The sequence below is a fragment of the Lolium perenne genome, chromosome 3 (genome assembly GCF_019359855.2).
Source record: "Lolium perenne isolate Kyuss_39 chromosome 3, Kyuss_2.0, whole genome shotgun sequence".
Lineage (NCBI taxonomy): Eukaryota > Viridiplantae > Streptophyta > Magnoliopsida > Poales > Poaceae > Lolium > Lolium perenne.
In genome coordinates, this window is record NC_067246.2 from 13,296,850 (window position 1) to 13,368,938 (window position 72,089).

At 46.0% G+C, this 72,089-nt stretch overlaps 3 protein-coding genes across 3 annotated transcripts; 2 read left to right on the forward strand and 1 right to left on the reverse strand.

Annotated features, from left to right (window-relative positions):
• Positions 1 to 10,018: 10,018 nt before the first annotated feature.
• LOC127321477 (mannose/glucose-specific lectin-like) lies at positions 10,019 to 11,143 on the reverse strand. The gene is made up of 3 exons (XM_051350513.2): positions 11,138 to 11,143; positions 10,385 to 11,041; positions 10,019 to 10,273 (listed from the first exon to the last, which is right to left on the reverse strand). Exons 1-3 carry the CDS (start codon positions 11,141 to 11,143, stop codon positions 10,019 to 10,021), a joined length of 918 nt encoding a protein of 305 aa, XP_051206473.1.
• Positions 11,144 to 13,453: 2,310 nt separating this feature from the next.
• On the forward strand, positions 13,454 to 14,261 carry LOC139837792 (inorganic pyrophosphatase 1-like). Its single transcript, XM_071827068.1, has 2 exons — positions 13,454 to 13,526; positions 13,591 to 14,261. Exons 1-2 carry the CDS (start codon positions 13,454 to 13,456, stop codon positions 14,259 to 14,261), a joined length of 744 nt encoding a protein of 247 aa, XP_071683169.1.
• A 16,723-nt stretch (positions 14,262 to 30,984) lies between these two features.
• On the forward strand, positions 30,985 to 44,083 carry LOC127321474 (inorganic pyrophosphatase 1-like). The gene is made up of 3 exons (XM_071827069.1): positions 30,985 to 31,188; positions 43,134 to 43,140; positions 43,503 to 44,083. Exons 1-3 carry the CDS (start codon positions 30,985 to 30,987, stop codon positions 44,081 to 44,083), a joined length of 792 nt encoding a protein of 263 aa, XP_071683170.1.
• Positions 44,084 to 72,089: the final 28,006 nt, after the last annotated feature.

Consider the following 72,089-nt stretch of genomic DNA (forward strand, 5'->3'; position numbering starts at 1 on the left):
CGGTGAGGACGGGCGGCGCGCGGGAGGAGGCGGCGGCGGTGGACGGCGGCGGCGCGTGGAGAATTTTGGCAGCCTGCCGGCGTGTATTTTTCTCCTCGCGCGCGGTCGATCTGAGGAGGAAGAGGGGCGCGCGGGCAGTTTTAAGGGGAGACCCTTTTGCACCGGTTCGTGGGAAATTTTTTGCTTTCTTCCCGCCTTTTTTATCTGTTTCGCGCGGGATCGAGTTCCCGCCACGACGCCGCGCGGGATATGTTCCCGCCACGACGCCACGCGGGACATTTTCCCGCCACGACGACGCGCGGGATATTTCCCACCACGACGCCGCGCGGGATATTTTCCCGCCACGACGCGCAGCGCGGAGATTTCCCGCCTAAACGCCCTCTATAAATAGTATGCCCCCGTGTCTCCCATTTCACTCATCACCGAACCCTAGCCCATTGCACAATGCCCCCAAAGCCGCACCCGCCGCCGGTGGAGGTGGACCCGCAGCTCGCAGAGATAGAGGAGTGGGAGGAGCTGCAGCAGCAGCTGCGGCAGGAGGCGGCAGCCAGGAGGGCAGCAGCGGATGAGGTGGACCCGCAGCTCGCAGAGATAGAGGAGTGGGAGGAGGCGGCGCTAGCGGCTACCATAGAAGCATTTGAGAGGCAGAGTCTCCAGGAGCTGCATAAGCGGCCGCGTGTGGCGGATCTGGATAGTGAGGAGATGCATAAGCGTCGTCGTGAGGAGGAGCTGCGGCAGGAGGCGGCAGCCAGGAGGGCAGCAGCGGATGCGCGGAAGAACTAGTAGAAGTTGTTATTTTAGTTTAAATTTAGTTAATGTTAAATTTCAATAAAGCCGTGTTGTCGTTGTTTTAGTTTAAGTTTAGTTAACGTATCTTGTTAAATTTTAATAAAGTCGTTGTCGTTAGTTTATATACCCCTTTTATCTCGGTTCCTGGCTTGAACCGGTGGTAAAGATGGTGATACCCCTTTTATCCCGGTTCCTGGCTTGAACCGGTGCTAAAGATGGTGATACCCCTTTTATCCCGGTTCCTGGCTTGAACCGGTGCTAAAGATGGTGGATTAGTTTATATACCCCTTTTATTCCGGTTCCTGGCTGGAACCGGTGCTAAAGATGGTGATACCCCTTTTATCCCGGTTCCTGGCTTGAACCGGTGCTAAAGATGGTGGATTAGTTTATATACCCCTTTTATTCCGGTTCCTGGCTGGAACCGGTGCTAAAGATGGTGGATTAGTTTATATACCCCTTTTATCCCGGTTCCTGGCTGGAACCGGTGCTAAAGATGGGGGGGCTAAATCTGGGGGAGGCTTATCTGGTGTTTGCCTTATCTGGGGTGGCCTCATCTGGGGGGGGATTATCTGGAGGCACATTGCTATATATAGCCCCTCCGGGGAGAGTCCCGCTCGGAAGCTGCTAGTATACACCCAACAACATCTCCTCTAACAGTATTGGGGAAAGGGTTGGAAAATCTCCCGTGGCGCAGCTTCTCGAAGATGTCGTTGGTGCACACGCCCTACGGCATCTTCGGAAGTTGCGCCTCGGAAAAATTTCCCTGCAAGCCCATGAAGGACTACATCTCCTCTAACAGTATTCGGGAAAGGGTTGGGAAATCTCCCGTGGCGCAACTTCTCGAAGATGTCGTTGGTGCACACGCCCTACGACATCTTCGGAAGTTGCGCCTCGGAAAAATTTCCCTGCAAGCCCATGAAGGACTACATCTCCTCTAACAGTATTGGGGAAAGGGTTGGGAAATCTCCCGTGGCGCAACTTCTCAAAGATGTCGTTGGTGCACACGCCCTACGACATCTTCGGAAGTTGCGCCTCGAAAAAATTTCCCTGCAAGCCCGTGAACGACTCTATAAATATGGTACAAAAAGCCAACCCATCTCCACTCACAACATGCTATTTCAATGTTGCACACATGTGTATCTTGGGATGTCTTACAATGTTGCAGGAGGAAGTTTTCCATTTCATCGCACGAAAAATCCATTTTCCATTTTCGAGGTGCCGAAAAGGGGGTGTTTTGTGAAGGAACCACAAAATTAAAGTTTCACATTGGTACCAACACATTTTTCAAAAATAGTAGACCACCTAAGATGGATAATTTCCCAACCATGTGTATCTGGAACCTTTCCGTCCACCCCTCGTGAAAAAGACAAATTCCTGCCGAATCGGCAGGAGGCCGGCCAGATTTGAACTACATGCACATGATATAATGCTCAAGATTTTTTGTAAAAATATTTATTGGGTTCACAACATGCTATTTCATCAGAGATCCAGTGAAAGTTTAGTGAAACTCCGCCCCGAGCGAAGGATCTTCATGCCCGCCGTTTTGAATATAGTTTGAAACGAGCATAAAAAATTCAAAAATGATCCAAACAACGCGAAACCTTCGCGTGCCATCATATTATGTGTCATACTATCAAGGAAAAATAATAAACTTGGATAATTGCACACATCACAAAAAATCCTTCACGACCAATGTTACTGATAGATTCGCCACAAATGCTTCACAGTACATGATAATAATACATTATGATCGCTTCGACCGTAACCATGGAGCATCTTCAGCATTTAACGCGATGGTTGGGTCAATGTTCACTATGAACGGCGGAATTTCAGCAAACTTATTATAATCTTCTGACATGTCTGTCTTGTCCTCGACTCCCACGATGGTTCTTTTACCTGAAAGAACTATGTGACGCTTTGGCTCATCGGATGAGCTCGTTTCCTTATGTTTTCTTTTCTTCGGTCTGGAGGACATGTCCTTCACATAGAAAACCTGAGCCACATCATTGGCTAGGACGAATGGTTCGTCTCTGTAACCAAGATTGTTGAGATCCACTGTTGTCATTCCGTACAGCTGGTCTACCTTTACCCCTTTTCCATCCAGCTTGAACCATTTGCACCGAAATAAAGGGACCTTAAAAGAAGGTCCATAGTCAAGTTCCCATATCTCCTCTATGTAACCATAATATGTGTCCTTTTCCCCACTGCTAGTGTTTGTTGCATCAATGCGGACACCACTGTTTTGGTTGGTGCTCTTTTTATCTTGGGCGAACGTGTAGAAGATATTTCCATTTATCTCGTACCCCTGGAAAGTCAGTACAGTCGAAGATGGTGACCCGGCCAACAAGTACAACTGATCTCCAATATCGTTGTTATTAATGAGATGTGCTCGGAGCCAACCGCCGAATGTCTGCATATGTTTATGTGTAATCCAGTCTTCAGACTGCCCCGGATGTTGGGAGCGTACAATATTCTTGTGTTCACTGATATACGGGGCCACCAAGGTGGAACTTTGTAGAACTGTGTAGTGTGCTTGAGTGAAAGAAATCCCGTCCCTACATATCATTGATTTCCTTCCTAGCGTGCCTTTTCCACTTAGTCGACCCTCATGTCGCGATTCAGGAACACCAATCGACTTAAGGTCAGGAATAAAGTCAACACAGAACTCAATGACCTCCTCTGTTCCATAGCCCTTGGAGATGCTTCCTTCTGGCCTAGCACGGTTATGAACATATTTCTTTAAGACCCCCATGAACCTCTCGAAGGGGAACATATTGTGTAGAAAGACAGGACCGAGGATGGCAATCTCTTCGACAAGGTGAACCAGGAGATGCGTCATAATATTGAAGAAAGATGGTGGAAACACCAACTCAAAACTAACAAGACATTGCACCACATCCTTCTGTAACCTTGGAAGACTAGCTGGATCGATTACCTTCTGAGATATTGCATTAAGGAATGCACATAGCTTCACAATGGGTATTCGAACATTTTCCGGCAGAAGCCCCCTCAGTGCAACCGGAAGCAACTGCGTCATAATAATGTGGCAGTCATGCGACTTCAGGTTTTGGAATTTTTTCTCCGCCATATTTACAATTCCCTTTATATTTGATGAGAATCCAGACGGCACCTTGATACTGTAAAGGACTTCAAAAAAGATATCCTTCTCTTCTTTGGTAAGAGCGTAGCTGGCAGGACTTAAGCGACTCCCTGTATCCGTCTTGTAATTCTGTTCTTGCTTGTTTTTTGGGACTTTCATACGATACTGGTCCTCCCGTGCTTCTGGTGTATCTTTTGTCTTCCCATACACGCCTAAGAAGCCTAGCAGGTTCACGCAAAGATTCTTCGTCACGTGCATCACGTCGATTGAAGAGCGGACCTCTAGGACTTTCCAATAGGGTAGATCCCAAAATAGAGATTTTTTCTTCCACATGGGTGCGTGTCCGGTAACGACGTCATTCGGAACAGATTGACCGCCAGGACCCTTTCCAAAGATTACTTTTATGTCCTTGACCATATCAAGTAAAGCATCACCGGTACGGAGTTCAGGCTTCACCCGGTGATCTGCCTCACCTCCGAAATGATTGCCTTTCTTTCTGACGGGGTGCCTCTTTGGAAGAAATCGACGATGCCCCAGGTACACAACCTTCTTACATTTATTCAAATAGGCACCTTCGGTCTCATCTAAGCAGTGCGTGCATGCATTGTATCCCTTGTTTGTCTGTCCTGAAAGGTTACTAAGAGCAGGCCAATCATTGATGGTCACGAAAAGCAACGCTCGTAGGTTAAATGACTCCTGTTTGTACTCATCCCATGCATGTACACCTGGTTTGCTCCACAACTGTAAGAGTTCTTCAAATAATGGCCGTAGGTACACATCAATATCGTTGCCGGGTTGCTTTGGGCCTTGGATGAGCACTGGCATCATAATGAACTTCCGCTTCATGCACAACCAAGGCGGAAGGTTATAGATACATAGAGTTACAGGCCAGGTGCTATGACTGCAGCTCTGCTCCCCAAAAGGATTCATTCCATCTGTACTTAGGCCAAACCTTAAGTTCCTCGCGTCATCTGCAAAGTCCGGGAACTCTCTATCGATTGTCCTCCACTGCGACCCATCAGCGGGGTGTCTCAGCATCTCGTCTTTCTTACGGTCTTCTTTGTGCCATCGCAACAACCTGGCATGCTCTTTATTTCTGAACAGACGTTTCAACCGTGGTATTATAGGAGCATACCACATAACCTTGGCAGGAACCCTCTTCCTAGGGGCTCGCCCTCAACATCACCAGGGTCATCTCGCCTGATCTTATACCGAAGTGCAGTGCATACCGGGCATTTTTCCAAATTTTCGTACTCAGCGCGGTAGAGGATGCAGTCATTAATGCATGCATGTATCTTCAGCACCTCTAATCCTAGAGGGCAGAGAACCTTCTTTGCTTCGTACGTACTGTCAGGCAATTCGTTATCCTTTGGAAACCTCCTCTTCATTATTTTCAGTAACTTCTCAAATGGCTTGTCACATATACCAGCCTCTGCCTTCCATTGCAGCAACTCCAGGGTGGCACCGAGCTTTGTGTTGCCATCTTCGCAATTTGGGTATAACTTCTTTTTGTGATCATCTAACATGCCCTTTAACTTTCGCTTCTCGTTTTCTGTTTCTGCATCTCTGTGTGCATCAGCGATGGCCCGACGAAGATCATCATCAACGGGCTCATCTGATGCCTCTTCATCTTCACCTCCTCCTGCATCTTCATCTTCATCATGCCCTGTTGCAGTATCACCGTAGTTAGGGTACATATCATCATCCTCTTCTTCTTCGTCGTCGTCTTCCATCATAACCCCTCTTTCTCCATGCTTGGTCCAACAATTATAGCTGGGCATGAAACCTTTCCAAAGCAAGTGGGAGTGAATGACTTGTCATTCAGGGTATTGCTTCAAGTTCCGGCAATCAACACATGGACAACACATAAAACCATCCGCCTGTGGGTTTTCCTGAGCCACACGGATAAATTCTTTCAGGCCCGAAGTGAACTCGGGTAGACGTCGGTCAACGTACATCCATTGCCACCGGTTCATCTACATCAAATAATTAATTAAGTTTATCAAAAAACTATTACAAAATATCATAATATTTATAAATAGTGGAAATTAGCACCGTACAAATGAAAGGGTAAAGTTCTAGCTTAACCTTGATCGAGGAGAAGAGGAGAAAGCTTAAGTGTCGCTCCGGCACCTCATATCATTTTTGTTTTGTGTAAAATCAAGCGGCATCATTCTCTCAGACATTTCATCGAGCACCTTATGTGCATGCCAAAGAGAAGCAAGGTAGCACTCAACACACACACCTTTCCCCTAGAAAAATTGAAGTGAGTTGGCTGGTTGGGGTGAGCTGAATATATAGGGCAAAGGGTCCTTTTGTACCGGTTCATATTACGAACCGGTGCAAAAGATAGCTCATTTGCACCCGCGGCTGCCACGTGCCTGGCGACGAACCTTTATCACCGGTTCGTGTTACGAACCGGTGCAAAAGATAGCTCATTTGCACCGGTTCGTAACACGAACCGGTGCTAAAGGTCCCTGTTACGTCCAAAGGGCACGAACCGGTGCTAATGACCCCCTTTAGCACCGGTTCGTGCCAAATCCGGTGCAAAAGCTCTTTGGAGCAAAAAACCAAAGCCCTTGTTTCTACTATTGGTCCCGCTCTACGCATGCTCGGTGATTGCAACACTGCCGCGTGCCTTCGTCGCCGACGGGTCCCCGGGCTTGGAAAGGTCGGATCGGCGCCTCGTCTTCATCGGCATTGACAACGTCTTCTTTGGCATTGACTCCTATGACTGCCTCGACCGCGTCACCGACGATTCTTCTTGCATACTCGGTTCTGGCAAAATCGTAGTATGCTTACGCCCCCGACGAGCGCCTAGTTCGGGCACAACTATGGCCACACCTCGTCTTCGACGACTCGGACTGCATCGACTTCAGCATCGACATCCTCGACGACTGCACTCAACGCGTCTCCATCATCATCATGGCGCTTCTCTGCGCCCGCGGTTTCACGTGGATTGATAACATTAGATCACTCACAAAAAATGCATATCCATCCAGACAATGAAATACGAGAAATGTCCCCAGTTTAACCCTCGTTTGAGAACAATGCAATGTCCACGCCCAAAGTAGACCAACCGTCGACCCTTGATTTGACAACACATTGGAGAGATCTCTTGTAAGAAGGTTATCACGACATGCGGGTCCATCATTATCCGGCCACATAGATGAATAAGTTAGCAATTACAAACCTTGAAAGTAAAAGAATACATTCTACGAGCCACATAAATGTAGGTGACATGGGAATGCATCGGATCATTTTGAGACTACCAATTAATTGGAGTAGTACAAGCACCATGATCAATTAATCCAGCTGTAGCTTGGTAGGTACCATGGGAACACATCTTACTCATTTGAGACCCCCAATGAATTGGACTTGCACAGACACCACGATTAATCCATCTACAGCTTTATAGGCGCCATAGGATTGCATCTGACTCATTTTGAGATCTCCAAATTATTTTGTCCTCGTATGGCATGGAACATGAATGATCATGTGGCTCTCTGGTATGACTGTGCACTGGGTGGCATTTTAACACATTGCAAACCAAAATGATCAAGTGGCTTTGCACAGGATGAATATGAAATGGTCGATGACCGTTCTGTAGTAAAGCAGGGTCTTGCTATTCAGTGCATTGCAAATGAACCTGAGCTCGTTAAGTGTGCATTACCGGACAAGTATATCAATCCTAGGTTCACTTTTTCTTATTTGTGAGTAATTTAAAGCCAGGTTAGTAAGAAAGAGGTAACAAATTAAAAGTGGCTAGTGCCTATATTTTATTTAATAGTACTAGGAAAATTGCCTGTGCGTTGCTACGGGTCTATAAAATTTACAACTAAAATATACTACCAATTCACTATCTTTTTAAGAGAAAATATCATCCCTTACGTTGCAACGGAGAATAAAAGAGAGAAGTTTGTTTTGGACACACTCCTCGTACTACTGTCAATAATGATATCTCTTTCATGGTGGTTATGTTTCCACTCTCAAGAGCACACAATCATCTTCCCCTTCACGGTGTGTACTCGTGGTACATGTTTATTTGTTTTGTTGACAAAAATATCTCTTTCTTAGTACTTCTGTTGTTCTTGAGCAGATTATTGTTGAGTTTGTATACACGGGCATGTTTTTCCTCTCGTTTTGGATCTCTCCCTACAATGGAACATTCGTCGCTGCCTCGGCATGTTTATCCATATTGCCGCCTGCATCGGATTTGCCTGTAATTGACTTATAGAAGTCAACCACTCCATCCAAGATGATCTAGTCGACGTTATCGAAGATGCTCCTACTTAGGGTCGCTTTCTTACCATGTCGTGCTACTATCTTTTTCACGGTTGCAGTAAGCACATCAAATATTTCTTGTTTTGCTAAATAATCCAAACGTTGTGTGTTTATCATGGGAAAAAAAGAGAAGTGGTACATGCTTCTGACCCCGCTATATCCAATTCGTTTGCCAATTGAATTAGCTCTACATCAGTAAGAATTTTAGACCCAGTTTGACTCGTAACCCAAACAACCTTTTGAACTAATTAAGCAAACTACATGGAGCTCATTGCCAAATGCCAACCACGTCCATGCATGACTGCCCATGCAGCTCCATCTAATCAAGTAATAAACACATGGCCAAATCAACTCAACCACTGACACCAATCCTAATGACTTCACGCTAACACTCGTGGAATGCTAAATCATCCATCGAGACCCCATGCTAGCACCGGAGTCTCTGTCATCGTCTGCAACACCAGTATCTCTTCCATTATATCTTTGCCGTCACGCGAAGCATCATGTTAAGCCGGAGTGTGATGATCAGGAGCAGTTTCCCTGCATGGATGCGGCCTTAGCACGGCCGTTGGTAGCCGGACACGAGGACCGTCCTAGTATCGGAAGCAAGACATGGAGAGCTTGAACCTAGCTCCTCATGCACTTGACGTGTATGACCAAAAAGATGAGAGATGGTCCATCAAGCTCAGTTCCCCGTCAGGAGAGGTCGGTTGAACGCCAAAACTCACTTGGTGACGGTGGCGTTCTTGGGAATTCGGCAGAACGGTAATACGGCGGTGGACTGACGGAGAAACTGCAGCGGACTCCGGCGAGGTCGGCAGAACGCCAGTGCCGCGCTCGGCGAGCCATGTATGGTTGTCGCCGTTGTTAGAATCATAACACTGGCTAGAAGGTAGGAGCTAGCTTCAGGCTGCTCCTCATGTAGTTGACGTGTACAAGTACAACATAGCGATGAGAGAGATGATCCATGAAGCTCGATCGGTTCCGCGTAAGGCAAAGTCGGCAGAACGCTGAAACTCGCGTAGTGACCGTGGCGTTTTGGTGAAGTCGACAAAACGGTAATACGGCGGTGGACTGACGGCGAAGCTAAACGTTGGGTTCCGGCAAAGTCGGCAGAATTGTAGCACGGCAATACTGCGGCAGACTCGACCAGAGATTGTTCGTATTGCTTGTGGCTGTTAAAGTTTATAGGTTACCTTGCTGATCCAGTCCTAAACTATTCGAGTAGGACACGAGTTGTCCTTGCTGACGATGGATAACGACTCTACTCGGGGCAGGCCAGAGATAGGTGCGATGACTTTTCGCTCGGGTGAACCGGTACGATGGCAAACACGAAGCGTTTTTTTAGTTGATTGACTTACCGGTGGCAGAACATGTAATTTAGACAAAAATCTTGGGTAGAAATAGACGGACGAATAAGAAGTTTTATTTTCTTTATTATTAGGTATAAATTTAGTTAGATCAACAAGAAATAAACAACAAAGTAATTTGTGAGCTTGTTTTAGACGAACGGGAGGTATTTATTTATTGCAAACCATGGGTGGCATATTACAACTTTATTCATACACACGTAGGTACGTATACATGAACATATATAATCTCTTAACAGTATTTGATCGAGCTGCAGACGATGCTGCCGGATCCCATCGTGCTTATTCATTACACACATATTATGACATATGTATAGCCAGCTAGCTAGCTAGTAGCTAGCTAGCAGGGGTTTAACGCATAGTAGCGGATCGAGTAGAGGTCTGCAGCCTGCAGGTACGACGTACATCTGGATGGGATCGATCGGTAGAGTAGCTAGCTGCTAGCTCGATAGATATATTTATATAAGTGATTGATTCATGGTTCGTTGGACACGAGCCCGACGTAGATGCCGAGGGCCATGAGGCTCTCCCCAGAGTGGCCGAAGAAGCCGACCATGGCGCCGTTGTCATCGCGGTCGTTCGGCAGCGGCACGCTAAAGGCAGTCCCCGAGGGGTACCCGTACGGGCCGTGCACATTCTGCTGGTTGGTGGTGAACTTGAGCGAGGTCACGCCGTAGTCGTCGAAAGTGCCAGAGAAATTGTTCACATACTCGCCTGGGCTCATGGAAAACTGCAAGACATGCATGGATGCATGACAAGTTGCATGCACTCAAAGTCGTCAGACGATCGATATTAGTACTCCGAAAGGAAATTAGGAATGAATTAACGTTGTCGTATGTACCGGCAGATTCTCATGTCCTTTGACCGTGCCCCAGGGGCCGGCAGATGTGGGCTTGACATGCTGGTCGACGTAGACGAAGGAGAAGCCTTTGATGCGCTCTCCTATTTTCTGGGTGCTGTAGACGCTGACCTGCTTAAGCTTGACTGGCGTGGTGATGTCCACGGGTTGGCCGGATCCTCCCCACGGACCGATCTTGACCGGTAAACCATTCTTCCCCAGCACGTAGACGCCGAGCGCCGTGAGGGTGTTGCCGGAGCAGCCGAAGAAGGCAACCACCTCGCCATTGTTCGGCTGCAACGTCACCACGAAGGCGGCCCCTGCCGGGTAGCCATACGGCCCGTACGGCTGCTTGTTGGTGACCAGCTTGAGCGAGGTGATGCCGGTGCCGTCAGTGGTGCCAAACACCTGGACGAGGTACTCGTCGGGATCCATGTTGATTTTACTGATGTTGTGTTCCGGGTCAATCTTGCCCCAGGGGCCGACAGGGAGGGGCTTCCTATTCTGGTCCTTGTAGACGAAGGAGAAGCCAAAGATACGGCCATCCTCGGACTCGGAGCTACAGATGGTGATGCTCACCAGGGATTGGGGCTTGCTTGCTTTATTGATGTCTTGAGGTTGTCCACCCTGCGGACCCCATGGACCAACCTTCATCGCGTCCTACATACAACATGCATCACAAATTAAGCAAGTTAGTTAGTTACATGAAACTAGCTAAGCACATACAGTTCTATATATACATATATACAGCCTTACCGCCATACTCTCGACCTACTTCAACTGAAAACTTAGCCTGATGTGTGTGTGCGCGCTTGCAAGTTGCGATGGACCTAATGAGGATGGAAGGCCACCTATTTATAGGGTGTAACCGGGCGAGCTTCCTCTATCTGACTACCTACCATCTCTGTTGGTCTCTATTATGTGTAGCTTTGATCTGGAAAGAGCAAGATTGCGAAGAATAATGTATCATGGTGATTGACATCAACTGATGGTACGTAAAAAAAAATCAATCGATACATCACACATTGCTCGATTAGATTCCAGTGTGAGGCCCTCAGCAGTGCAGCGATTAATGTTTTGCTAGATCGCCCTATTCAGTCTTTTGATTTGAATTAAAAAATTAAGAAAGTTCCATTGTTTCTCCTTATTATTAGCCGCTTGCATTATTGTTTACCCGATCACGCGCATGCGAAGCACTTCTAGGTATGCCATCAATTTTTCATGCGGCAAGTTGATCTGTAAAATAGCCTAAGCATCATATGTACTCCCTCTGTCCCATGAACGATATCATAGATTCTAAGACATATTTTATGGGACGGAGAGAATACATTGTTTAGTTAATAAGATTATTCTGGTATATGTTGTTACATTATTGTTTACTCTGGCAAATTATTGCAATAACTTTTTATATTATTTCTTAGGCAGGATCACTTCTGAATTTCAGGGTTGACTGCTTGGTGCCTGCTCTACGCACCAACGGTCAAGACTCACGAGTTGGTTTGATCTCATCAGGCTGGCATACAATTTAATACATAGGAATTCTCTACCCTATTAGATGGTCACTAAGATTTGAGATCATGCACGTGCAAATTAATCCGCATAATAACAAGTTCTTATTTAGACAGAAGTTATAACTACAATACAAAAGGATAAGAAAGAGGATACAATATTTTGGGGGTTAATTAGTGTGTACGCCTCATTTTCTCTGGTGCGGTTTATAAGGAAAAAAAAATTATTTGACCCATTTTCTTTGTGTGGGTATAAGGATGTAAAGCGTGCATGAACTCAATAGTGGCTAACAAGTTGGCAGGAAATTATTTAACAATGCTACCTCATATTCATTTGTCTTTTTTTTTCCTTGGTTACAAACATGTGGAATCATGAAGATGCTGTTTTTTTACAGGCCATACAAATTAATGAAGGTATCAACTCCTACATTTGGTTAATGAACTTCATATTTATGCACTATCTACTTCCATTTTTCTCTCTTTTAATTCTTATATTATGTGGCTTACTTTGATATTTATAAGCCTGACAGTAGTACACTCTTTCTAAATAGGGCTATTTATATGACATTTATGTATATGCCTGACAAAGATGATGCCTGTTACTGCTGAAACAAACGATGAGCATACATATCAACACAAATTTATCTATTAAGGTTAGCTCTAACATGCATTTACTATTGAATATCTGCAGTGGTGTCTCACCATCCAAGATCATCTCGTACGTACCAGAAAAGTTAGACATTATATTGTTAGCTATATGGATTATCAAGATCGCGGTTCCTACACAATGTGGAATGTCCCGGGCTGCAATACATTATGTGCCAGATGGTTCACCGAACTCTGGAATGTAGCAATATAAGGTGGCAGGTAAGAAATATTCACACTTAGTTTACATGGATCGGTGAATGTTATAAAATATTGGTTGATTGGCATTAAGTAATTTCACCCTGTCTTTCTATTATCACATGGATTTTCCCATTACCATTATGAGGTTGAAACATTACTTTAATGCAAGGAGAATGTTACGTCCTAACATGATCAAACTGGGTTGCATCTCAAGCCAAAAGATCGTAAAACCATCATTATATATACATAAACGTCCAACTTGCATGCGATATTACTATATAATTTGTTGATCAAGTTTATATTTCCAAGTCGGATTTTTGCCGATTTTTTCTAAAAGGAGGACCCCTGATCTCTACATTGATCGAACCACATACACTAGTAGACAAATGGCCATTGGTACCGGTTCCAAAGGACTTTGGTACCAGTTTCGCAACCGGTACCAATGAATCGGGACTAAAGCCCCCCCCCCCCCCCTTTGATACCGGTTCCTTACGAACCGGTATTAAAGGTGCGTCCACGTGGGTATGCAAGGACTTAAGCCCAAGTGCACCGCCATGGTATGCAAGGACTTAAGCCCAAATGCACCGCCATGGTGCCAAGCTCGGGTGCCACCACGTCGAGTAGCCTCAGCCCGTGGACGCACGACAGGGTCTTAGTTAGAGTCAAAAGGCAGCCCATTTAAACCCCTGATTTTGCTGACCCCACACGGCGGTTGGCGATGTCGACAACCACTCACGGACGCCGTGGCGCCATCGATTACCCAATAACTGAGAGGGCCATGGCGCCGTATAGTTGTTCTCTCCGATCGCCATGAGATTTTTTTATCAACATTGATAGATGACCACAAACCTGTAGCACCGTCCCGAGCGCCTCCTTTTCCCGAGCTCGATGCCGCCCGCGTGTGCCCGCCCCCTCCTCGTCACTTGGCCACGCCCCGGCCTCCATTGCACCCAGCGCGCGACGCTGCTCTACGCGGCCCCTGCTCCGTGTCGTTGGCTGCTGTCCCATCGATTGGCCACGTCGACGGCCTCGGCGCCACCGAGCTGTTCGACCGCCTCCTGCCCACCATGCCCTGGAACACCCTCATCGACACCGTCATGGGGGAGCTGCACGCGCGGGGCAAGACTCTCCACGACGTCGCTGAGGTGCTGAGGGCGGCGCCCATCGACCCGCACGTCGTCGCCGCCATCAAGGCCGCCTACGGCCTCGGCTGCGACCTCAGGGTCCTCTGCAACGCCAAACGCTTCTTCATCGAGACCATCCTTGACCACCACGGCCTCCGGGGCTACTTCTCCGAGATCAACACCAACCCGAGCCGCATCGACGTCGACGGCCGCCTCCGCATCGCGCCGCACCACGACTACCACACCGGCCTGCACGGCTGTGGCCTCGGCACCTGCCCGCCCAACATGTGCAAGGGCCAGGTGCTCGACCGCACCCGTGTTGGCATTTCGTCGAAAACCCTAAGCGCGGTGGCGACGAAGACCCTGAGCGCGGCGGCCGGCCTTGGCGTAGGCGTCTGCTAGCGTAGGGGCGACGAAGACGGAGGAGAGGCGGCGTGGCGAGGCGGCGTGGCCGGCGTCGGCGGCATCGGCGGACTACGTTGCTTGCCGGCGAGTGGGGGGAGGGGGACAAGGGGAGGAGGCGCGGGGACTCACCTTCTTGCCGGCGAGCGGGGGGAGCGGCGGCGGCTTGGCGCCGGGGAGCTGCGCCGGGGAGCGGGGCGTGGCTGCGGCGGACGACGGCGGACGACTGCGGGGAAATGTCGATGAATGGTGGTCGATTCACAGCGGCTAAGGGAAGAAACCGTGGAGAGGACCTTACGTACCGGTTCTCCCCACCAACCGGTACCAAAGGCCTTTGGTACCGGTTCTCCCCAACAACCGGTACCAAAGGGTTTTTTTTCTGTTTTGCTATTTCTTTTTCTGTTTTGCTATTTCTATTTCTGTTTCTGTTTTTATTTTAAATGTTCATATATACTATATATGACATATTTGCACACATTTTTAAATGTTCATATATACTATATAATGTTCATATTTGCACGCATTTTTAAATGTTCATATATAATATATAATGTTCATATTTGCACGCTTTTTTTTTATAATGGGCGCTTTATTTCCTCGACAATCTTACCTCGGGCCAAATGACGGAGGAAACGGGCGGGAAGAAAAGGGCGGGAGGAAAAGGGCGGGAAGAAAAGGGAGGGAGAAATGGGCGGGAGGAAAAGGGCGGGAGGAAAAGGGCGGGAAGAAAAGGGCGGGAGGAAAAGGGCGGGAAATAATGGGCGGGAATAAAATTTTATTACGATTGAACTGGAATTAAAGTACATAGTTCAACTGAAAATTAAGATACATGGCCAGATTAAGTCACAATTGGCCGAACTTGTTTTCGAATGTTGGAGTGATTCAGTCATAGTTGTGCCTAGCCCTATAAACGTCGCCACTGTAGTCGTCGTAGTCGCCGACGTCGTCGTCGCTGGCATCGGGGTCGCGGTAGTCGAACCTCGGCGGGTGAGCACGCATAGGCTGAGACTGTGGGTAGCGCAGGCGGGGGCCACGGTAGGCCATGACGTTCTGGAGAGTCCGGCCGCGCCACCACAGCTGACGGCCAGCCTCGTTGAAGTTTGAAGGAGGCGGGCCGTCCTCCTCGTGCCTGGCAAGCGCACTCTCATGCCGATTGATGAAGAAGCCGTCCCAAGTCGGGATGTAGTCGGGATGCCACTGGGGATTCCTCCGCTGCTCTGGCGTGAGCTCGAAGTAGTAGTGGTTCATGATGGCCATCTGGCGCGCCACACCTAGATGGATAGGAGGGACCGGTATGCCTCCGACGCTCAGCATCCAGCCGGTGGGGACGCGGTAGCCCGGCGGGCAGGGGTAGTTCAAGCCGCAAAGCGCCTCCGCCTCCCGGGGGGTTAGAGATACGATGGAAACCATGGGAGAGAGTGATGAGGTTTGCATATATGAGTCTAGATGTCATATGGAAATGGAGGCCAAGCCTACATATATATAGTGAAAAATGGCAGGAAGACGGAGACGGGAAGCGGTGGAAAGCTCGGGAAGAAAATAGGCGGGAACGCAGTGGTGCGGGAAGAAAATAGGCGGGAACGCAGTGGCACCGATGATGATGAGGAGGAGGAAGAAGAGGAACCCAGAGCTGGTGGCTTCATCGTGGCTGACGCCGATGATGATGAGGAGGAGGAAGAAGAGGAACCCAGAGCTGGTGGTGAGCATATGGAGGAAGAAGAAGAAGCCAGATGGATGGAGGAAAGGGTTGGGAAATCTCCCGTGGAGGAACTTCTCGAAGATGTCGTTGGTGCACACGCCCTACGGCATCTTCGGAAGTTCCGCTTCGGAATTTTTTTCCTGCAAGCCTGTGAAAGACTCCATCTCCTCTAACAGTGTTGGGAAAAGGGTTGGGAAATCTCCCGTGGCGGAACTTCTCGAAGATGTCGTTGGTGCACACGCCCTACGGCATCTTCGGAAGTTCCACCTCGGAAATTTTTTCCTGCAAGCCCGTGAAAGACTCCATCTCCTCTAACAGTGTTGGGGAAAGGGTTGGGAAATCTCCCGTGGCGGAACTTCTCGAAGATGTCGTTGGTGCACACGCCCTACGGCATCTTCGGAAGTTCCGCCTCGGAATTTTTTTCCTGCAAGCCCGTGAAAGACTCCATCTCCTCTAACATTGTTGGGGAAAGGGTTGGGAAATCTCCCGTGGCGGAGCTTCTCGAAGATGTCGTTGGTGCTCACGCCCTAGGACATCTTCGGAAGCTCCGCCTCGGAAAAATTTCCCTGCAAGCCCGTGAAAGCTACTTAACTAGTAAAACAAGCCAACCATCTCCATTGTTAATATCTTACATACAGTAACATCATTACACAAAAATAAATGGGAAAGTGATTTCCATATTGAGATACACAAGTTATGATCCCTATCTAGTCTTCTGAGTTTTCTTTGGTTTGGTCGACATGTCCTTCACATAAAAAACCTGAGCCACTTCACTGGCTAGGATGAATGGTTCGGTGTCGTACCCTAGATTCTTGAGATCCACTGTAGTCATTCCGTACTGCGGGTCTACATGTACCCCGTCTTTCAGGTTGAACCATTTGCACCGGAACAAAGGGACCTTGAAAGTAGGTCCATAGTCAAGTTCCCATATCTCCTCTATGTACCCATAATATGTGATCTTCTTTCCATTGTCCTCTGCTGCATCAAAGCGGAAACCACTGTTTTGGTTGGTGCTCTTTTTATCTTGGGCGATCGTGTAAAATGTATTCCCATTTATCTCGTACCCTTGAAAAGTCGATATAGTTGAAGATGCTTGCTTGGCCAACAAGTATAGTTGTTCTTCATGTGTGCCATTAATGAGACGTGTTTGCAACCAACCGCCGAAAGTCTTCATGTGTTCTCCATCAATCCAATCTTCACGTTGCTCCGGGTATTCCGAGCGTAAAATATTCTTGTGTTCCACTATATACGGAGCCACCAAACAGGAATTATGTAGAACTGTGTAGTGTGCTTGAGTGAAAGAATGTCCGTCCATACACATTGTTGCTTTCTTTCCTAGCGTGCCTTTTTCCACGCAGTCTCCCCTCATAGCGCGATTCAGGAACACCGATCGGCTTAAGGTCAGGAATAAAGTCAACACAAAACTCAATGACCTCCTCTGTTCCATAGCCCTTGGAGATGCTTCCTTCTGGCCTAGCATAGTTATGAACGTATTTCTTTAAGACTCCCATGAATCTCTCAAAGGGGAACTTGTTGTGTAGAAAAACAGGACCGAGAACGCTAATCTCTTCGACCAGGTGAACGAGGAGATGCGTCATAATATTGAAGAAGGATGGTGGGAACACCAACTCGAAGCTGACTAGACATTGCACCACATCATTCTGTAAATTTTGTAGAGTTAATGGATTGATCACCTTCTGAGAAATTGCATTGAGGAACGCACATAGCTTCACAATGGGTACTCGAACATTTTCCGGCAGAAGCCCCCTCAATGCAACCGGAAGTAATTGTGTCATAATTACGTGGCAGTCATGAGACTTTAGGTTTTGAAACTTTTTCTCTGACATGTTTATTATTCCCTTTATATTCGACGAGAAGCCAGACGGGACCTTGATGCTACTCAGGACTTCAAAAAAGATCTCCTTCTCTTCTTTGGTAAGAGCGTAGCTGGCAGTACCTTGATACTTCTCTGGATTCAGGTTGTTCCCTTCGTGGATACATTGCTGGTCCTGCCGTGCATCCGGTGTATCTTTTGTCTTCCCATACACGCCCAAGAAGTTTAGCAGGTTCACGCAAAGATTTTTCGTCACGTGCATCACGTCGATTGCAGAGTGAACCTCTAGGATTTTTCGAATAGGGTAGCTCCCAACATATATACATCTTCTTCCACATGGGTACGTGTCCGTCAACATCATGCGGAACAGATTATCCGCCAGGACCCATTCCAAAGATCACTTTTAAATCCTTGACCATATCATATATAACATCCCAGTAGGGCGGGTAGGCTTCGTTCGGTTATCTGCCTCACCTCTGAAATGCTTTCCTCTCTTTCTTACGTGATGTTGTTTTGGAAGAAATCGACGATGCCCCAGGTACACATTCTTGTTTCCCAAATATATACTGTCAGTCTCACCTAAACAGTGTGTGCATGCATTGTATCCCTTGTTTGACTGTCCTGAAATGTTACTAAGAGCAGGCCAATCATTGATGGTTACAAACAACAGCGCTCATAGGTTAAATTCCTTTTGTTCGTGCTCATCCCACACAGCTACACCTTCTTCACACCACAACTGTAAAAGTTCTTCAACCAATGGCCTCAGGTACACATCAATCTCGTTGCCGGGTTGCCTCGGGCCTTGGATGAGCACTGGCATCATAATGAACTTCCGCTTCATGCACAACCAAGGAGGAAGGTTATAGATACATAGAGTCACTGGCCAGGTGCTATGACTGGAGCTCTGCTCCGCGAAAGGATTAAAGCCATCTGTACTTAGACATAATCTTAAGTTCCTTGTGTCATCTGAAAATGACTTGAACTCTCTGTCGATTTTTCTCCACTGCGGCCCGTCAGCGGGGTGTCTCAGCATCACATCTTTCTTACGGTCCTCTTTGTGCCATCGCAACAACTTGGCATGCTCTTTGTTTTGGAACAAACGTTTCAACAGTGGTATTATAGGAGCATACCACATCAGCTTGGCAGGAACCCTCTTCCTAGGGCACGACTCGCCCTCAACATCACCAGGGTCATCTCGCCTGATCTTATACCGCAATGCACCACATACCGGGCATGCATTCAAATTCTCGTACTCCTCGCGGTAGACGATGCAGTCATTGATGCATGCATGTATCTTCTGCACCTCTAATCCTAGAGGGCAAACAACCTTCTTTGCTTCGTACGTACTAGAGGGCAATACGTTCTCCCCTGGAAACATCTTCTTTATTATTTTCAGTAACTTTTCAAATCCCTTGTCAGAAGTACCATTCTCTGCCTTCCATTGCAGCAATTCCAGTGTGGTACCTAGCTTTTTCTGGCCATCTTCGCAATTTGGGTACAATAGTTTGTTGTGATCCTCTAACATTTTCTCCAACTTCGACCTCTCCTTTTCACTTCCGCAGTTTATCTTCGCATAAAGAATGGCCCGACCCAAATCGTCATCGGGCTCATAAAAAATGGGCTCTTCTTCAGCTTCGTCTCCCCCCATTCTACTATCACCGTCTTCAGTGAACATAGGATAGTTGTCATCATCCTCTTCTTCTTCGTTGTCTTCCATTATAACCCCTCTTTCTCCAACAATTATAGCCGGGCATGAAACCGTTCTCAAGCAGGTGGATGTGAAGGGTTTTTGAGGTAGAGTAATCCTTCGTATTCTTACAGGAACTACATGGACAACAAATGAAACCATTCGACCGCCTGTTTGCCTCAGCCACGTTGAGAAAATAATGCATGCCAGTAATGAACTCGGGATGTCATCGGTCACCGTACATCCATTGTCGATTCATCTGCATTATATAAGTATATCAAAAATCATTAATTACACAACATCATGAATATATGAGTGACCAAATTAATTAGTATTCAAGTTCATCACATAAAACTAAGTTTTTTTTACAAAAAAGAAGAGGCTCACCGAGGTGGTGCCGGCTAGGGGACGACGCTGGCGATCGACGGCGGTGAGGACGGGGACGATACTAAAACCAACAAATCATACTTTAATTTGAGCTCAAATTGCATATAAAAAGAATGAAATCCCTAACTTAGGCATTTCATCGAACACCTTGCTCGCACTAGAAAAATGATACGAGTTAAACTAGCAAAGAAATGAGCTAAATTAGGAACGCCGGAAGAAAGGATGATATAGCTAACCCTTGGATAGATGGGTGCCGTCAATCTTGACAAAATGGTGGAGAAAAATGGTGATTTGTTGGAGTGTGAGAGGAGAAAAATATTTGGAAATGTGAGAGGAGAAGGAAAAATGGAGCTGCTCGGTGGCTCGGGTGGAGAAATAGGCAGGACACCCTTTAGTACCGGTTCTTTATATGAACCGGTACTAAAGGTGCAGCGCTGGCCCCACCTCCGCCTCAAATTTGGCGCGAAACCCTTTCTTACCGGTTCGTTTGTTACGAACCGGTACGATAGATCCTTAATGAACCGGTATTAAAGTTTCTCGGTGACCTGGGCAGTTAAACCGGTACTAATGTAGCCTTTAGTACAGGTTCGTAAGGAAACCGGTACTAAAGGTGAAATCCTTTGCCCGTTTTTCTACTAGTGACGGCAGTATTTTTCCTCCTCCTCCAAGTTTCCTCCTCTATATAAAGGAGAGAAGGGGCAGCCCTTGAGCCAACCCTATCCGCCACCTCTCCTCCCTCCTCCTTATTCCTGCGCTGGCTTGGCGAACCCCTGCAGGAATTTCTCCTCCACCACCACCACCATGCCGTCGTGCTGCTGGAATTCTGAGGGGATCTACTACCTCCGCTGCCCACTGGAACGGGGAGAGGAAGGTCTTCATCGACTCCGTACGTGTGACCGAGTACGGAAGTGCTGCCGGATCGCAGCACCGGAAGGATCGTCTTCATCAACCACGAGATTGGATCTCGTTAAGTCTTTGGATCTTCGAGGGTTAGTTCTCATCTATCTCGTTGCACATATCTCATAGATTATATCTTGGCTTTTCCATAGATTGGATCTTGGTTTTATTCGTCTTAGCGGTAAATTTTTTTGTTTTCTATGCAACGAACCCTACAAACGTAAGTGCCGGCGATACACACCGTTACCCCCGGCAAATAGGCTAGGCGCCAGCGGTAACAAATACCGCCGGAGAATTGGAGAAGGCGCCGGCGATAAGTTGGAGTTACCACCGGCGAAATACAAGGCGCCGGGGATAAGCCCTTACCACCGGCGAGGTGGTCGCCGGCGAATGTGAAGGCGCCGACGGTAAGGTTTTTTGTATTAGTGCTAGCCTATGGGGGTACACGGCAAAGGGAGGTGGGTCAACGGGGTCCCATGTTTTTTGCCATGCCGAGGCTAAAGACGCCACACGGCAAAGATAAAGGGACACGGCAAACTATGAATCTTTGTCGTGTTCTTCGAAGGGAGACACACGGCAAAGCCCATCCGATGTGGCACCGTCAGTTAGCCGGGGAAACCGTCAGTTCAAATTTTGCCGTGTACTGGGCTGGGAGGCACACAGCAAAACCTTTGCCGTGTTTCGGGGTGCTAGGCACATGGCAAAGGTGCATTGTCGTGTTCCGAAACAGCACTGCCGTGTCTATTGCCAACACGGCAAAGACCTTTTTTTCCGTAGTGATATATATATATATATATATATATAGGTATATATACACAGTCACACACTATTCAGATGCGCATGTTAGACCACCTAAAAAATCCTTTGATAAGTTTTGTATAAACGAAAATGTGAACAAACAAATAGAGAAAGACATAACATATACAAATTCTATATGTATCATTTTATATGCATATCCCAATTGGAAGGTTCATCCATCCCTAACATGAAATACTATAGCGATTGTCATAATACTATAAAAACAAGCATTACCCATGAAAAATATCCAGCATCCTGTTTCTCTAATTAGAAGTTGCGGCTTCGATTTATCTATCGGATGTCGAACACACATGGAGAGAAAGGATTTCGCAGAACATACAAAAAAAACCTATGGCTGGCGTAATGGATTCATTTTCTTTGTATTGACTATCAAGAGTCTCTCCAAAAAACATGCATACAAACATATTGTGTTATCATCAACTAATTAACTAAAGGAATATAATTCATTTTTTATCCAAAGGTATCAAGAGAAAATAGTACAGATAATAAACATTCAAAAGCATTATTTCTAATTTTCTTTATTAAAACAGTTGGAGAAATCTCGTGTTCTTAAAAGTCTAGATCTTGCGGATGCGTGGAGTTGTAATCTTCGCTTTGATGAAGTGCTCAAAGGGTTTGGGTTCATCAAGAATAGTGAAAATGGCTTATGTTTAGAAGAAAATAAGTGAGAGCCCACTAGCATTTTGAAAAATTTATGTGGATGACATATTGTTGATTGGAAATGATGTATCTTTTCTTGACACAATTAAGACTTCACAAAAAAATAGTTTTTCAATGAAGGACTTGGGCGAGGAAACATACATATGAAGGATTAAGATCTACAGAGATAGATCAATGTTCCCAATAGGTATGGAAAGCGCCAAGAAGGTGTTCTTGCCGGTGTAGCAAGGGAAAGGTTTGAGTAAGATTTTATACGCATCTAAGATTGGATCACTCATGCACTCCATGATATATACACGACCAGATGTATCCTATGCTCTAAGTGTTATGAGCAGGTACCATAGTGATCCAGGTAATGATCATTAGACAATACTAAAAAATATATGTAAATACTTGAGAAGGTCTAATGATATGTTTCTCGTATACGGTGGAGACAAGGAGCTCGTTGTAAGAGGTTACACCGACACTAGCTTTCTCACAGATCCAGACGATTTTTTATCTCAATCTGGCTTTGTGTATACCTTGAACGGTGGTACAGTGAGAAAGAAGAGTTCTAACCAGGACATTGTGGCAGATTCTACAATGGAGTCTGAGTATATCACCATTTCAAAAGCGGCATACGAGGACATTTGGATCAAGAAGTTCGTCACCGAGCTTGGTGTGGTTCCAAAAACTCTAGATCCTATGGAGCTCTATTGTGACAATAGTGGCGCCATATCCCCGGACAGCGAGCCAAAGTGCCACCAGAGATGCAAACATATACAGTGCCGATTCCACCTCATTCATGAATGTGTGGAGCATGGAGACATAAAGATATGCAAAATACACATGAACCGGAATGTGTGAGATCCAATGATGAAGTCTCTACCACACGAAAAACATGGGAAATAAAGGAATGCCATTGGTGTTATGTGCTTAAGCATTGACTAGATTATTGACTCTTGTGGAAATGGGAGAGTGTCGGAAATATGCCCTAGAGGCAATAATAATGTTGTTATTATTTTATTTCCATGGTAATGATTAAGTTTATGTTCTATTCTAGAATTGCATTTGTTCATGAATGTGATATTCAGAGGAAAACCCAATTGCATATGTGGAATAATAAACACCAAACATTTCCCTAGTCAGGCCTCTGGACTAGTTCATGTATTGTTGATGGTCTTGTTTTCCTGATCATGGGCATTGTTAATGTAAACAAGGATTATGTCAATAATGGGAGCAAATTGTTAGGGTAGCAATGGTGTTGGATAGACTCCTCTTATTAGATATTGCGAGATGATGTCGTCAATATGTTGTCGTTCTCTACTCATAATGTGTTAGCATTTACTTTGGTTCCCTAGACCATGAGAGTATTGTAGACCTTGATACAGGAAGGATGCTTTGGGGTCATCAAACGTTGCGTAGTAACAGGGTAATTATAAATAGGTGACTTTCGGGTACACCAGAAAGTATGTTGTGGTGCTAGATATGTCAAGACCGGGATTTTCCCCTCCCGCGATGGAGAGATACACTCTGGGTCAAATTGGTATTACGATATACAACATCGCCTAGGAATGTATTGTGACTAATGAGTTAATCACGGAGATAACGGAATAAAACACAAAAAAAATAGTGCAAACTGGTAATCAGGATATCTAGGTATAGTAAGGAGTTGATCACAGGGATACCTTCAAAGTATCAGGTCGTGTTGTGTAACGTAGCATGATGCAAAATGAATTGTATGCGGTAATACAAGGTTCGCTCGATAATGATCGTTCATAATATGTGGGCGTCATTATGTGTGTCAATATCCCGCTGACTAGCAGGTGTTGCAAACATGTCCACTTATGCTCGAACATTTAGGGTCACACGCTTAACGATTAGCAACATCTAGGAATTCTAAGATATGATGGAGAATGAGAGAGCAGGGTCCTGCAAGTGTTTCGGAGGATCTCAGAAGTGCTACGGGAGGTTCCGGAGTGGTCATGTGATGTCCAGAAGTGTTTCAGAAAGTATTGAAAGGTACTGCAAAGTAGTGGAAGCTTCCAGAAGGTCTGGAAGGTTCAATAATATTCTGGAACATTCCAGAAGGTCCCCTACCTAGGGTTTCCTAGTACGAACCTATTAGCACTCGTAAGGGCTGACCTGCCCCACCTAGGCCACCTATATAAAGGGGGGAAGGGGCACAGTCTTGGAGACACCAAGAACCCTGGCCGCCACTCCCCTCGTACTGACCAAAGCCGCCCTTTCGCTCCTCTAGATCAGATCTCACTACTAGAAAATAGCCTGTTAGCGGCACACCTATTTTTGGTATCAGTGGTGCACCACCCATGCGCCACTGCTACCACGCCACTACTAATACATAGCAATGGCGCACGAGTGGTGCACCAGTGCTAAGGACCATACTAGTTGAGCATTACTCCGTGCGCCACAGCTAGCCATTGTAGGAAACCAAAAAAAAGTGAGTGCGCCACTTGATAGGCTATTCATGCGCCACAGCTAACCACTGTACGAAACAAAAAAATGGAAATAAAATTACAGAGCAGTTAACATTAAATTACTTATAGAGCAGTTAAAATAAAATTACAACGCAAATTTACATAAAACACCCTAAAAGGAAAAAAAACAATCGGGTCCCTGAGAGGACAGCGCCACCGCCGGACGACCGCGTCATCGAAGGAGGACCGCCTTGCCGCTCGAGGCCCGCATCGCCACTCGAGGCCCGCGTCACCGCTCGAGGCCCGTGTCGCCGGGCTACCACCGTCTCGCTGCGGACCCCGGTGCTTAAGGGCGGAGAGGTTGAGGACGGTGAAGTTGAAGAGCCTCAACCCGGCGAGGCTTAGCGACACGGCCGCTGACGCCAGTCGCGCACCGGCAGCACGAGCGAGCCCGGCAGCGCGTTCGGTCCAGCGAGATTCACCCGCTTCCCGAGCACCGCCACCGCCATGAACAAGAAGATAGGGGTGCCGCGAGATCCGCACGCCAACGCGTGACACGAGCACCTCCGTCCGCCTCAGGTCGTGGACCGAGATTCCAAGTCTTGCAGATGGTGGAGCGCGAGAACGGGGAACACGGTGGTGGCCGAAGGCGTCACGGGGAGGGGAGAGAACGAACAGAGAGAGAAAGTGGATTTGGAGATGGGGGAGAGAGAAATTGGATCAGGAGAGTGGGGAGTGGGAAGAGAGAAAGTGGATCGGGCCGGTGACAGGAGAGAGAGAAAAGGGCTGGTGGGGTGGCTTTGCGTGTGACGCGTGACACGTGACACGAGTAAGTTGCGAGTCCAAGAAGAAAAGAGAAGAAAACGAGTGAGAAAACATGGTGGCACATGTGCATGTGTGCGCCATAGCTATCATGGGCTCACACTTACCAATGGCGCACCATGCATAGGTGCGGCACTGTTACCTCGAATAGCAGTGGCGCACCTATGCATGGTGCGCCATTGGTCTGTCTAGAGGATGGGTTAAACTTTGGTCAAATATAGTAGTGGCGCACTATTAACTAGGTGCGCCACTGGTAACTGTGATAGCAGTGGAGCACTATATATTGGTGCGCCACTGCTAGCAATATTATGGCTAGCTGTTTTTCTAGTAGTCTCTAGTGCAAGCTCCTGGCGTGCAACTACTACTCCATCTCGTAGATTCCCCGCTGCTCCTGTTCTGCTGGTTCACACGTTGTTCCGGTGTCACTGATATGGTACTCATGGATATCTCGGAGACATCATACTTTTCGGCGTTCGATCGGGCGAACCTTCGTGAGGATAGGAGGTATAACACTGCTGTTGTAGTCGCGGGACATCAACATTGTCAACTTCTCCGTTGCACAGACATGATCGTCGAGGGTATAATCTCGTTGCCTTCTCCTCTATATTGTATCTTAGTTGGTTCATGTGGTGTAAAATTTTATTTTGCGTCAGGTGCTGGTTGGCATCTACATGGTTCAATTACTCAATATTTGATTCAATCAATAAGACGTCATATAAGTAGCCGGGTGAATGATTGAAGGAGCAGCTAGCTAGCTGCTTGCGGGGTCAAGGAATGTACGACGTACCTACCTGGTGAGAAGGGGTTGGAAGATTAAACAATTGTATAAATCATTCGGTAGGCACCAACATTGTTCAATCAACCTGACACCTTGCATGCATGTGTAGCATCAATGTCGTATCCTGTCCTTACTCAATGAGTTCCACGGCTAGCGCTCCCACCTCACTGGCGTCAACCAAGCATACGTCATCCTGCTGACGAAGAGATGTGCTCACAAACTAACCGGGCTGGAGATTCTCTACGGCAAAGGATTAGGGGCAAACTAGCCGGGTCAAAACGATTCCATATAATAATTAGTTTTCAAAGCAATTAGCAAAGTTTAATCTTACATTTTCCAGGCACCAAATAACACATCATGTTGAGGCTACACTGACAAGTAAAAACCGATTGAAACTTTAGGTTTAGCTTTCGGAAGAGAATTATAATTTCTGTCTGTCACACATTAATCAGATCACCAACTAAGTTGGTTTCTTTGCTTGCATTATTTGGCTGTGAATATATATGAATTTTCGAGCGTGTCGCTAGGTGTTAGCAAGCTAGCTGTAGTTTAATTTGGGGAGGTATGGATTATTGATCGGGTGGACCCACAAGTCATGGACTAATGGCTTGCCACTGATGATTATACAAAACGAACAAAATGGTTAGTCAGGTTCCGGTTGGCATCAACGTGGTTCAATCAATGAGACGCCACGAGTAGCTGTAGTAAATGACTGAAAGGAGCTGCTAGCTGCCACAGTTTTGTACGTCGTTCAATCAAGGAGCGAGGGGGCAGCAGTGGTCCTTCCACAATGTGTTCCACGACGAGGGCGCCCAAGTGTACATCATCCTGCTTCCAAAGAAATTAGATGACCTTGTTATTGCTGATGCCTTCTGCACCATCTCCCTCATAAACTCCGTCATGAAGCTCGTCACAAAAATTGTTACAACCGAGCGGTGTAAATACCTTCAAAGCAAGCACTAGCTGCGTCCGTTTTCTACGTGAGTCCTAGTTAGGACCATAGAGTTAAACACCGCTTTCTTCCGGGCCGCTCGAGCGAGCGGCTCCGGAGAGCCCCAAACCCTAACCAAAAAAAACCCCTCGGTCTCATCTTCCTGGCCGCTGCCGCCGCCGGCGCCAGTGGTGGCGGCCGCGCCCGGCTGTTGAAGGCGGCGGGCAGGGTCGGCGTGCCCCAACGGGTTCCCTTCGTCCGGGGGCAAAACTTAGTAATGACATTCCACTGGAATAAATAACCCCGGCGGCATCCAAAAACATGTTCTAACACAGTAAGAACTATATACCAAATAGGCCCCAATGCGAAGAATCTCTAATAAAAAATGCAAATACCTCAAAACACGGGTGCTAACACCACACTATTGTTAGAAATCCCCACCCATCTTCAGTCGGTTATAGCGGCGACGGTGCCCGTGGGCCTCGTTTCCCTCTTTGGAGGCGTCGTTGAGTGTGTCGGTACTTCCCCGCTCCCATTTCGTTTTGGTGGATGTCTACGGGTGAAAACCTAGGTTCCCCGCTCCCACCTATATTATGTCTTTGATGAATTGTTTGTGTCCACTACAACTTAAAAAGAGAGTAGACAAGTGAACCCATGAACCCCGGTCCAATTTAAATCATTAGAAACACCTTTCCAACACAGTGATCACTCTTTATATTTTGCGCAATTAATTAATCCAAAAATACGTTCTTCACTTGCAAACACACGAAACCCAAAAACAACTACCTCTTTATTGCTTTTATCTTTCTTGCTTAGTTTACTTGCTTTTCTTTACTTTATTTATACTTATATTTCATATTACTAATACAAAACTTTGTGCTTGACAACCATACGGTGAAGTTGGGGACACAAGACAAAAACTTTGCTTTGCAGGTTGCTAGAAGAGGAAAAGAAGAGAACACATGTTTACCCATTCCCCGAGAGTTCGATATAAACCCTCGAGTCACCCTTGTGGGGAGTCCCAACGAGTTGGTACACACGGAGTTGTTTCCATCACTTAGCTACGATGGGGAGAAGGTGCTGATGTTCCGTGTTAGATGGGCTAAGAACGTCACAAAAGAAGACCGGTATTTCACCACCATGTGTATACCCGAAGCCAACAAATCAAAGATCACGAATGCCACCGCGCAAAATGAGCCATGTGTATTGGCTAAGCTCGTCACAAAAACTGTTAGCACCGAGAGGCCAAAATATAGTCCCCAATGCGAAGAATCTCTCTGGCTAAAAAAAAATCTGTAACAAAAAATGCAAATACCTCAAAACACGGGTGCTAACACCACACTAGTGTTAGAAAGTACCACCCGTCTTCAGTCGGTGATAGCGACGACGGTGCCCATGGGCGTCGTTGAGTGTGTCGGTACTTCCCCGCTCCCATTTCATTTTGATGGGGGTCTCTGGGTGAAAACCTAGGTTTGGCGTGAACCGACGCGATGGCGGCGTTCTCAACGTCGTCACTCTGTTGAGAGCATCACGTTTGGAGACACGACATTGTAGGTACCTTGTCGTGTTCCTCCGGTGCTTGTTGTTGTCCATGCTCGACCTTCATTTGCGCCGTGTACGCCGTCGCCGGAGTCCTACCATTCACCTGCCACCTCCTTTTCGGCATCAACGGTGCATGGTGCGTCGACAAGGGAAGTCCAGTTGGAGTTGTTGTTCTTCAGAGGTGACCGGCGTTGGTCGAGACGCGGCTTTGTCATTTAGCCTGGATAGGCTCTTTCGCGTTGGAGTTGTAATGTCGGTGGTATTTGTCTTCGGACTACCCGGTGAGGTGTTCGTACTACACTTGTTGTTCGGAGCGAATTTTAGTCATCTTGCACCTAAAATTCTGCCTTCTAGAAACATATAAAGGCGTAAAAAAGACTCCTAGTTAGGCACGTACTAGTACATAGTTCAAGTCGTACGTGGTAGGTTCCCCCGGAGTAATTCGTATGCAATCCGAGTAGTAGAAATTTAGCTTCTATCGGTGTTATATATACAGAAAAGATTGTGCTAAGAACCAATGGATTGTCACAATTATAAAAATGAAATCACCCCCAAAGAAAACTATAGAAGAAAGTGCCCATGAGCTAAAATAAACGTGTGCTAATAAAAATAAAAATAGGAAAATGTTAACAATGACATTCCACGGGAAGAAATGTCCCCGGCGGCATCCAAAAACGTGCTCTAACACAGTAAGAGCTATATAAAAAAAGGCCCCAATGCAAAGAATCTCTCCGGCTAAATAAATGCCTAATGAACATATAAAATGGCATGTTTTTTAACACCCAAGGAATCGGTCAAAACTAAGAAAATGAGGTCTCGGCGTAAAAACTCTCTCTCGTGACACTCGACTCGGCCAATGGTGCCGGTAAGAACTTAGAAAACATGGTCGATCAGAAAAAATATCTTTGTGTGGAAAATGTCTAGGGACCTAAAAATGTGGCTTGACACCCACGGAGTGAAGAAATATTATGAGCTGACCTCCCAATAGAAAAAGTCTTTTTGGCAGAAAAATACACGACCACAAAAAAGAATGCCAATAACACCATTGGTATCGTTAAAAAACAAAAATTTGTGCTAAGACCCATGGAAATGTAAATGACCCCGAACAAAAAAAAAATTGACAACAAAATATGCTTAGGCATCCAAGAACGTGCGCTAACTTTCAAAATTTCTATAAAAACATAAGTTGTAAAATCTGAGAACGAGGCCCAATCAAAACAATATCTTCATCTAAAATATTGTCGAGGACAAAAGTAACACTCACACCTACTGAACCAATAAAAATTATTGAATTGACATCCTACAAAACTCAGGCTAAAAATGCATGATTCCCCAAAAAATGTGGTCTAACATACAGTTGATAAAAACCCAAAAAAATGTTATCCCAACAAAAGAAATATCTTTAACAAAAAAAAATGCCCTAGAACATCCAAAACACAGACGAACACTGACAAATAAAAAAAATAGAAAGGCTTGAAACAATCTCGATGACAAATATTGCCCCTAAAATGTGTCCTAACACCCAAGGAATTAGTAAAAATTGAAGAAACTAGGATAGCAAAAATATCTATGTATTCAAAATATGGTCAAGCACATAAAGTGGTAACGGCCACCATATCGGTAATAATAATGATAGTGGAATCTCAGCCAAAAAAACTCTCTATCAAAAAATTCAAATACCTTGCTAACACCACACTAGTGCAGAAATGATTATAGGTGACCATTATTAGTGGTGAACCACAAAGGCGCGAAACAACTCTTATTTCGGGAAACTACAAGTGGCGCGCCAGGCTATGACCACGCCACTACTAGGTTACTACTGGTGGTGTGTCGGTGGAGAAGCACACCAATATTGAGTGGGACCCAGTAGTCGGAACCGGCACAATATTGTAGTGGTGTGGGCTCTCAAAAGCACGCCACTAGTATAAGTACTACTAGTGATGTGGTTCTATTCCAGGCACTCCACTACTACCATAAGCCGGACCCACTTCTGGGACCTACTTACTAGTGGTGTATCTCTTGTCTGGAACGCCACTAGTAGTTACATTACTTGTAGCGATGCAGTTGGGCGCACAAGCCACTAATAAGAGGCATCGTACTAGTGGCATGTACCCTTGCTTACACGCCACGAGTATTATCTATATTAGTGACATGGTGACAGAATGGCACGCCACTGATATAATATTTTAGATTTAAAAAATAGTGTTAACTGTCGGCTGTTGCCTGCCGGTGAGCCACGCTGTTCGTGCGATGACCTCATGGCATGACCCCAGAGATGGGTGGCTGCCCGGTGCGGCCGACACCTCATCACCGGGGTCATGCCGAGAGGCCAACACACATTCACGGCCCGCCGGCGGCGCCGGAGAGCAGTTTCCCCGCACCAGCCCGTGGAAGAGGAGCAGCATGGGGGCCAACATGTGCGGGGAAGAGGTGCAGCCCATGGGGCAAATGCCGGTGAGCTAACTAAGAAAACAACCGGGATATAGCAGCTAGGAGAGTGTCGGCGGCGCACGCCCGTGCTTGTATAGTGTGTTATTAGTGGCGAGTCATTGTGGTGACGTGCCACTAGTATAAGACACATCAGTGTCGCGTCACTAATATATTTGTAGATCACTATTCACATATGACCCCTATCTGCTTGTTCTTCCTCCTCACTTTATTTGTCCTCTCTCCACTCTTGTTCTTTTCCTCACGCACTCTCTCCTCTAGTGGCTAGCTAAATCTACTTCTCCACACACTAGCTCCTCTAGTAGATAGCTAGATCTACTTCTCCACCCACTATGTCATATAGTAGCTAGCTAGATCTAATTCTCCCCCACCCACTCACTAGCATTGAATATCTCTCTGTCTTGCATTACTGATGCATTAAATACCACTCGCTCGATCAACACCTCGGTCATCTTCTAATCTCTAGGGTGAGAAAACCTTCTCCTCCACCAGTACACATATTTGTTGACATGCACGTGTGAGATGATGAAAACCTTTGTATCGGCCATCCAACCGATCGATGCAACGACTCATTGTAGTTGCTCCATGTGTTCATTTTACAGGGAATGTACAAGAGTTGCCAATGTTTTTGCGAAACGTTGATTCATTTCGGTTTCATCAAATTGCTGACACTCAATATGCCCTTTTTTGGCAAAGGTCATGCCGACATTTTATATGAAGCTCATTGGTTCTAATTCTTTTTCTTATACCTTGTAGGCATCGATCTTAAGAATACATGGATCAAAGCTTACATGGTTTCTTTAAGTTCGCGGTTGAATATATGAATCAAAAGGGTAGCCGAAAGATATTATGTCCGTGTTGTCTATATATGAACCAGGTTTTGCTATCGTGGCACAGTGATGGCGCACTTGCTCTGACATGGTTTCATGCTCCAGTTTGAGAACATACCATGTCCATGTCCACCTCCAAACTAAACCGATAGGCTCTAGTTTGACCGAACCTAAGGTTGAGAATATATTGGAGAGAGATCTTGTAGGAAGGTGAGCACCAAACCATGGTCCATCACTATCCAGCCACATACATGAATAAGCGAGCAATTAACAACCTCTAAAGGATGAGAATACTTTCTACAACCCACATAAATCGTAGGTGAGATGGGAATGCATCCGACTCATTCTAACACCACCTATTAATTAGAGTACTACACGCACCATGATCAATCTAGCTGCAAACTAATATGTGCCATTGGAATGCATCTGACTCATTTTGAGACTACCGGTTAACTGTAGTACACACACAAGCATTAATCCAGTTGTAGCATGATTGGTGCCATGGGAATGCATGTGGCTCGATTTGAGATAAGCAATTATTATCCTCCTATGGCATGCACATTAATGCAACCGACCATGGATCCACTAGCTAGACTTGCTTGCTAGCTCTTTGGTCAGAGTTTCTAAGGCTGGCCATAGTGCAAAGTATCATATAGTAGTATCATCCATATGATACAAGTCTATGATACTACCTCTATAGTGGTTAGTATCATCTGGTAGTATCATAATATCATGATATTTAATTATTTGTAGAATCTCAATGCAATTGTGTGTATAGGATGTATTTGACATTAAATTTTCTTGTTTCACGTGATATGATACAGTATCATATTATGATACCACTAGCATATCTCTCCTCATTAATTATAGCGCCACATCAGATTTTTGCCAAGGTGGCATGCATGATACTCCTTATGATACTAGCACTATGGCTAGCCTAAGATTGAAGACGAACATCGATAGCTTGTTGTCTGCATGTGAATCATTACTACCGAGATCATTCCTAGCGATGCATGGACAGATTAATTAGCATACACATCGACCATGCGTTTTGGACACATATGTTTTTAGTTTTTAAAATGACTTTAAGTTTTCAAATATTGTGGTATTATTTCATATTTAATTACTCCCTATTAGTCATTAATGCTAACTGCATTCACCTTTGTGCTACTTTTATACTACTTTTGTCGCCCATATTTATAAATCTTTGTAGGCACTATTATGGGATGCTAGCTGCGCAGATTAACCAACAGACTCGTGATTTATAATGTAACGTAAAAGTTGACACGTTATGTTTGTTTTCTGTTCTTTATATAGTTCGTTAGAAATTTAAAATATAGCCGACACAAGGCTAGAAACAATTTGTGTTATGTACGTCGTCTAAGTAAACTGTTGCGATACTGCATCAGCCTGGCCTAATGAAGAGTCTGAATAATTTACTCCTCTAACGAGAAGTCCCATAGTTTTTTCCTTTCTAAAGAATGGGTGGTCCCTAAGTGTGTATTGCTTATGTATTCTGCTTAAAATAACCAACCGTAACGAGTATTCCTTGGAGAAGTTTGATGAGGTGTGTATGTTGATCGTATAGGTGAAAGTCCCTGTAGACAACTTTGATATTGCATTGACAGGCCATAAAAATTCTATCTAACAGTCCTTTGGAAAAACTTTTCGGAGTCCATGTGCTCCTATAAAATTAAATGTGCCAAGAATGATTGCAACACAAATTCGGCATTCGGTATGACGGTATGTTGATAGCTCTGCCGCGAACTAACGGCAGACTCCCTAACACCATGATACTATAAGGGGAGGGTGAACGAGTTGGCTCGCCAAGCTCCTCCTATATCACCGGACATTGTTGTTACCTACAACAGATATATGTAGATGCAAAATAATGAATATATCATCTGGGGTAGGTTTATATACGTGTTAAACCAGCCAAAAAACATGATTGCATCATTTTGTTTTCTATTAAATTAACCACCGCATGATGCATGGTTAGATGATGGGTGGATTACATATTATTTCTTCGGAAAGTTGAGAGTACGATTCTTTGCATATGAGATGATCAAATATATGTACATATTTGTGTTGTACTCCTAGATGCACACAAAAATGATAAAATTTAGGCTACATGTGTCCGCCATATAGAGGCAATGAGTGGTGAAAAGCTTCATCTTTTAAAAAAGGTAACCAAGAACCAATCCCGCAATTTATTTTTGTAATTTTACCTATGACTGTAGTATTATACAAAATAAATCATGGCCTTTTCGGTAGTGATTATAATTTTTTAGAGAAATTGCTGATTGTTTACTGTAAAATCCCATAATTTTGATAAGTAATTCTTTAAGAATTTATAATTTCTTACGTGAAACCAAGTAGAAAAAGGGTGTTTAATAACTATGTTCTACTCCATGAAACTAATAAAAGAATGAGTCAAGTTTGCCTCTATCAAATATTATGCCTATGAAGAAAAGATTGACTACTACTAGATGAAGCTCTAAAACCATATTTCTTACAAAATTCCTAAAACCTATATCGCTTGCTACTATACGTAAATATAACATTGTGAGACAATTAAATATAACACTGTGAGACAATTGACAGTGAGAAAAGTGTAATTATAATTTATAGAATCGAATAACAAATATACTGCAGGAATATAGATCATATGGCTCCATGTGAAAAAGCAAGAAAACGATTAGATACATGTATATTAATAATCAATAAAAATAATTATTTTTTCTGTTATTTGTTATTCGTACAAACTTTTTTTGCATGTAAGAAGTAATAAAAGTTCTAGCCGGTGCAGGTGCACAGGTAAATGACTAGTTACACTAACCAGTATTGTATTACATGTTAACTTTGCGTGCCAACTTTTATTACAACTACTGGAACATATATACCTATATCTTCTGCTGTGATTTTTATTTGTCTTGCTCTACTGTGTCATTTCGCTGCCCTGAGTGCCTGAGTGTTTAGGACTACAATTTTACTAAGAGCCCACTATGTAGTTCCTTCCATCTATTAAACTGAAGTTCGGGTTCAGAAGACCATTAAGCAGTGTATCTTGCCGCATGACCCCCAAAGTGCCTCTGTCTCTTGCCCGTGAAGATGAACAACATGCAGCTGCTGGCGACTCCTAGGAGTTGTGTTTAGCGTGCACCTGACCGGCGAGGAAGCGCCCATGGGGCGCCCCAGCCACTAGTATCAGACAAAATGGTGGACAATTAGAAGGGAGGGTCGACTACAAAACTAATATTGTTAAATCAAATGTACATAAAGTAATAGACTTCAATTCGATACACATATATATCTTAACAAAAGAACGTCCTAACGATCTTTGTGAGTTGGAGGCGATGGTGGATCACGAAGATGCAATGGATAAGAAGTTGATGCAAAAGAACGTCCACCAAACTGTCTCTGAGTCATTGTATGAGCAGTAAAAAACGAACCAGGTGGACAAGCTGAATCGCACATGATACAATTTTTGGAACCGACCAGATGAGGTGAGGGTGATGTATCGCTTTGTACTAGTGCTTGATGAAGGAGGAGATATGTAATTACATGTGTTGGACTATGAAACTATGAGTATTTTAACCCTAAGCTGACATGCAAGTGATCGTGTGGAATACTTCCCATCTTAGAATTCAGGCCAGTAGTACAGTAGGGATGTGAGAAGATGAGTGAAGACTTCCACGATCGGTAGATTCAGAATAGTTGCATCCTCTATTCGGGATTGTGAATGCTCCCACATAAAATTAAGCATAGGATCATGACTACCGCACCATTCTAGTGGTGCGCCACTGCTAGTGATCTCACCGCTAGCCCTTTTTCTAGTAGTGGTTGTACCATGTGGCCCGAGAGAGGACTACTGGTTGTTAGAGATATATTCCGTGTACTATAAACGGATAGTCTAGGATAGAGATAGGACTCTCGTGTCTTGTCTCACACTCCAAGATGACCCCTTGTACTGCTATATATACTCGCCCATGAGGCTCAATAATACATCCACCACATTACGCCAATCACTCTCCCTCTCTATCATTCTACATGGTATCAGCCACAAGTTTCTAACCTAGCCGCCGCATAGCTTCCACGCCACGCTGCCCCCGGGAGGTCGATCTCCATGACCTACTCCGGGGGCCGCGCAACCCGTATGAGGGTTCGTCCGCCGATCGGTTGATCGGCTGCCCCTCGCGTCCTTTTTTTCCGATCTGTAGATCGATTTCCTTTTTTGTCCGTCGGTCGCTCGACCGACGTTTTCTTTTTTGGTTTTACCGATCATAGATCGGATTGAGTCGCCCATCGCAGTCGTCATCACGCGCCTCCACTCCGACAACGGCATCGACCTGCACCGGCCATCTTCATCACCCACACGGCACAGCCGCACGCGCCACGCACGGGGCGCCCCTACGTGCATCGCAATATGTTTTTCTTATCCGCGCGTCTCCAGCGCCGGTCCGTCTTTGTCGTCATCGCCCGGGACATCATCGACAACATCGCCATCGCCTTCGATCTGCGCGTCGTACACGCCATGGCGCGTACATCGCTGCCGTCGGTCTGATCAACCGATCGTGCGCGCGTCTCCGCCAAGCAGATCCTCGAGCACGCGCCTATCACCGATCGAGCAACAGGCTGCCACGCGCCGCCGCCCTGGTCCATGCCTCCGGCATCCAACGTGCCTTCCTGACGCATACGTCGCCGGTAGCCTCAATCCACTGCACCGACTCGCGTACTGCAGCTACGTCGTCCCCTCGGACCGTAGTGTTGCTACACGCAGTGTACCTCGCCGTCCCCACGCACCGACACCCAAGGCCACCACCGCGCCGCTACCACGGCGTGGGTCGCCACTGTCCGCGCATGGTCTTCGTCAAGCTGTCGGCTCTTCATCGCCAACTTCGTGTACCCCCACCGCGCCTCCTCACGTAACCTACATGGCCACCCTAGGTCGACGCTGGTTTCATTGCCTACATCTTTGTCATCGTCCAGTACAACTTCGTCGGCAATGTCACCATCACCGCCACCGCCACCGCCTAGCAACGCCTGCACCCCGGCAACGCCACCTCCCGATAACGCCTCCACCACGGCAACGCCACCTCCCGGCATCGCCAAGGACTCCACCCTCGTATCTACTCCAACAACCGTGGAGTGCATCGGCACTTCCCCGTCTTCGCCGCTCTGCGCCTCGCAACCGTTCTGGAGTCCTCCTCTGCTAGTCTACCACTGACATGGCACGATAACCGTACTGGTCCCGCTCTACGCATGCTCGGTGCTGGCAACACCACCGCATGCCTTCGTCCCCGACGCGTCCCCGGGCTTGGAAAGGTCGGATCGGCGCCTCGTCTTCATCGGCATCGACAATGTCTTCTTCGGCATTGACTCCTATGACTGCCTCGACCGCGTCAGCGATGATTCTTCTTACATACTCGGTTCTGGCAAAATCGTAGTATGCTTACGCCCCCGACGAGCGCCTAGTTCTGGCAAAATCGTAGTATGCTTACGCCCTCGACTATGGCCACACCTCGTCTTCGACGACTCGGACTGCATCGACTTCGGCATCGACATCCTCGACGACTGCCCTCAACGCGTCTCCGTCATCATCATGGCGCTTCTCTGCGCCCGCGGTTTCACGTGGATTGATAACATTAGATCACTCACAAAAAATGCATATCCATCCAGACAACGAAATACGAGAAATGTCCCCAGTTTAACCCTCGTTTGAGAACAATGCAATGTCCACGCCCAAAGTACACCAACCGTCGACCCTTGATTTGACAACATATTGGAGAGATCTCTTGTAAGAAGGTGATCACGGCATGCGGGTCCATCATTATCCGGCCACATAGATGAATAAGTTAGCAATTACAAACCTTGAAAGTAAAAGAATACATTCTACGAGCCACATAAATGTTGGTGACATGGGAATGCATCGGATCATTTTGAGACCACCAATTAATTGGAGTAGTACAAGCACCATGATCAATTAATCCAGCTGTAGCTTGGTAGGTACCATGGGAAACCCTAGATCCAGCCAGGATCGGACGATGACGGCGCACCCTGCGTCGTGCTACCTCTTGGGGTATCGTTTTTGGAGTACCGGCTAGATGGAGGTGGTTTTTTGGTGGAGTGGTGTTCATCTACCACGTTGTCGTCGATGTTTCTCAGCGGCGTGGAGCTGCGGGGTATTGAAGACGGGCGAGGACTATTGGACGCGTGCAGGATGGTGGAGCTGTTTGGTGTTATGGTGACATCTACAGCGGGCCTGGCATGGTCAATGCGTTGATCTCGCTTGGAGATGGGTTCGAGATAGATGGCGGTTGCGAACTCTGTGATGTGTGCAATGGCGCACCCTCAGGGCTTTGCTTTTTGGATGATGTGTGTTGGTGTACCGTCAGGGAGTATGGCCTTGTTCATGGTCCCCCCTTCATCGTAGGTATAGCGAGTTGTCGCTAGGAAGGTGGCTTCGAGTTGATCTTTGTATTTCCCTTGTAAGGCATTGCGAATAATTTAATAAAGAAGAAAGCTGTGTGCATCCTTTGGATGCAGAGGCTGGGGCTATGCTCCTTGATCGAAAAAAATGTACCATGGGAACACATCTTACTCATTTGAGACCCCCAATGAATTGGACTTGCACAGACACCACGATTAATCCATCTACAGCTTTATAGGCGCCATAGGATTGCATCTGACTCATTTTGAGATCTCCAAATTATTTTGTCCTCGTATGGCATGCAACCTGAATGATCATGTGGCTCTCTGGTATGACTGTGCACTGGGTGGCATTTTAACACATTGCAGACCAAAATGATCAAGTGGCTTTGCACAGGGTGAATATGAAATGGTCGATGACTGTTCTGTAGTAAAGCAGGGTCTTGCTATTCAGTGCATTGCAAATGAACCTGAGCTCGTTAAGTGTGCGTTACCGGACAAGTATATCAATCCTAGGTTCACTTTTTCTTATTTGTGAGTAATTTCAAGCCAGGTTAGTAAGAAAGAGGTAACAAATTAAAAGTGGCTAGTCCCGTTATTTTATTTAATAGTATTTAGTTAGATCAACAAGAAATAAACAACAAAGTAATTTGTGAGCTTGTTTTAGACGTACGGGAGGTATTTATTTATTGCAAACCATGGGTCGCATATTACAACTTTATTCATACACACTTAGGTACGTATACATGAACATATATAATCTCTTAACAGTATTTGATCGAGCTGCAGACGATGCTGCTGGATCCCATCGTGCTTATTCATTACACACATATTATGACATATGTATAGCCAGCTAGCTAGCTAGTAGCTAGTGGTACTCTCCGAAATTAGGTATGACGTCCCGAAGGAAAAATCCCGCCAATTCCTCGCCAATTGCTTTGAAGCAGTGCTCGATTGAGAGATTGTCCCGCTTTCTTGCCAACTGTAAAAGAATGAGATACAAATGAATACATGAGCTATGTGTATATATATATATATATCAAATCACAATCAAACAATTATGACTGAAACTCAGCACAACTTATGGTAACAAAATAAATTTGTGAATATTGTTTACGTACCTCTCTATTTATGTGATTATTCATTCTCTCGCTGACAATCTTGTGAATGTACTGCATAAGCGTAGTATCCACATAGATTAGTCCCCAATGGTTGTTTCGCGCATTTCTATACAAGAATATAATTCAATCAAACAATAATCAAATATGATAAAGGTGTGTGGACCTAGGTAGTAGTACTTACTTTGCTCGCACACCATATCAGCTTCGGTTTCCATCCACCGGCCGAATCTTCCTGGATGAACGTTTGCCATACGCTGCCCGACAAAAGAAAATGCATAAAAGAGTTATCAATTTGTTGATATTAGGAAATTAACGAAAAAACCGATAAGAATTAAACTTCTCCATCGTACATTTTAATGACGATAAGAATAAAGTGGAACCTGCGCACGTTCAAATATGCAGTGTCATAGATATAAGTCATCAGTTAAAATTTTAACATCTGGTGAGCAAAATAGAATGTGTTATAAGACAGTAACTCACTTGAAGTTGTAAGGCCAAAGTATTATCTTTTTGTCACATTGTTGCTTCAAAAACCTTAGCAAAGTCTCCGGTGTATCCTTGTTATACATGGGATCTTCTATGGTTTTTTCATGCATTGTATCCGGGTCAATGACCCCAATGTCCTAGATTTCATCCCTTTTGCATTCGAGCTTCTTCGATCTGCATAATATAGCGCACAAAAGATTAAATTGAGGATAATTGCAGACAATGAATGAGCTGAGCTAAAGACTTGTCAAATTACATTAATAAATCACTTACAGACAATAGCAACTGATGATAGATTTGTCGAGGGCCCGGAGATTGTATAACTGAAAAAGTTCGCAAAAGTCAACGCTCACAGAGTATTCTTGGAAGTAGTGCTCATCCTTAACTCGCACCATGATAGCCTCGATCCCTCTCTGTGTGGCATTGGTGTACCATATATGCAAATTACGCATACTTGTTGGTAGCGACCTGACATTCTCGACCAAATCTTTCCCTTGAACAAATTTATATGCTACTTCAGCGATGGGGTAATCGGTTGTGTTTTTTCTAGAACTTTCAACGACCTTCTCGTCAAACACCTTGAGAGGGGGGACCGATCGAACGGGTTGTTCTCCGAGCTGGTGCACTTGTTTCCCTTTTTTTCGGCTGGACCACCGATTGATCGGGTTTTTTCGCCAGCACCATCTCGTCATACGACCTTTCAATAGAACGCCTATAGTCAGATGGCGGCGATGGTGCAGGGTCATATAGATTCTCAACGGTACGCACAACTTTCAACGGATCTAGTGTCTTCTCAAAAGGTATCTCTGGCACTTTCTTAGCAAAATGGGCTTCCACCTCGGACTTACAGGTTTCGATGTTTTCCTCGATAGTTTTTTCCCAAGGTAACTTCTCAATAGGCGGCAGTGATTTCTCCTTTCTAGGTCTCTTCCTAGCCGGCGAACCGTTCCGCTTAACGGGCGCTTTCTTACGCGGGGGATATCGAGATGGTGGACTCGCGCTGGGGTCCCTCTCAGGTAGGTGTGGACTTTGCTGCTCATGTGGACTGCTACTAGGAGGAGTCGATGGCCATTGCTGCTCATGTGGAATTTGCTGCTCATGTGGACTGCTACGAGGAGGAGTCGGTGGCCTTGGCGAAAGGACGATGTATTTCTTGTTCCATAGGGCGAAACCGCACTTGACATTGCCCATTGTCTTCTCATTGTCACCTCCAGGAAAATCAAGCTCCATTGTTTCATAACCCGTCACAACGTCATCCACCCCGAGACAAGCATAGCCAGCTGGAATGGGCATATGATGGTGCGTTGCTCCATCTTCATTTGGGTAAACATAGCCGACCGCCACCTTAATGGACATGTTCCTCATTGGCACATGTAGCTCGCAATCTGTCTTCTCCGTGACATAATCCTCGGGGTAGCTTGCTCCACATCCTTCAAGATGCGAGGAACCCACACTGCTTCTTCGTTGAGATGGGGCAGCATCGGCTTGAGGATCTTGTAGAAACAACTGCTGATCAGGTGCCCTCTGATTTTTCTCAAGCAGCTGCACCTTACGTTCCAATTCCGCTAACCAGTCTAACTCCTGCTTCTTCTTTCTCGAACGGCTTCTATAACTGTCAACGCACTCTGGCCACGCTTCCTTCATGGTGACACCTGGGAGGGCTCGTATTCGTCCAACGTGTTCAGGATTCCCCAGAGCGAGTGTCAGCTCTTCATTCTCTCTATCGGGAATGTACTCTCCCTTTCTAACTTTTTCAATTGCATCTACAAGTTGCGTCGTGACTTCTGCAATTTTTTCCTTCCATTTTCCCATTGTAACGATCTGCCCTGTCTTTGGGTCCAACCCTGCCCCATGCGTGAACAACCAGAACTTGGATCGGTCGGGCCAGTCCCATGTCTGTGAAACGATTCCTGCATCCATCAGTTTAGCTTCAAATGCTCTCCATTTTGGAATGACAGTCTTGTAGCCACCTGACCCCAAACGATGGAAATGTATCTTCTTTGCAGCATTTTTCGTATTTCTGACTGATCGGGACACAGCAGTAGATAATTTCTTATACCTCTTAAATGCGGGCCAGTGTGCTTTTATCTTCACTAGACTTTCAGTGAATACTGGATCTTCATCTTCATATTTGGCCCATAAATTTTTCTTCCAGGTCTGGAATTGTGTGGCCATCTTCTTAAGAGTCCATTCCTTGACTTTCTTCTTCTGGCCTTCCGTCATGTTTTCCGGTAGGCTGAAGTGTGTCAGTAGACTGTCCCAAAGAAAAAGTTTTAGAGTATCATTGACATAACTAGCTTCACCCCCCGCGTTCTTCGGCTTATGCCACTCTACAATGCTGATCGGTACATGGTCCCTAACAAGAACTCCAGCTTGATTTATAAATTTACGGAGTACTCTTTGGGTTCCACCGGTTCACCACTATCCTTAAATGCGGTGAGGGCTAACCTACCCTCGCCCGATAGACGTTGCGTTGGGCCTCGTTGCTTTCTAACAGATTTGCTCGATGATCCAGAAGGCTAAAAGAAAAATGATTCGTTAATAAGTGCAATACAAATAAATCAATGCATCTATTGATGAACATAGCCTTGATATATAAATATACACCTCGCCGGAGTTTGTTAAGGACACTTCGTCGTCTCTTCTTTCTTCAGACTCAAGTCCCTCACCGACATCATTCAGAAATTGTGAGCCGAAATCATCGTCATCTCCATCGGGTTCTCCATCGGGTTCTGGTCCACGGGCACTCTCATATATCAATTTTTGCACCATTTCTTCTTGCTCCTCATCTCGGATGAAGGGGCCGTCCTCCATAGCTCAATGTCACTACAAAATTAAGTGCTATTATTTGATTCATCATGTCATGATCATAACAGATTGCTAGATGGATAACAATTCAAGTGAAGAAAGCAATAACCAAACACAAGATTAAGAGAGTGTGCGAGGCCTTTCACATATATACTTAGGAGTAACATATATTATTGCAATTGTACAATATTGCTAACGATATGAACCCACTAAACAACTCATTTGTGTATTTTCTAGGGTCTAACAATAACTAGCTAGTCTCTATATTTTCTTGCAGAGACCGGGTATGCAAGGACTTAAGCCCAAGTGCACCGCCATGGTATGCAAGGACTTAAGCCCAAGTGCACTGCCATGGTGCCAAGCTCGGGCGCCACCACGTTGAGTAGCCTCAGCCCGTGGACGCACGACAGGGTCTTAGTTAGAGTCAAAAGGCAGCCCATTTAAACCCCTGATTTTGCTGACCCGACACGGCGGTTGGCGACGTCGACAACCACTCACGGACGCCGTGGCGCCATCAATTACCCAATAACTGAGCGGGCCGTGGCGCCGTATAGTTGTTCTCTCCGATCGCCATGAGATTTTTTTATCAACATTGATAGATGACCACAACCCTGCAGCACCGTCCCGAGCTCCTCCTTTTCCTGAGCTCGACGCCGCCGCGACGCTGCTCTACGCGGCCCCTGCTCCGCGTCGTTGGCTGCTGCCCCATCGATTGGCCACGTCGACGGCCTCGGCGCCACCGAGCTGTTCGACCGCCTCCTGCCCACCATGCCCTGGAACACCCTCATCGACACCGTCATGGGGGAGCTGCACGCGCGGGGCAAGACTCTCCACAACGTCGCCGAGGTGCTGAGGGCGGTGCCCATCGACCCGCACGTCGTCGCCGCCATCAAGGCCGCCTACGGCCTCGGCTGCGACCTCAGGGTCCTCTGCGACGCCAACCTCTTCTTCATCGAGACCATCCTCAACCACCACGGCCTCCGGGGCTACTTCTCCGAGATCAACACCAACCCGAGCCACGTCGATGCCGATGGCCGCCTCCGCATCGCGCCGCACGACGACTACCACGCTGGCCCGCACGGCAGCGGCCTCGGCACCTGCCCGCCCAACATGTGCAAGGGCCAGGTGCTCGACCGCACCCATGTTGGCATTTCATCGAACACCCTGAGCGCGGTGGTGACGAAGACCCTGAGCGCGGCGGCCAGCCTTGGCATAGGCGTCTGCTAGCGTGGTGGCGACGAAGACGGAGGAGAGGCGGCGTGGCGAGGCGGCATGGCCGGCGTCGGCGGACTACGTTGCTTGCCGGCGAGTGGGGGGAGCGGCGGTGGCTTGGCGCCGGGGAGTTGCGTCGGGGAGCTGCGCCGGGGAGCGGGGCGTGGCTGCGGCGGACGACGGCGGACGACTGCGGGGAAATGTCGATGAATATTGGTCGATTCGCAGCGGCTAAGGGAAGAAACCGTGGAGAGGACCTTTGGTACCGGTTCTCCCCACCAACCGGTACCAAAGGCCTTTGGTACCGGTTCTCCCCAACAACCGGTACCAAAGGGTTTTTTTCTGTTTTGCTATTTCTTTTTCTTTTTCTGTTTTGCTATTTCTATTTTTGTTTCTGTTTCTATTTTAAATGTTCATATATACTATATAATGTTCATATTTGCATGCATTTTTAAATGTTCATATATACTATATAATGTTCATATTTGCACGCATTTTTAAATGTTCATATATACTATATAATATTCATAGTTGCACGCTTTTTTATAATGGGCGCTTTATTTCCTCGACAATCTTACCTCGGGCCAAATGATGGACGAAACGGGCGGGAAGAAAAGGGCGGGAGGAAAAGGGCGGGAGGAAAAGGGCGGGAAGAAAAGGGCGGGAGAAATGGGCAGGAGGAAAAGGGCGGGAGGAAAAGGGCGGGAGGAAAAGGGCGGGAAATAATGGGCGGGAATAAAATTTTATTACGATTGAACTGGAATTAAAGTACATAGCTCAACTGAAAATTAAGATACATGGCCAGATTAAGTCACAATTGGCCAAACTTGTTTTCGAATGTTGGAGTGATTCAGTCATAGTCGTGCCTAGCCCTATAAACGTCGCCACTGTAGTCGTCGTAGTCGCCGACGTCGTCGTCGCTGGCATCGGGGTCGCGGTAGTCGAACCTCGGCGGGTGAGCACGCGTAGGCTGAGACTGAGGGTAGCGCAGGCGGGGGCCACGGTAGGCCATGATGCTCTAGAGGGTCCGGCCGCGCCACCACAGCCGACAGCAGGCCTCGTTGAAGTTCGAAGGAGGCGGGCCGTCCTCCTCGTGCCTGACAAGCGCACTCTCACGCCGATTGATGAAGAAGCCGTCCCAAATCGGGATGTAGTCGGGATGCCACTGGGGATTCCTCCGCTGCTCTGGCGTGAGCTCGAAGTAGTAGTGGTTCGTGATGGCCATCTGGCGTGCCATACCTATAGGGACAGGAGGGACCGGTACGCCTCCAACGCTCAAAGTCCAATCGGTGGGGACGCGGTAGCCCGGCGGGCAGGGGTAGTTCAAGCCGCAAAGCGCCTCCGCCTCCCGGGGGGTTAGAGATACGATGGAAGCCATGGGAGAGAGTGATGAGGTTTGCAGATATGAGTCTAGATGTGATATGGAAATGGAAGCCAAGCCTACATATATATAGTGAAAAATGGCAGGAAGACGGAGGCGGGAAGCGATGGAAAGCGCGGGAAGAAAATTGGCGGGAACACAGTGGCGCGGGAAGAAAATTGGCGGGAACGCAGTGGCACCGATGATGATGAGGAGGAGGAAGAAGAGGAACCCAGAGCTGGTGGCTTCATCGTGGCTGACGCTGATGATGATGAGGAGGAGGAAGAAGAGGAACCCAGAGCTGGTGGTGAGCATATGGAGGAAGAAGAGGAAGCCAGATGGATGGAGGAAAGGGTTGGGAAATCTCCCGTGGCGGAACTTCTCGAAGATGTCGTTGGTGCACACACCCTACGGCTTCTTCGGAAGTTCCGCCTCAGAATTTTTTTCCTGCAAGCCCGTGAAAGACTCCATCTCCTCTAACAGTGTTGGGGAAAGGGTTGGGAAATCTCCCGTGGCGGAACTTCTCGAAGATGCCGTTGGTGCACACGTCCTACGGCATCTTCGGAAGTTCCGCCTTGGAATTTTTTTCCTGCAAGCCCGTGAAAGACTCCATCTCCTCTAACAGTGTTGGGGAAAGGGCTGGGAAATCTCCCGTGGCGGAACTTCTCGAAGATGTCATTGGTGCACACGCCCTACGGCATCTTCGGAAGTTCTGCCTCTGAATTTTTTTCCTGCAAGCACGTGAAAGACTCCATCTCCTCTAACAGTGTTGGGGAAAGGGTTCGGAAATATCCCGTGGCGGAGCTTCTTGAAGATGCCGTTGGTGCTCACGCCCTATGACATCTTCGGATGCTCCGCCTCGGAAAAATTTCCCTGCAAGCCCGTGAAAGCTACTTAACTAGTAAAACAAGCCAACCATCTCCATTGTTAATATCTTACATACAGTAACATCATTACACAAAAATATATGGGAAAGTGATTTCCATATTGAGATACACAAGTTATGACCCCTATCTAGTCTTCTGAGTTTTCTTTGGTTTGGTAGACATGTCCTTCACATAAAAAACCTGAGCCACTTTACTGGCTAGGACGAATGGTTCGGTGTCGTACCCTAGATTCTTGAGATCCACTGTAGTCATTCCGTACTGCGGGTCTACCTGTACCCTGTCTTTCAGGTTGAACCATTTGCACAGGAACAAAGGGACCTTGAAAGTAGGTCCATAGTCAAGTTCCCATATCTCCTCTATGTACCCATAATATGTGACCTTCTTCCCATTGTCCTCTGCTGCATCAAAGCGGACACCACTGTTTTGGTTGGTGCTCTTTTTATCTTGGGCGATCGTGTAAAATGTATTCCCATTTATCTCGTACCCTTGAAAAGTCGATATAGTCGAAGATGGTTGCTTGGCCAACAAGTATAGCTGTTCTTCATCAGTGCCATTAATGAGACGTGTTTGCAACCAACCGCCGAAATTCTTCATTTGTTCTCCATCAATCCAATCTTCACGTTGCTCCGGGTATTCCGAGCGTAGAATATTCTTGTGTTCCACTATATACAGAGCCACCAAACTGGAATTATGTAGAACTGTGTAGTGTGCTTGCGTGAAGGAATGTCCATCCATACACATTATTGCTTTCTTTCCTAGCTTGCCTTTTCCATGCAGTCTCCCCTCATAGCGCGATTCAGGAACACCGATCGGCTTAAGGTCAGGAATAAAGTCAACACAAAACTCAATGACCTCCTCTGTTCCATATCCTTTGGAGATGCTTCCTTCTGGCCTAGCACGGTTATGAACATATTTCTTTAAGACTCCCATGAATCTCTCAAAAGGGAACATGTTGTGTAGAAATACAGGACCGAAAACGCCAATCTCTTCGACCAGGTGAACGAGGAGATGCGTCATAATATTGAAGAAGGATGGTGGGAACACCAACTCGAAGCTGACTAGACATTGCACCACATCCTTCTGTAAATTTTGTAGAGTTAGTGGATTGATCACCTTCTGAGAAATTGCATTGAGGAACGCACATAGCTTCACAATGGGTACTCAAACATTTTCCGGCAGAAGCCCACTCAATGCAACCAAAAGTAATTGTGTCATAATCATGTGGCAGTCATGAGACTTTAGGTTTTGAAACTTTTTCTCTGACATGTTTATTATTCCCTTTATATTCGACGAGAAGCCAGACGGGACCTTGATGCTACTCAGGACTTCAAAAAATATCTCCTTCTCTTCTTTGGTAAGAGCGTAGCTGGCAGTACCTTGATACTTCTCTGGATTCAGGTTGTTCCCTTCGTGGATACATTGCTGGTCCTGCCGTGCATCCGGTGTATCTTTTGTCTTCCCATACGCGCCCAAGAAGTTTAGCAGGTTCACGCAAAGATTTTTCGTCACGTGCATCACGTCGATTGCAGAGTGAACCTCTAGGATTTTCCAATAGAGTAGCTCCCAACATATAGACATCTTCTTCCAAATGGGTACGTGTCCGTCAACATCATGCGGAACAGATTGTCCGCCAGGACCCTTTCCAAAGATCACTTTTAAATCCTTGACCATATCATATATAACATCCCCAGTAGGGCGGGTAGGCTTCGTTCGGTTATCTGCCTCACCTCTGAAATGCTTTCCTCTCTTTCTTACGTGATGTTGTTTTGGAAGAAATCGACGATGCCCCAAGTACACATTCTTGTTTCCCAAATATATACTGTCAGTCTCACCTAAACAGTGTGTGCATGCATTGTATCCCTTGTTTGACTGTCCTGAAATGTTACTAAGAGAAGGCCAATCATTGTTGGTTACAAACAACAACGCTCATAGGTTAAATTCCTTTTGTTCATGCTCATCCCACACAGGTACACCTTCTTCACACCACAACTGTAAAAGTTCTTCAACCAATGGCCTCGGGTACACATCAATGTCGTTGCCGGGTTGCCTCGGGCCTTGGATGAGCACTGGCATCATAATGAACTTCCGCTTCATGCACAACCAAGGAGGAAGGTTCTAGATACATAGAGTCACTGGCCAGGTGCTATGACTGGAGCTCTGCTCCCCGAAAGGATTAAAGCCATCTGTACTTAGACCAAATCTTAAGTTCCTTGCGTCATCTAAAAATGACTTGAACTCTCTATCGATTTTTCTCCACTGCGACCCATCAGCGGGGTGTCTCAGCATCACATCTTTCTTACGGTCCTCTTTGTGCCATCGCAACAACTTGGCATGTTCTTTGTTTTGGAACAAACGTTTCAACCGTGGTATTATAGGAGCATACCACATCAGCTTGGCAGGAACCCTCTTCCTGGGGCACGACTCGCTCTCAACATCACCAGGGTCATCTCGCCTGATCTTATACTGCAATGCACCACATACCGTGCATGCATTCAAATTCTCGTACTCCTCGCGGTAGAGGATGCAGTCATTGATGCATGCATGTATCTTCTGCACCTCTAATCCTAGAGGGCAAACAACCTTCTTTGCTTCATACGTACTAGAGGGAAATACGTTCTCCCCTGGAAGCATCTTCTTTATTATTTTCAGTAACTTTTCAAATCCCTTGTCAGAAGTACCATTCTCTGCCTTCCATTGCAGCAATTCTAGTGTGGTACCCAGCTTTTTCTGGCCATCTTCGCAATTTGGGTACAACAGTTTGTTGTGATCCTCTAACATTTTCTCCAACTTCAACCTCTCCTTTTCACTTCCGTAGTTTATCTTCGCATCAAGAATGGCCCGACCCAAATCGTCATCGGGCTCATAAAAAATGGGCTCATCAAAAATGGGCTCTTCTTCAGCTTCGTCTCCCCCCATTCTACTATCACCGTCTTCAGTGAACATAGGATAGTTGTCATCATCCTCTTCTTCTTCGTTGTCTTCCATTATAACCCCTCTTTCTCCGTGCTTGGTCCAACAATTATAGCCGGGCATGAAACCGTTCTCAAGCAGGTGGACGTGAAGGGTTTTGAGGTAGAGTAATCCTTCGTATTCTTACAGGAACTACATGGACAACAAATGAAACCATTCGACCGCCTGTTTGCCTCAGCCACGTTGAGAAAATAATGCATGTCATCGGTCACCGTACATCATGAATATATGAGTGACCAAATTAATTAATATTCAAGTTCATCACATAAAACTAAGTTTTTTTATAAAAAAGAAGAGGCTCACCGAGGTGGTGTCGGCTAGGGGACGACGCTGGCGATCGGTGGCGGTGAGGACGGGGACGATACTAAAACCAACAAATCATACTTTAATTTGAGCTCAAATTGCATATAAAAAGAATGAAATCCCTAACTTAGGCATTTCATCGAACACCTTGCTCGCACTAGAAAAATGATATGAGTTAAACTAGCAAAGAAAGGATGATATAGCTAACCCTTGGATAGATGGGTGCCGTCAATCTTGACAAAATGGTGGAGAAAAATGGTGATTTGTTGGAGTGTGAGAGGAGGAAAATATTTGGAAATGTGAGAGGAGAAGGAAAAATGGAGCTGCTCAGTGGCTCCGGTGGAGAAATAGGCAGGAGACCCTTTAGTACCAGTTCTTTATATGAACCGGTACTAAAGGTGCAGCGCTGGCCCCACCTCCGCCTCAAATTTGGCGCGAAACACTTTCGTACCGGTTCGTAACACGAACCGGTACGATAGATCCTTAACGAACTAGTATTAAAGTTTCTCGGTGACCTGGGCAGTTAAACCGGTACTAATGTAGCCTTTAGTACCGGTTCGTAAGGAAACCGGTACTAAAGGTGAAATCCTTTGCCTGTTTTTCTACTAGTGACGGTGGTATTTTTCCTCCTCCTCCAAGTTTCCTCCTCTATATAAAGGAGAGAAGGGGCAGCCCTTGAGCCAACCCTATCCGCCACCTCTCCTCCCTCCTCCTTATTCCTGCGCTGGCTTGGCGAAGCCCTGCAGGAATTTCTCCTCCGCCACCACCACCATGCCATCGTGCTGCTGGGATTCCGAGGGGATCTACTACCTCCGCTGCCCGCTGGAATGGGGAGAGGAAGGTCTTTATCGACTCCGTACGTGTGACCGAGTACGGAAGTGCTGCCGAATCGCAGCACCGAAAGGATCGTCTTCATCAACCACGAGATTGGATCTCGTTAAGTCTTTGGATCTTCGAGGGTTAGTTCTCATCTATCTCGTTGCACATATCTCATAGATTATATCTTGGCTTTTCCATAGATTGGATCTTGGTTTTATTCGTCTTTGCGGTAGAAATTTTTTTGTTTTCCATGCAACGAACCCTACAAACGTAAGTGCCAGCGATACACACCGCTACCCCCGGCAAATAGGCTAGGCGCCAGCGGTAACAAATACCGCCGGAGAATTGGAGAAGGCGCCGGCGATAAGTTGGAGTTACCACCGGCACATGGCAAAGGTGCATTGCCGTGTTCCGAAACGGCACTGCCGTGTCTATTGCCAACACGGCAAAGACCTTTTTCGCCGTAGTGATATATATATATATAGGTATATATACACAGTCACACACTATTCAGATGCGCCTGTTAGACCACCTAAAAATCCTTTGATAAGTTCTGTATAAACGAAAATGTGAACAAACAAATAGAGAAAGACATGCCATATACAAATTCTATATGTATCATTTTATATGCACATCCCAATTGGAAGGTTCATCCATCCCTAACTTGAAATACTATAGCGATTGTCATAATACTAAAAAAACAAGCATTACTCATGAAAAATATCCAGCATCATGTTTCTCTAATTAGAAGTTGCGGCTTCGATTTATCTATCGGATGTCGCACACACACGGAGAGAAAGGATTTCGCAGAACATACAAAAAAACATATGGCTGGCGTAATGGATTCATTTTCTTTGTATTGACTATCAAGAGTCTCTCCAAAAAACATGCATACAAACATATTGTGTTATCATCAACTAATTAACTAAAGGAATATAATTCATTTTTTATCCAAAGGTATCAAGAGAAAATAGTACAGATAATAAACATTCAAAAGAATTATTTCTAATTTTCTTTATTAAAACAGTTGGAGAAATCTCGTGTTCTTAAAAGTCTAGATCTTGCGGATGCGTGGAGTTGTAATCTTCGCTTTGATGAAGTGCTCAAAGGGTTTGGGTTCATCAAGAATAGTGAAAATGGCTTATGTTTAGAAGAAAATAAGTGAGAGCGCACTAGCATTTTGAAAAATTTATGTGGATGACATATTGTTGATTGGAAATGATGTATCTTTTCTTGACACAATTAAGACTTCACAAAAAAATAGTTTTTCAATGAAGGACTTGGGCGAGGAAACATACATATGAAGGATTAAGATCTACAGAGATAGATCAATGTTCCCAATAGGTATGGAAAGCGCCAAGAAGGTGTTCTTGCCGGTGTAGCAAGGGAAAGGTTTGAGTAAGATTTTATACGCATCTAAGATTGGATCACTCATGCACTCCATGATATATACACGACCAGATGTATCCTATGCTTGGTGTGGCATACGAGGACGTTTGGATCAAGAAGTTCGTCACCGAGCTTGGTGTGGTTCCGAAAACTCTAGATCCTATGAAGCGCTATTGTGACAATAGTGGCGCCACATCCCTGGACAGCGAGCCAAAGTGCCACCAGAGACGCAAACATATACAGTGCCGATTCCACCTCATTCATGAATGTGTGGAGCATGGAGACATAAAGATATGCAAAATACACATGGACCGGAATGTGTGAGATCCAATGACGAAGTCTCTACCACACGAAAAACATGGAAAATAAAGGAATGCCATTGGTGTTATGTGCTTAAGCATTGACTAGATTATTGACTCTTGTGGAAATGGGAGAGTGTCGGAAATATGCCCTAGAGGCAATAATAATGTTGTCAATATGTTGTCGTTCTCTACTCATAATGTGTTAGCATTTACTTGGTTCCCTAGACCATGAGAGTATTGTAGACCTTGATACAGGAAGGATGCTTTGGGGTCATCAAACGTTGCATAGTAACAGGGTAATTATAAATAGGTGACTTTCGGGTACACTAGAAAGTATGTTGTGGTGCTAGATATGTCAAGACCGGGATTTTCCCCTCCCGCGATGGAGAGATACACTCTGGGTCAAATTGGTATTACGATATACAACATCGCCTAGGAATGTATTGTGACTAATGAGTTAATCACGGAGATAACGGAATAAAACACACAAAAAATAGTGCAAACTGGTAATCAGGATATCTAGGTATAGTAAGGAGTTGATCACAGGGATACCTTCAAAGTATCGGGTCGTGTTGTGTAACGTGTCGTGATTCAAAACGAATTGTATGCGGTAATACAAGGTTCGCTCGATAATGATCGTTGATAATATGTGGGCGTCATTATGTGTGTCAATATCCCGCTGACCAGCAGGTTTTGCAAACATGTCCACTTATGCTCGAACATTTAGGGTCACACGCTTAACGATTAGCAACATCTAGGAATTCTAAGATATGATGGTGAATGAGAGAGCAGGGTCCTGCAAGTGTTTCGGAGGATCACAGAAGTGCTACGGGAGGTTCCGGAGTGGTCATGTGATGTCCAGAAGTGTTTCAGAAAGTATTGAAAGGTACTGCAATGTAGTGGAAGCTTCCAAAAGGTCTAGAAGGTTCAATAATATTCTGGAACATTCCAGAAGGTCCCCTACCTAGGCAGCACCTACAGGGCAAGGCACCAAGGTAGTGGGGGGGTGACAAGGTATTAACTTGTCAATGCCTACAAGTTGTAGACTAGGGTTTCGTGGAAAGTAGAGGGCAAGTAGATCTCGAAGGTTTCAGCCGAAAAGGTGCTCGACGGCTAAAAACTAGGGTTGTGTTGACAATGAATCGATCCCCTCTTTCTCCCTCGACTCCCCCTTATATAGGAGGCGGAGCCGAGGGTTTCGTGACATACAAGTTACAAACAGCGGGAGACTTTTTGATTTCGTCCCGTATAATTACATGTCTCTATTCCTAATATATCTCTAACTTCCATATCGACGCTTTATTGGGCTTCCGGGCTTCGTAATTTTCGGGTCGTGGGCCTTCAGTAAACCCCGGGTACCTTCTTCGGCAGGCCCATTGGGATGCCTATGTCAGTAGCCCCCGAGATTTTGCTTGAATCGTAGAATTGAGTAAAATCTCCATCATTATAATTAACACACCATTTCTTCGAGTTACTAGACAATCTTCATAAAATAATTATATATTGTGCAGGGATAATGGTAAATGGGGCTGGTTCATCTGACGGATCAGGTACCAGTTAACTGCTCTCGTGGCAATCCCGCAAGAACCTACTTCAAGGTCAAGTCCCTGGACTCGACCCCGGTATACTGGCGTAATTCGACATGTGCCGCTTAAGGTCTTACCATGATCCGAATTTCAGTCATGTTTTATCGGGTACCTAACGCGTCTGTTAGGATTTTTCTTCACATCTGTTGATACGGGAAAAAGTAGCAGAGCGCATTCAGGTGCGATACTACGCCACACAGGACAGATCTCGGGGACTTACCTTCGTAAAATATTACGGCATTCAGAGATTTTTTCGCGACGGACGCGCTCTGAGAATATACTGTCGAGTGCCTTTTCCGGCTGCTGGAATGGCATATTTATTCGAGTCATATGATGTGGTATTATCTTGACCTCCCGATGGGTGTATATGAAGAGTTATGTTTTAACTCGAAGATGTACAAAATCACTCCTCATATTTCATCGGGTGCGTGACCAGCGCTCCCGATGGGAGTAGCCCCCGAGGCTACAGCCAAGTGCTTGTACTTGGTTGTAGGCTCACCTTTTTGCTGCTTTGTCGCTATATTGTCAGCTTCCCATCTTTTTCATTTTTATCGGGTGCGCGACCAGCGCTCCCGATGGGAGTAGCCCCCGAGGCTACAGGCAAGTACTTGTACTTGGTTGTAGGCTCAATTTTATTTTTATCTTGTATCAACTCGATATTTTCTTTTGTCGCCTCTCCCTCTTATCAGAAATATGAACCATATTTCTGATAATAGTATCCCCCGAGCGTGTGACCAAATGCCTTGTATTTGATCACAAGCTCCCGATGCTTTTCTGGTTAGCTCACTCGTTGTTTTCGCTGTCGCTATATTTGACAGAACCACCCGATATTACCGGCACGCGCGCAGTAACTTCTGTCCAGTAACTTCTTGCCGAAAAGACGATTGTACCCTTATTGACACGCGTAAGGCGTAAGATGCATTTTCCTTTCATCCAACGGTGCGACGAATCGGTTCCTCTCTATAAAATCGCCCCTTCGTCCTCATTCTCCCCCTTCGCTGCGCCGCTCTTCTGTCTCCTCTCTCCAGTTCCGCCATTGCCGTGCTCAAAGTCCTCGCGCTCGTGCTTCCAATCCTCCCTTTTCTCCACTAGAGCTCTGCTTTATGCCGCCGCGCACCAAACTGCTGCGACACACCGCACCAGGGTCCAACGCAACGATGGAGAACACGGAGATCTCTGGATGGGAGAGATCTAAAATCTCCAACCAAGACCAAAAGACCCTCAAGAAGCTTGGCCTGGACTAGAAGGAGGGCTCGCTGACCTTCCCCGGCGACGAAAGCTTCCCGAGTCCTCCCATTGGGTACCGGGTAACTTTTATCGACCACTTCATTCGCGGTCTTTCCACCCCCATCCACGAGTTTCACCGTGGACTTCTCTTTGTTTACGGGATTCAGCTGCATCAGCTGACCCCCAACTCCATCCTCCATATCTCGATTTCCATCACCCTGTGCGAGTGCTTCCTCGGGACCCATCCTCATTGGGGCCTGTGGAAGCGCATTTTCTATCTCCGGCGCAACAGCTCCCGCAATGTCGCCTACAATGTGGGCGGCATTGTCATCTGCGTCCGTCCCGAGGTTGACTACTTCGACGTCAAATTCCCCGACTCCGTCCAAAGGTGGCGCTGGAGATGGTTGTACGTCCAGGAGGAGTACAACAACTATCAAGAATACAACATCGATCCTTTTGATGGTGCCGCAAAAATCCTCAGGTGCCAATCCTGGGACGCTGAAGCTACTGCCGAAGAAAGGACAGCTACGGATGCTCTGATGAAGCGCATCCACGAGCTGCAGAAAACCCGCGGTGAAGAACTGTCGGGTGTCCAAATTACTGTTTATTTCCTTAGGATCAGGGTGCAGCCTCTCCAGGCTCGCAAAAACCCACTTTGGATGTATGCTGGCGAGAAAGATGTTGATCGCCTATCCAAGGATATTTCTGTGAAGGACTTGGAGAAGCTCATTCGACGTTTCTCCTCGTTAAGCAAGAAGCATGATGTTCCAACCACATGCCGCGTGGAGCCGTATAGTGGCAACCACGCCCTTCCCGAAGTAAGTAACTTATTCTTCCAGTTGGGCTTTTATTTTTCGACTGCTTCCTCATTTGATTTGTATGTTGACCATGATGTTGCTTGTTCATCGTGCAGAACCACCAAGTTCTATCTTCTCTTCCTCCCCTTCCTGAAGGTGGAGAGGTGGACGAGCGAGCCGTTATCACTGACGACTCGCAAGAACCCTCTCGTCCTGAGAGTGGAGTCGCAGGATCTCACAAATCCGCGGCTTCTTCCGAAAGATCTGAATCGGATGCTTCCGAATCAGTGTGCTCCCCTCCTTCCGCTGTTTGTCCCAAGAACAAGAGGAAGAGGGATGAAGTCGAGGATTCTGGCACCTCCAAGCCCACGGACCCTGCTGCCGAAGAAATGACTCCCGAAGAAAAGGGTGCCTTTAACCCTTACGATGACGCAGGCTCCGTTAGCTCGTAAGCTTCTTTACTGTTATTTCTTTTCCAACTTTGTTTTTTCATTGTCGCTTATTTTTCTGTATTGACAGTGGCGAAGAAGTGGAAAAAGAGGAACCCGAGGTTCATGGGACGGCTCTAACGAGTACCTCCCAAACCTTGGTTCTTTCTGAAGAACGCCGAGCTGCCGAGGAATCTTCGCCTCCTCCCCAACAAAATGTGGAAACATCGACTCCTACAACCAGCCCCCGAGCCCCCTCGCCAAAAAGAGCAAGGATTGGGGCTGGCGATAGCCATTCAATTGTTGCGGGGAGTTCCTCGATTCCCTGTTTGGATGATGTAAGTCTTCCTTTTCTTCTTGATTTACTATTTAGCTTTGCCAGTCTATTATTGATCATTTGTCGAGTTTTTCCTCTTCTAAACTTTTTTTTTCTGACTCTTTTTATAGCCTTTGATGAAGCACCTCATCAAAATTGGGACCCAATTTATTGGGTTTCACGACGCCGCCGAAAATCTGAGAGGTAATACCCACTTTGTTCTGTGCTCCATTTGCTCTGGGCAAAGTTATTTTGTATCGGAACTGATTTCTGCCTTTGGACCTTCTTTTCAGAGAATCTCGATCGAGCCGAAAAATGCGCTGAGGAGCTCGCTCTTAAGCTTGAGCAAAGCGAAAAGGCTCGCGAGAAAGCTGAACGAGATGCCGCTACTGTTGAAGATCTTCATCAAAGGCTCCACAAAGCTGAAAATGCTCTGAGCGACAAGGTTTCTCAACAAATCGCATGCGAAAATTCCATCATAGATCGCTTGGGGACCCAGAACCGACGGTTTGTTAGTAAGTGTCTTCCTTCGTCTGCCTTTGCTTTTTCTTTACTTGCCTCTCCGAATATTGATGAACTTCCACTTTGCTCCAGCAGGAAGGATGGGTGAGGATTTTACCTTACACGAGGGTGCCGAGGATCGTCTTCTCGACACTCTTTCCATCCTTGAGCTGCACGGTGACCTTGCGCGCACTAACATTTCCGAATCACGTGTCGCGTTTAAGCGTCTGTTCCCTCATTTCTTTCCTAAGCAGACACAGCCCGAGATTTTCTCTGAGCTTGTGCACCGCTTTCGAGGCGAAGAAGATCCTGCCTTGGCTTACCGGCAGGAAAACTTGAAGGTTGGAGTCGAGGGAACTATTGCCCTGGTTGCCGACAGCCACCAAGATGTCGACTGGGCGAAGGCTGGCGACCCCAAGGGGATGAACAAAGAGAAATGGAAGACTTTGGTGAAGGATGCAAAGCCTCACTCGAAGAAAATCCTCGCCTTCTTGGGGCACAAACCTGCTGCATCTGCTAGCACTGCCAAGTCGGAGGTCAAGTAGACCAACTTATCCCTTTCTTTTCTTTTTTATTTTGTAGTTGTCGCTATCTTTATGATTTGGGACTTTGTCGACTCGTTAGGAGTCATCTTTTGTAAGGGGCATCGATTATGTAAATATCTCAACTATTAATGAAAAAAGGTGACCCTTGCTGAATGATTGATGTCGATATTTCTTTCTTCCAGTTCATATTTGATAACTATTCTGAGACCGCTGGACCGTCCTCTGCTTCTCCTGCTGCATCTCACTCTAAGCGGATACCTGGCGATGTTTTCTTGGACGATTCTTCGTGTGCTGACTCGATTCAGCAAGAACTGACTGAACTTTGAGAGCAACTTCAAGCCATGAAAAAACAAGCTATCACTGTCATGGACCAATCTCGCAAATCCTCCGAACGTGAGAAAATTGCTCTCCGACAGGCTCAGGAAGCTCAAGAACTGAAAGAAGCTGTGGTGGCCGAGGCTTTACAGGTTACCGCCCGAGAAACTTATATGCTTGACCTGATGACTGACGCAATTCTAGATATGGCGGGTACGCTACACTTGTTTTCCCTTCTTTCTTTTTACGTTTTTGATGGTTCTTCTTCATATCTTGTTGGTTCCTTTACCGTACATAGGTTCTTTCGCGGATGCTGCAGCCGAAAACCAGCGTGTTGATGCACGAGCCGAAATCCTTCTTCGACTTGCTCAACAAAACAATATTGACTTCTTGGCCGAAGCACATCGCACTCGTCGAGTTGTACGCTTTCAAGACCGCACGGCCCAGGTTCGAGATTATCTTGACTTCTGTACGAGAACGCTGGCCATGGTGTACAATGCTATGTTTCCTCGGAATCCTCAGCCCGAAAATCTTCCTGATCTGATGAAGAAATTCAAGAGTGTTCATCAAATTCACGGTTTTGTGAAAGCTCAGCTGATGGCCGGCGCCCGGTTTGCTTTGATCTGGCTGAGAATTTGTTATCCAAAGTTGGATCTGAACAATGTTATCGACATCTTCAACTCCAAGTTACAGAAGAGGAGAAAGAATGTCGACAGGCTTAACGATGCGGTGACGCCCATTGCCGAGAAAATGATTGAAGAGCTTCTGAGGGTGGACGCCATTTTCTTCAAAGAATATCATTATGCCGACGCCCTGGATGCTCCTGCCGAGGGTGAAAGAGTGACCATAGATGATCTGTTATAGCTGTTTTGTTTTTCTTTCTTTTATACTTGCTGCTAAGTCAGAGTGTATATTGCGGGTCACTTGTAGTATAAACATTTTTTGCGAGACTTATGTATAGTCAAAGCAAGTTTGTTTATATTTCGCTTTCCTCTAGCCCCCGAGTGTTTCAACGGGCGTATGTATGTTTATTATTCACGAGGTATTTGAACCAAGGCAAATAGTTTTCGATCTATATTTTGTAAGAGCCAAGTATATATTGTTAATTTTGCGGGTTTAAGCCCCCGAGCCTGATGAAGAAGATATATATCACCAATATTTTTAATATATTGTAGCATCGCGAGCCCGCCTCATTAAAAACCTTTCAGCCCCACTCGGTGCCCTGAAAGGAAAAGAGTGCGTCTGAAAACTCGCGAGCTTTTCAGTACATTGTGTGCTTACATATGTAACTCTATTTTCGCTTCTATGCGTAAAAACGCCGGAGCTGCACCACGTTCCAAGGGTTTGGTTCTGCGACCCCTGTCTTCTTGTCTTTCAATATGTATGCTCCTCCTACGATCACTTCGGTGACAATGTATGGTCCTACCCAAGGAGACTCGAATTTTTCATGGCTGTCCTGTGTGAGCCGAAGAACCAAGTCGCAAACTTGAAAAGACTTCGGTCGCAAGCGTCGACTATGGTAATTTTTCAGGTTCTGTTGGTACGTGGTGACTCTCGATAGTACCTCGTCTCTGGCTTCGTCGAGTGCGTCGACATCATCCTCCAGCGCCTTTCTCGAGGTTTCTTCATCATATTCTGCCACTCTCGGAGAATTATGTTCTATTTCTATCAGGAGTACCGCCTCAGCTCCATGGACTAAGAAAAACGTAGTTTCTTGTGTCGCTGTGTTGGGTGTTGTCCGTATGCTCCATAGCACGCTAGGCAATTCATCTGGCTAAGTGTGTCGAGCTTTCTCCAATGGTGTTATCAGCCGTTTCTTGATGCCGTTGCAGATAATGCCGTTTGCTTTTTCGACTTGGCCATTGGTTTGCGGGTGCGCCACCGATGCAAAGTGCAATTTGATTCCTACCTCTGCATAGTATGCCTTGAATTATTTGGAGGTAAAATTGCTGCCGTTGTCTGTAACTATGCTGTTAGGGACACCGAATCGAAAGACTATACCCTTGATGAAGCTCACCACCGATGCTGCATCTGCCGAAGTTACTGGTACTGCTTCGATCCACTTGGTGAACTTGTCGACAGCCACGAGCAAATATACGTATCCTCCCGGCCAAGCTTTGTGTAGCTTCCCCACCATGTCAAGACCCCATTGTGCAAAGGGCCAAGCCAATGGTATTGGCATCAGCTCTACTGCCGGAGAATGAGGTTTGGCCACAAATATTTGACACGCATCGCAGGTACGCACTATATCTTTTGCATCTTCTACTGCTATTAACCAGTAAAAACCTGCCCTGAAGACTTTGGCTGCTATTGCTCGACTGCTTGCATGGTGGCCGCATACTCCTTCGTGTACATCCTTCAGTATAACTCTTCCTTCCTCGGGTGTGACGCACCTTTGCAACACTCCTGATATACTTCGCTTGTACAGCTCTCCCTTGTACTCGTCTTGCTTCCACCGGATCTTCGGGTATCTCTTTCCTTGTGATATATGCCACATAAACCTGCATCCAAGGAACTTGTATCATCATAACTTCCTGCGGTTCCTCCTCATCTTCCGATGCGTTTGTTTCTGGATCTACTGGAGCCCCCGAGTCTTTCTCAGACTTCTCTTTTTTCTTCGCCTGCTTCGGTGTTTTCTTCGCCTTAGTTGATCTCCCGCTTATCTCCTCCCAAAACACGCCAGGTGGTATTGGTAAGCACTGTGACCCGATATTTGCCAGAACGTCGGCTTCGTCGTTGCTGAGTCTGCTGATATGGTTTACTTCGCATCCATTGAAGAGTTTCTCGAGTTCATTGTATACCTCCTTGTATGCTATCATGCTGTCGTTGACTGCATCACACTTGTTCATCACCTGTTGAGCTACCAATTGGGAGTCGCCGAAGATTTTTAACCGAGTCGCGCCGCACGCTTTTGCCATGTTCATCCCATGTATGAGTGCTTCATATTCTGCCTCGTTATTTGATGCATTGGGGAATGTCATCCGCAATATATATTTCATTTTATCACCTTGGGGTGACACCAGTATCACGCCTGCTCCAGCTCCTTCTACTCTCTTGGACACGTCGAAGTTCATATGCCAGGTACTCGACAAATCAGGGGGTCCCATGTTTTGCAACTCCATCCACTCCGCGATGAAATCTGGTAGGATTTGCGACTTTATTGCTTTGCTTTTTTCATACGTGATGTCCCGAGGGGAAAGCTCTATTCCCCAAAGGGAGACACGGCCTGTAGCTTCTGGATTGTTTAGGATGTTTGATAGAGGCGCCTCGTTGACCACTATTATCGGATGTGCCGAGAAATAGTGTCGCAACTTTCGTGCTGTCGTAAACACTCCATATGCTAACTTCTGATAATGCGGGTAGCGCTGTTTTGAAGGCGATAAAACTTCACTGATGAAGTATACCGGCTTTTGAACTTTTTCCTTCTTCTTCCCTTTCTACCACAAGGACTGTGCTGACCACCTGAGGTGTAGCCGCAATGTACAACAGGAGAGGTTCTTTCTCCTTTGGAGCCACCAGTATTGGGGGTGTCGAGATTGTGTGCTTGAGGTGCTCGAAAGCTCTGTCTGGTTCTTCGTTCCACTCGAACTTTTCTCCTTGCTTGATGAGCGCGTAGAATGGCAGCGCTTTTTCTCCTAGCCTGGCGACAAACCAGCTCAAAGCTGCGACACGTCCTGTCAGCTGCTGTATTTCCTTGAGCTTCGTGGGCTTCCTCATTGTCACGATGGCTTGTATTTTCTCAGGGTTTGCCTCAATTCCTCTTGCTGATACTAAATATCCGAGAAGTTCTCCCGCGGGAACACCGAAGGAACATTTCGTCGGGTTTAGCTTGAGGCGGAACTTGTCAAGGTTGTCGAAGGTTTCTCGAAGATCATCAATCAAAGATAATCCCTGTTTTGTTGTTATGATGACGTCATCGATGTACACTTGAACGTTCTTGCCGATCTGCGTGGCGATACACTTTTGCATCATCCTCTGATAGGTGGCTCCCGCATTTTTCAACCCGAAGGGCATTGTTCTGTAGCAGAACACGCCATAAGGGGTTATAAAAGCTGTTTTAACCTCATCTTCTTCTTTTAGGCGGATCTGGTTGTAACCAGAATACGCGTCCAGGAAGGAAAGACGTTCGCATCCCGCTGTGGAGTCGATAATTTGATCGATCCTCGGGAGGGGAAAGTGATCCTTTGGACAATGTTTATTGAGACACGTGAAGTCAACGCACATGCGAAGGACATCAGTGTTTTTCTTCGGGACCAGAACTGGGTTAGCTACCCATGTGGCCTCTGTGTGCAGCTCCTTGATGAAATTTGCTTCTCGAAGTCGATTAATTTCTGATAACATAGCTTTGCGGTTTGGTTCCGAAAAACGCCGCAAAGGTTGTCGAATTGGCCTAGCCCTTGGATCCAGATTAAGGGGGTGCTCGGCAAGTTCCCTGGGTACTCCTGGCATGTCAGCTGGACACCATGCGAAGATTTCCCAGCTGTTGTCTTCTTACGATCTGTCGGGTGAATCTGCACTTCCTTTGAGTTCTTGGAGGTGTCGAAAGTTTGCTCCTTAAGCGGCCTTCCTCCGTCAGGCAACACATCATAATCAGTTGTTAACCTTGACGCCATGTATTCTGCCTGCATCCCGAAAGTTTCTGACATCTTGTGGAAATCTTTGTCGCACTTATCTGCCAGAGCAAAACTCCCCTTTACCGTAATTGGGCCCTTGGGTCCAGGCAGCTTCCATAACAAGTATGTATATTGTGGTACCGCCATAAATCTGGCATAAGCGGGTCGTCCCAGTAGGGCATGATACTGTGACGGAAAATCCACGACTTTGAACTCCAGCTTCTCTCTTCTGTAATTTTCTCGAGTTCCAAACTGAACGTCGAGATTGATTTTTCCCAGTGGATAACTTGGTTTTTCGGGTGTAATGCCGTGGAAGCTCGTGTCGGTTGGTGTTAAATTTGCCAGAGATATGTTCATCTTCCTCAATGTATCTGCGTACATAAGGTTTAAGCTACTCCCTCCATCTATGAACACGTGTGATACGTCGAATCCTGCGATCACCGCTGGCAGAATCAAAGCCGATTGCCCTGGTCGAGGAACTTGAGGTGGGTGATCCGCTTCGGTGAACCCGATGTCCTGTGCTGACCAATTCAAGTACTCGATCGTTGGTGGAGGCATCTTCTCCGCCATGTAAACTTGTCGCGAAATCACCTTTTGGGCCCTATTCGAAGGTCTACCCTTCTGAATCATCGACACTGCTCCTGTTGTGTCAATATAGGGGCCGTTGTTGGCTGGGGTTGCCGCCAATTGCAACTGATGTCGATTTTCATCGGTAATTGCGGGTGGAGGTGGAAGGTGAATCTCACTCCTTGGCCCCTGGGGGTTCCTGCTTGCTGCCTGTGCATTGGTATGTCCTGCATATCTATGCAATGCTAGGAAAGTTCGGCAATCCTTCTGAAGATGACCCGACTGTCTTTTCCCAGTGTTGTCGAGAAAGAAGTGCATCTGTCATGGTCCATTCAAAAGATCCTCGGGTGATACATATGTCCTTTGGAACCTTGGTCCACTATTTTGCCTGTTAGAGCGGGGAGCATCCATGTAGTCACTGCGCTGCTCATTACTCCTCTGATAGTCATCTTGATGATTTCCTCCACTATTTCCTCGGAATCCAGCCGCTACTTGGCCGGGGCCATCGTAGTCTGAGTACTGTCGAGAAAAACGTCGTCTATTTTGATTGTTTCTATTGCGGTCGTCATCGGGTCACCTGTGCCGTTTATTTTGAACAGCATCTTCTCCATCTGCCCAGCGATTCGCTATTTCCATGAGCGCTGCTATTGTTTTCAGGTTAGACCTTCCCAAGTCCTCGATTAGGTCCTTTCTTCGGATCCCCGCAACAAACGCATCTATTGCTCTTTCGTCAGATATGTTCTCTGCCGAATTTTTGATAATATTCCACCTCTGGATGTACGTCTGCATTGGCTCATCAAACTTCTGCCTGCAGGCCCTCGGCTGCTCTATTGATGCGGGTTTCTTGCATGTGGATAGAAAACATTTCACAAACATATCCTCGAAAGTTTCCCAGCTGTCGATGGATCCTGCTGGTAACTTTTTGTAATATCCCAGGATTAGAGACGATCGAGGGGTAGAATTTAGAAAGGGATGTGCATTGCATCGTAAAATCTGGGGAAATTTTGCGCTTTATTGAAAAACTGCATCTTAGGGGGGATAACTTTCTCTCTCGACACCAGATAGGTTTAGGGTTTCGAGAGTGCGATAAACTTGGACCTATCTAAATCTCAACTTAGGGTTTTTCAGAAGAGAGGGGAACAATCCACATTTCAACTTAAGTTGCATGATTGAATTCAAACAAGTTATGTTTGAATTTCAAATTCAAACATCAATTAAGTATATTATAATTCAAATAATGGATAATACATTAAACAATTGGATGAATCAAGAATATAAAATAATAGAACATATATTCCAAGCTCATTAGGGAAAACTTGAACTTTATTGATTAACACACATAATACATTGTCATTTACATTATCCATTTGAATTATAAATATTACAACTCATTACAGAAAAAGAATAAAGGAAAAAGTAAATAAAAATTACAAATATTGATAGAATGCTAAACTAAACAAGTAAATCTTCATGGATTTCTTGATCAACACATGTTGGATATCCTCTTGACCATCCAAATGATCCCTGCATATAAACACAAAACAAAGAAATACAAATTAGGCCAAGTGGCAAAGCCACTTGGCAGGTTAGCAAAAGAAACCAGAATTTGGTGGATATTACCAAACTAGCCGAGCTGATCAACTCACAGCCCAAGTTCCAACCAGGGAACCCACAAGCAGCTCACAAGGCTTGCTGCATGTCCAATAGCACACAAAGGCCAGGGGAGAGTCACCACACACAAACAGCAGTGCTGTCGACCATAGGAGCAAGGAGAGGGGCAGTATAAAACCGTTTCACCAGCAAACCCTAGCAGCTCATCGGCAGAAGCTTCACAGGGTAAGAACAGCAAGAAATTCTTAGAACAGCAAGAACAACACAGCCAGCCAAAATATCCAGGACAGTTCCACCAAGAACTCGTTAATCGTAGAACCAAAGACAGATGAAGTAAACCATCACAAGTTAGCCAGGAGGAGCAGGGCAAGCTTACAACAAAAACCAGAAGCAAATCCACTACATCAGCACACTTTCTAGGAGCTGGAGTGAGGTATACACAGATAAACATGAGCAGGCAACTGTTTTGCTCATTATTAATCATATGCATCACACACAAGCAAAAAGGGTTGGAATACCCTGTTTGTATCATCACTTGGCTACCAGCCATTTGGTGCAAGCAAAACATGGGATAAGCCAGCAGGAATTCATCCATGGGAACACTGGTTAAGCCCACAAAATAAACAGTGGCATAACCAAGGAAATCCAGCAAGGATTTGATCCTATCTAGCCAGCCAGATTCACCTAGCACCCTATAGCTAGTTACACCATCAGACAGATAGACAAATTCTTGTCTATTTATGTTTTCAACAGCAAAGGCTACTGGAGATCCAACTAGGGATCAACCAGAAAGCATATGATAGCCACAGCAAGCCACAGAGGGGGAGCTTCCCTTGGCCAGCAACATGATGCTGACAGGGCCACCTCAAACCCACAAAACCATCCAGTAAAGCCACTTCATCATCACCCAGATGGGTTCAGAGTGAGCTAGGGTCGCCAACCAATGGTTGGCATCCCTCTAGCTCCAATTTATCAAATAATAGGATCATTACTGACACACAGTTCACCTCATTTATCTATTTAATCAAGCAAAGCTGCACAGATAAATGAGATACATAAGTAAATAATGAACCAGACACTTGCAAATGATCCAGAGGATCACTGCAAGCATCAGCAGATGCTTGAGCAAGCAAAAGCATGCACCAGCACATGCTTGGGTGTCACACAGACACAAGGAGGAGCATCAGTGAGACACAAACCATAGATCAGAAGGCAACCACCAAGCAACTGATGATCATATGATCATCAGGGCTTGCCAGAGCATGCAAGTGCATGCTAGTGCTAAGCCTAGCACCAATCCATGAATCAGACAAATGAAATACCCACAATTCATTAACAATTGCATCACAGATAATTAAATAAAGGATATGCAATTATATCCAGTAGCACAACATCAAGGGATGTAGTTGTCTAGCCAACAACCAAGCACAATAGAGCATCACCATGAATTATAGCTCTATGAGCAACACACCAGAGGCACTGGTTCTTGCAGAATGCAAGGATTACTCACAGTAATCAAGCCAGGGGCAAACAATATGAATACACATGATAGTTTAGCAGCAGCAGCAGTTGCTGGAGCAACATGGCAAGCCATGAGCATCACAGCATGCTCATGGGTAGCTACACAAGAGCTACAGCAGCACTAATGGCAAGAGCACAGGCATAAGCTAGAGAGAGGAGAGCACCAGCACAAGCACAGCAATAGAGCTAGGCCATGGCAAGTAGAGCAGCAGCCGCTAGCACACCATGGCAGTAACAGAGGTAACACAGCACACATCACATAGGAGTAGGAGCAGCAGTAGCGTAGCACCCTGGACGCCAAAGCATCCAGTGGCGAGCAAGGAGGAAGAACAGATAAGAGAGAGAGGGGGCGGAGCACTTACAGGCGAGCAGGCGAGGAGCGCAGCCATAGCGGCCACGGCGGCACACGCCGGGGGCACGGCGGCGCCAGGCCAAGCCAGGCCAGGCCACAGCAATGCCGCAGCGCCCAGCACCACCATGGCGAGGCTCACGACGGCGCCATAGCGCCAGGGACGCCGGCGGGCGGCGAATAGCCGCGGATCCGTGCGACCCGCGTTGCAGAGGAGTTGGGGGCGAGCGGAGACGACGGCGAATCCCAGATCGACGCGGACCACCAGGTGCGCCATCGAGAGGCGGTTCGTCTGCGACAAATCTCGTCGCCGGAGATGGCCGGAGGCGGCCGGAATAAAGCGGCGACGGCGGCGGCGACCACGGGTCGCAGGAGCGTGCGGGGAAATTAGGGTTAGGACGAAGGAGGCGACGCGCGAGCAATTGGGTCGGTTGGACCGAGCCCAACGGGCTGGTCCAACCTAACCAGCTCGGGCTGCCTGACAGGTGGGCCCGAGGGGCATATTGGTCATTTCCAAATTCCAAATTAAATAGAAACTTTAACAGAATTTTATAAACTATATATAACTCCAAAAAAATAGATAAAAATATGCAAACCACTTAGAATAAAATTCTCTATCATAATAAAATATGAAATGGAATTTTTGAGACAAATAAAGTTGAGTAATAATTTTAATTCAAAGAATAAAGAATTAATAATAATCATTAAAAATAAGACATATATTTTTAATGATAAAAGAAGACCATAAATTGTCTTGAACTTAAAAACATCTTGGCAACATTCCAAGGTAATATTTTTACTCTTAAAGAGTAATACTAAATCATTCTTATTCGACACCTCTGACATAAAATGATAAAGCACCGGGAAGGGGGACCAAACCCTAAAAGCTGAAAGCATGCATATTTGAATCTTTAACCATTGCCCTTATCGGACAATGATGCTATCTTTCAGAAACAGAGGACCAGGGTCAGTCCAAACAATCCAACTGCACTACATTGCAGTCGCCAGGCATGGTCATCGCTTGCTCATGTTACTTTGAGTATTTTTATCAAAATTACTTGCAAAGTACTATACTTATCACTCTTGCATTAAAAGCAAATATGCTAATTTCATAACTATGAATATGACTATGTGGTGGGCAATGGAACCATGGCATGAGTATGGTGGAGGTTCCATTGCAAGGGTTTATATCCATCTAGGATTAACAACAAATGTCGTCCAGTGATTCTTGTGCCGTAAAAACAGTGTTAACCATAAGATCTGGAGTGGGACGGAGTAGTCATGTGTGTTTCCTCCTCTCGTACATCAACGGATGCGCTTACCGTAGCAGTTGTGTCTTGAGGGAACAACTTGAGGGTGGGGATCCCATATTAATTCCCCACGGTAATGCGGTCTATGATGGGTTGCAACGGCCGGCGAAGGATCATGGTTGCGACCTGATAGTTGTCGAGGTCGGAAGATATCCAAGTGATATAGCCCGGCGAGGACCCAAGGTCAGAATTGCAACAAAGGGTGGGTGTGTGAGGTCGCGAGGAAATGCAATTTTGACTAGGACCTTATACCGGGCCTCACACCACGGAAGTGTGGACGGGAAAGCTGCCCGGTTGGCACCAAGGTTAAGATCTCTTATGGGTAAAGCAACACCCCTCTGCAGAGTGTAATGAATCGTGACCTGTCACTCCCTGTTCCGGATATGGAATCGCGAAGGCTGCCGGAATGGAACTCCATGCAGTTCTAGTAAACCGGTGAAGGCTGACGGACATAGTTCTTCTGAATAAAAGCAACCTTTTGAAGAAATGATTATCAAAACATGCATTGGTATTAGACTTTCTGGTCTAGTGCCGTAGCTAGTGCATTAAACACCTCTTTCCTATTATGAACTTGTTGAGTACGCTCGTACTCATACCTCTTATAATCCCCTGCTTAGATTGTCTGAATCACCTTGAGGAGGCCAACGACGGACAAGACGGAGCAGATGGGATCTGCTACGAGGAACCAGACCTCTCTGGAGGAGTAGAGGGGGTCGACTATCTGATCGTCTACGGAACCGGGGAGGTTCCAGAAGGAGAACAAGCTTAGACCACACGAGTAGTAGTAGTAATCGAGCAGTATGAACTCTATAGTACTTAGCTGCTCGAGTTGAATAATGATAACCCTGCTTAGACCTATATTATATAAGATGTGTAAGGTTCACCTCGAACCTAGGAGTAAACCTCTATGGACCCAGGAGGAGCTCCGAGATGATGTAATTATATGGCTTGTAATACTATGTGAATGAGTTATGGACCAGCTATGTTTCTATTGTACTACTCTGAGGGATGTAATATTTGTGGATTGGTACTTCGCACATGTTATGTCAACGACTGGCATACTACAACATGCAGTGGTATGCAGGGTCACCACAGTTGGTATCAGAGCAAAAGCTTTGACCTTAGGTTGGAACCTAGTAAATGGGACAAAATGGTAGGAGTCAAATAGGATTAGTAAAGAATTCTCTAAAAATATGGTGTCTATTCACTTGAGAATAATACATTCATCTCTTTTAGAGCGATAATTCTTTATTATCACTATTATGATGCATTATTACTAATACTATATTCTTTCTTATCTACAGCCAACTATGGCCAGTTCACGTTCCGGACGTAACGTGAAAGTGAAGGAATCCACTTTGGACGACTATGACGGGGGACTCGCTGATATACTCCGTGCCATGTTACTCGAATTTGGGTGCGATCCGCAAATCCGAGTAATGAAGTACATGTACTATGATGGTACTGTACTGGCAAAGTGTAGGGTAGGACTCCAGTTACCTGAAGCCTTAGGTTTGAGTGCAGTTATGCCTGCAGGAGAGGCTAGGACAATCAGGACAGCCTATCACATAGCCATTATGAAAGCTATCACTGATATTCGCGAGCATAAGACCAAGGATCTTATAGGCTCCGAATTTGCACATATTCCACATATGGAGGAGGACGATGATCTGACTCTAAACCACTTCAAGTTTGCCAAGAGGAAACCTGCAGAAGCCGCAAAATACATGGATAACTGTAGGAACCTTCTGACTTTGTACTTTCAGTTGAACCGACACTTGTCGGGAGCAATTGACACAATGTTAGATGAGTTTACTAAGCCTAAGGAGGTGTCGAAAGGTAAGGGGCCGATGGAGAGTGATCCACCTACACCAGTTTTCTCAACTGGTGACTACATCCACATAGACACCCCAGAACCACAACCAACACCACAAACCCCTAGGTTCTTCCCTAGTAGTTCATATGGTGGTTATGAGGGTGGAGAAGAATCCGGGAACAACCAACGCTCGGAGACTCCAATTGAGAACTCCACTGGATGGCGTTGGGGATCATTCATGGGAACATATAGTGATCCAGTGAGATGTAATCCAGAGAGAGATCAAGACGCCGTAGATCAGTACCAGAACCATCAATATAGTATGGGAGACTACGAGGAGTACCCTATAGTGATAGAGTCCGATTCCGAAGGAGGGAAGGCACGTAAGGTGGTTAAGGGGGAAGGTTCAGGAAGCAGAGGAAGGTGTGGACCTTTTGACATGAATACCTCTGAGCACACCGGAAACGTGTCCGTTGAGGAGGAGGAGTATCCCATGGGGGATGCTTATGCATCTCTGAATAATCATTTTATGATGACAGATTTCTCCTTGGGATCATCCTCAGACTCGGACTACCAGCCTACTGGGAGGCCATATGTTCCAGACACTATCAGGAGGACTACACGTTCGACTGGATGGATGCCTGGAATGTACCAGGAGTGAAGCCACGAGTAGTTGACCACCAGTGGAGGCGATGATGCAATACAAATGTACCATATGTATTGCAGTGTGTACTAGTTTTATGAGTTGTAATTTTCATACAATAAGTGAGTTTCCATACTCACACTACTTATGGGTATTGTAATAAACCACTTATGTATGTATATACATGGTATATGTTTTGTATGATTTGGATTTGCTTCTTGATTTCCATTGCGTGACTAGTTCTGCGCACAAAGTTGAGCTCAGAAAACTTGCGCATGGAGTAACTATGAGTACCACTTTGTGTTGCAAAGCTAGGGGGTGATGTCGGGAGCGACGGGAGAGGAGAGTGAAACACAGCGCCTCGAACGCGAGGCCAAACAGAAGGAAGAGGCAGATGAAGCCGCAAGAAATCAGTTTCCACCACCACCACCTCCTATGACTCAACAAAACTTTCTCTAGTACATGCAAATGCTGGAGGAAAGGCAACGTGCAACCATGGAGCAGCAGAACAAATTCTTTCAAGAGTTGCTGCAACAGAACAGGGTGGAAAGGCCAGAGAACCAAGGCGTTACTCTGTCAGACTTCCAGAATACCAAGTCAAGATCATTTGCCTACGCCCAAGCCAATGGACGCTGAAGATTGGCTGATGGACACAGAGCGCAAGCTCAAGACTGTTGGATGCACAGACCAGGAGAAGGTTAGGTATGCTACACACCTGTTGTGTGGACCCACCGCATCATGGTGCACTACAAGGATTCCGGTGTATTGCAACAAAAAAAATCGTGGCAATAGGCCCAAATTTGTTGCAATAGGTTCTTTTTGCAACGGAACCACTTTCGTTGCCAGCCGTTGCAATATCTGGCATGGTAATAGAGTATTGCCACGATTATTTGTCTCGTTGCAATACATGATTATATTGCAACGATTTTCGACAATATTGCAGCAAGACTCCCCGTGGTAACTTATATTTGTTGCCACAATTCAAACCGTTGCCCTAACTTTGCGCCACAAGGATTAAACCATGGTAATAACCTATTACAACGTAATAGATAACTGTTGCGATGCTTTTTCACAACAACCAAATATTTGTGGTATTACCTTACCGCAACGAAACATGGTTTTGTGGTGATACCCTAAGGTAACGAAATCCCCTCCGTGGTAATTAGTATGTATCGCAACAAAAATGAATTCATGGCGATAAGTTATCGCAACAAAACAAATCCGTGGCAAGGGACTGCTAAGGCAATGTATTATTTTTTTGTGGCAATAACTTATTGCAACCAATTTAATTATGTGCAGCATGCATGCGGTACAATAACCTTATTATATGAAGCTACACATATATACCAAATATACCACATTGGCAATGATGAATACGTCCAGGAAAACATACATATATTAAATCATTTAGGGTGCAAATATTCAAATGTACACATGTCAAGACTTGCTATGAATAAGAAATACGATTCACACTAAATAAAAACATCCATTGGAAGAAAACACAAATTTGATTCTAATATGAAGGCCATCTGAAGTGGCAACAATTAGGTCCCTTTGCCTTCACTTTGAAATTGATTCTAAAGTTAAAGCGGCCATCCGAAGTGGCAAGAATAAGCCCCCTTTGCCTTCACTTTGCGCCATTATTTCCATCCTTCAAGGCACACATCAGAACTTGGTTAGCTTTGAACGAGCAAGCTTTGTGCTACAGGAAATACATCAGTGCGGTACTCTTTGTTTGAAATATGTGCTAAACAGGCTTTGTGCTACAGGAAATAGATCAACGTTGTTTAAAATATGTGCATCAATGTTACAAACATGGACCAATTGTTTGAATGAATAACACAAA

What these genes read in the sequence shown, in the direction of transcription:
- LOC127321477 (XM_051350513.2), bottom strand. An exon ending in AAGGACATGAGAATCTGCCG is followed by an intron (nt 10,274 to 10,384) that starts GTACATACGACA and finishes CATGTCTTGCAG; the next exon opens with TTTTCCATGAGCCCAGGCGA.
- LOC139837792 (XM_071827068.1), top strand. Translation starts at nt 13,454, where the DNA reads ATGTCGACAACCACTCACGGACGCCGTGGCGCCATCGATTACCCAATA. An exon ending in GAGGGCCATGGCGCCGTATA is followed by an intron (nt 13,527 to 13,590) that starts GTTGTTCTCTCC and finishes ACAAACCTGTAG; the next exon opens with CACCGTCCCGAGCGCCTCCT.
- LOC127321474 (XM_071827069.1), top strand. Translation starts at nt 30,985, where the DNA reads ATGACCTCATGGCATGACCCCAGAGATGGGTGGCTGCCCGGTGCGGCC.